This window comes from Macaca nemestrina, chromosome 9, assembly GCF_043159975.1.
Source record: "Macaca nemestrina isolate mMacNem1 chromosome 9, mMacNem.hap1, whole genome shotgun sequence".
In the NCBI taxonomy this organism is placed as follows: Eukaryota; Metazoa; Chordata; class Mammalia; order Primates; family Cercopithecidae; genus Macaca; species Macaca nemestrina.
Window position 1 is genome coordinate 96,425,921 of NC_092133.1, and position 71,030 is coordinate 96,496,950.

At 42.2% G+C, this 71,030-nt stretch overlaps 1 protein-coding gene and 2 non-coding genes across 9 annotated transcripts; 1 reads left to right on the top strand and 2 right to left on the bottom strand.

Moving 5' to 3' along the window:
- Nucleotides 1-1,673: 1,673 nt before the first annotated feature.
- Nucleotides 1,674-57,412, top strand: LOC139356364 (ribosome biogenesis protein BMS1 homolog). Of its 7 annotated transcripts, none has more exons than XR_011608130.1 (22): nucleotides 1,681-1,803; nucleotides 3,390-3,598; nucleotides 4,500-4,690; nucleotides 5,837-5,916; nucleotides 8,971-9,159; nucleotides 10,292-10,434; nucleotides 11,165-11,286; nucleotides 11,629-11,816; nucleotides 12,523-12,662; nucleotides 14,628-15,388; nucleotides 15,579-15,680; nucleotides 16,629-16,786; nucleotides 19,579-19,660; nucleotides 39,440-39,513; nucleotides 40,153-40,329; nucleotides 43,032-43,220; nucleotides 43,304-43,484; nucleotides 43,731-43,789; nucleotides 44,893-45,015; nucleotides 46,413-46,589; nucleotides 53,101-53,262; nucleotides 53,707-57,412. XR_011608130.1 is itself a non-coding variant. In XM_071070177.1 (20 exons), exons 2-20 carry the CDS (start codon nucleotides 3,423-3,425, stop codon nucleotides 46,015-46,017), a joined length of 3,231 nt encoding a protein of 1,076 aa, XP_070926278.1. In that variant the 5' UTR covers nucleotides 1,681-1,803; nucleotides 3,390-3,422; the 3' UTR covers nucleotides 46,018-46,584. The 7 variants fall into 7 exon arrangements, 4 of the variants coding, with proteins under 4 accessions (XP_070926281.1, XP_070926280.1, XP_070926278.1 ...); XR_011608131.1 differs by having other exon boundaries at nucleotides 46,413-46,584; XR_011608129.1 differs by lacking the exons at nucleotides 53,101-53,262; nucleotides 53,707-57,412 and adding an exon at nucleotides 45,922-46,069 and having other exon boundaries at nucleotides 46,413-46,584.
- LOC139356458 (small nucleolar RNA U13) lies at nucleotides 27,354-27,457 on the bottom strand. Its single transcript, XR_011608431.1, has one exon. It is a non-coding gene; the product is annotated as a small nucleolar RNA U13 (small nucleolar RNA).
- Nucleotides 55,644-55,747, bottom strand: LOC139356455 (U6 spliceosomal RNA). Its single transcript, XR_011608427.1, has one exon. It is a non-coding gene; the product is annotated as a U6 spliceosomal RNA (small nuclear RNA).
- Nucleotides 57,413-71,030: the final 13,618 nt, after the last annotated feature.

Here is a 71,030-nt window from a genome sequence, read left to right on the forward strand (position 1 = left end):
GTTGCATTGTTGTGGCATGGAATAGATGGAGAGCTGAGTTTATCCAGTGCCCCCATCTTACCAAGCAGATAGAAGGTGACAGGGAGGTGCATGAGTTAAGGAGGTGTGCAAGGGATTAATGAGAATGGTTGGCCATGGAGTTTAAGCTGGCTCACTAGAGAGGGCCATAAAGGAAGGAAGAAACAGTGAACAGGTAGTAAGATCTGGATTGGAGGTGCTGGTAAGGTTGCAGGAGTTTTGTTTCAGGGCGGTATAGGGAGTGACCTGGATAGACAGGAGGTGGTGATCAGAGTGGGATACTGTGGGGGTTGCAGTCCTTGGACCTGACAAGGTCTAAGGTCTGATCATGGAGGGAGGGGGAAGCTAAGGTAGGGCAGAGGACTGGAGTGGGCTTCATGAGACCAAAATGACGTTGGAAGGATTATCTACCTGGATACTGAAATCTTCAAGAAGTAAGCGGTGTAGTGTGAAGAAGTTACAATATTCTAAGCTCTTCACGGATAAGGGAAGCATGTGCCACGTAGGTAGCCTCTCTAGTCCAGCACCCAGTATATAGCATATGCGGAGTGAATACCTGGGGGCTGCTGAAGGCCAGAACAAGGTGCCTGTGAGAGGACCTGATGCCTGGGGTTCTCGTGACAGGAGTGGGCCTAGTTTCTGGTGTAGAATTGAGCCTTGCATGCACCAGCGGGATCATATTGAAAAGAAACCTTCTAAGACTACAGGAAGATGCATCCTCTGACAATGTACGCTCTGTAGGCATCCCAAGTAGCTGGGCTGGGGATTAGATGGACTCCAAGGCATTTCCTCAGGTGGCAATGGGCGGTTCCCTGGGAAGGCAAAGCTGTGCAGGAAAAAAATGGCAAGATGCTCTATTCCCTCAGGGAAAGCCCTTTCCTGGGAGCAGGGAAGGCGAGGCAGTTTGGGCTTGGTCAGTTTGTCCCTGCCCTCAGGGTTTGTTGGTCCTGGCAAAAGAGGGCCTTATTTTATTTATTTTTCTTAGACACAGTGTCTTGCTCTGTCACCCAGGCTGGAGTGCAGTGGCTCATCTCAGCTCACTGTAAACTCCACCTCCTGGGACCAAGCGATCCTCCCACCTCAGCCTCCAGAGTAACTGGGACCACAAGCACCACAGGCGCCCGGCACAACGCGGCTAATTTTTTTTTTTTTTCTTTTTTTAGAAAGAGAGAGGTAGTCTCCCTATGTTGCCCAGCCTTGTCTTGAACTCCCGGGCTCAAGCGATCCTCCCGCCTCGGCCTCCCAAAGTGTAGGGATTACAGGCGTGAGACCCCGCGCCCTGCCAAAAGAGGGCTTTAGGGCACCCCAGAACGCGAGATCCCCCTCATCTCGCATCTTTAAAGAGGAGGAGGTGGACCCCAAATCGAGCGATAGTCCATTCGTCCCTGGCACGGTGACTGCCGGGAGGCCAAGACCAAATGTGTCTCCTTCCGGCTTTTGCACCACACTAACCGGCGCCAGGCCGCAGAGCCGCCCTGGCCTTCGGCGAGGACTTAGGCGAGTGCGGTGCAGGCTGCTCCAGAGTCCCACCGCGGAAGTTGAGGCCGCGGATTCCGAGGGCGGGGTGGAGCGGGTTCGGTAAGTACCCGGGCCCGACGAAACGCACTGCGTGGACTGCGCCTGCGTCCGCACTCAGCTTTTCAGCAGTCTTTCTTCAGGCCCTGAAAGCCGTCCCCACGCCGGTCTCTTTTTTCTGCCTTCTTGTTTCCCTCCGGCGAGTCGGCGCGACGGTGAATTTCCGTTTCCGGCGGTGTCCATGCTGAACTGAGGAGTCGCAGTTGCCAGGTTCAGTACAGCGGGCTGGGGTAGGCGGCGGGGGGGTCCCTGATTCTGGGGCACTGGGAGGATCGCGAGTCGTGCGCGTGGGAAGGTCCTTCCCCGGTCCTCCGGGTCATCTTTGCTCCCGAGGAGCGGCATATTTCTCATCTGCCGGAGGTGTCCTGTGGTAGTTGGGAGAGTGACCGGATGAATCCCTGCAGAGAGCCCGGACAGGGAGGGAAGGTGGCTGGGAGACGTAGTTTCCTGGCGACGTGGTCTCGGCAGGCGACTTAGACCTGAGCCGGATCTGTTGACCCGAAATTGTGCTTTTCCCACCAAAGAAGGACAGGGAGAGAAACATTAGTACAAGTTCCGAACTAAAATATAGCAGAGAAGAAACATAATCATTGAAATCACACAGCTCTTCAGTTTCAAAGCGTTCCTAGCGCCTAGCTCTTCTAACTCCCGGCCAGTGTTCTTGACATTATGGTGATATATAAAGACTTTCTGTTTCCGCTGGTGTGTGGGTCTGTGGGAAGCCTCTGACTCACCTCCGTGCTCCAGTAGCACCCTGTGCAGCCTTCCAATGTCGCCCTTATTGCATGGCGCGGAAGATACTAGTTTGGATTTCCTCTGCAGGTCAGACCATAGCTGTATCCATTTACTGGCACAGTGCCTAGCACATCATAGACAGACAAAATATTTATTAAACTGAATGAATACAGTACCTTAATTGAATGAAATAGTATCCTGCTCCCCCCTTTTTTTAAAATCAAGCTGTCAGATTTTATGAAGCCCCATTTCCTAAAAAAAAACTCACTAATTTAGTGATTACCAATTTATTAGCCACAGATTCCCAGGTAACTCAGAAATCACTGGAAGGGTCTCTGTAAGTTCATGGGGTCTCCAGGTATCATCTAGAACCAGTCCTATCTCACGAGTTAATACTTGACAAGTTAATTATATATTGTCTGTTGTACTCTTTATAAAATGTGCTAAGATATATTGCTATTTCTCAAATGTATATAAGTAAGTTGTAATTTAGGAGTTTTACAGAGTCAACAGGTACTAAAAGTAATACTGCGATCATATTGGAAGTTCATAAAAACGTTTTACATTTTTTATTAAAATGTAAGTTTTAGTTTAAGTTGAGAAACCACTTCTTTACTCCAGTTGATACTTAGGTCTGAGCTGTCCCGTGTGGTAGCCACATGTGACTTTAGAGTTAGAATGAAATTAATTAAAAATTCATTTTTTCAGTTTTCCTAAGTATATTGTTAAGTAACCACATGTGGCTGATGGCTAAATGGCTGAAAAGTACAGATATAGAGTATTTCTATCCTTGCAGAAATAGATACTGCTGATGTTGACACTTAAGATGAATAAAAAGTAGCAGCAATAAAATGTAACTTTAGGAGAGGTAACTCATCTAATTTATAGCATAACAGAGAGAAATGAAATTGGCAATGGTTAAGCAATTTCTACCCTTGTTCAGTAAATAAATACATCATCTCTTCATAAAGAAATAAATGAAATTTACTGTTTTTCCCTGGGTATTGCCTGGATTGTAAAATGCTTCTCCCACCTCCTTACCCCAACCTTCTTCCTTGTAGGTTAGAGTTACTTGTTACTGGTAAATAGCTACAATGGAGACTAAAGACCAGAAGAAACACAGAAAGAAAAACAGTGGGCCCAAAGCTGAAAAGAAAAAGAAGCGGCATCTGCAGGATCTCCAGCTAGGAGACGAAGAAGATGCCCGGAAGAGAAATCCCAAAGCTTTTGCAGTTCAGTCTGCTGTGCGGATGGCTCGATCCTTTCACAGGTATGTTAGGGTACAGTCTGGTCGTTCTTCCATTGATTCTTTTTAAATAGTAGGAGCCTCTCACAGGTGACATTTGGATTCATGAGTCTAGTCCAGCTCCAAAGGACATGGAGATGCGTGGTGTGTCGCTTTCACTAAAACGTGAGAAGCTTTCCCATAGAAGCTGCCTTGCCTCCAGCATCTGCACACTGGTTGGTGTTTATTGCCCAAGATGCAAGAATTTATAGAATTTGTTTGTTCCTAAATTTTAAACTGTTTCTATGGTGATAAGTGTGCTTTTTTCCCCCTAGGTATGTTTTACATAGTTGTAATATAAAATAAAAAATTACAATATTTAATACTAACATAGCTTTATTTAGTGTGTCCTTGTGATATGCCTAGCGGTATACTTTAAACATTATTCAACTAAATGCTTCCAGCAGCCTTACCAGAGTAGGAATCATTCTTGCCCTCATTTTATGGGTAAGAAAACTGAGGTCAAGAGAACAAGTTACCTCCAATCACGTAACCAGTAAGTAGGAGAGCCAAATTTAACTCCAGAGCCTCTGCTCTGTTATGATGCACTGCCTCGGTATTTACCTTTTGGTTTTTTTAAAAACTATTAAAATCACTCTTAAAACAGTCAGGTTTAAGGAGTGTTTAATTTTCAGCTCTCTATGCTATTGAAGTCGTCTTGTTACATCTTTATTGAACAGCAGTTATTTGGATGGGGCCAGAAGTTAACAAGTTAATAACTGACAAGTTAATTATATATTGTCTGTTGTCCTCTCAATAAAATGTGCTAAAGTACTCATATATATAAATGTACTAAAAAAGTTTACTTATAAAGTTGATACCTTTTACTCTATTTTGAAAGTGAGTTTACTATTTATTTATTTATTTATTTATTTTTAATGAATAGGACTCAGGATTTGAAGACAAAAAAGCATCATATTCCAGTGGTTGATCGAACTCCACTGGAGCCCCCACCAATAGTGGTAGTGGTGATGGGGCCTCCAAAAGTTGGAAAGAGCACTTTGATACAATGCCTCATTCGGAACTTCACCCGGCAGAAGCTGACCGAGATCAGAGGCCCTGTGACAATTGTGTCAGGTAGGAGATGCTGCAGCAGACACAGAGTTGGCGTGGCTGTTGTCATCTGAGGGACATGCATGCATTTGTTGTTTTCTTGAGCGGAACATGTTAAATATTGTCATATCATGTTACCTGTCTTATACTTTTACTAAGTTGGCTATAGCTTCAGAAAAGGGTAAGTTCCCGGAGATAACATGTGATAATGTTCACATTGAAAATGTGCACGTTTGCCTTATGAAGCCACATTCTGGTGGAAGTGCGAGTTTTCTCTTTTTCCTATGAGAATTGTCTGCTTTGGGAGATGGTGACCTTTCCAAGTTTGAGGGAAAATGAAACAAACTTCCAGTGGTAGAATGGGAATGTGCAGTCTGAAATCTCTTGTTATTGCAATAGTATAGTTGGATTGAGGCTTTTCTTTATCTTTGGAGCATCCATATTTTCTTTTCCCTTTTTTGAGACAGAATCTTACTCTGTGGCACAGGCTGGAATGCAGTGGTGTGGTTACAGCTCACTGCAGCCTCAACCTCCCAAGTTTAAGCAATCCTCCTACCTTAGCCTCCTGAGTAGTGTATGCCACCACACCTGGCTAAGTTTTCTTTTTTTCCCCTTTTTTTTTTTTTTTTTTTTTTTTGTAGAGATGGGGTTTCCCCATGTGGCTCAGGCTGGTCTCAAAACTCCTGGGCTCAAGGGATCTGCCTGCCTTGGCCTCCCACTGCACCCAGCCCATATTTTCTTGACCATTTTCTTTTTACCTTAATTTAGAAATAATTATTGTTATGAATATTCTGTTGCATTATGTTTGAGGGTGTTTGTAGCTATAGTGGGAATACGGGAAGTTTTGATAGAGGTGAAGACTTTGGCCTGCAGCTGAACAGCAGGATCATGGTTATCATGGAGCCTGTGCAGTCCGAATTTTCCCTGTTTGAGCACTTTTATTCATCTGGGTAGACTTTTGATATTATTTAAATTTAGAACACAGCAAGAAAAACAGAATGGAATTTATTTTATTTTACCAGTTTTTGCCTATAAAAACAAACTTCTGGTACACTCCTGTAAACTTACATGATGTTTTACTGGATGCAGTTAAAAAATGAAAATTAGAGTTGATGGTTAGAATTTTTTCAGGATCTTTTTAAAGTAAAATTTTCATCTTTTCACGTATAGGTAAAAAGCGCAGACTCACCATTATTGAATGCGGGTGTGATATTAACATGATGATTGATCTGGCTAAAGTAGCAGATCTGGTAAGTCAGCAGGGGCAGCCTGGGGTGCTGATGGAGACTTAGAGCATGGTGATAGGTTATTTATCCCTTGATGAAAGGAAGAGAGTCCTATGATTATTAAAGGAATCATAGTCATCATCAGTGATACAGTAGATATGATTGAATTGATGATAATAATTATGGTAATAAATATTGTTATATTAATAATAAAAATGGAATGTGCACAATGAAATGTATTCCAAAATGTAAAAGCAAATCACGGGATGGAGAAAACCTTTAATGAACACAACTAATAAGAGCTCATTAATATGTATACATATATACATACAAATATATCATAGTAAGTACCATTTTTTCTTGGACTCTTCCTGGCACTGTGCTAACTGCTTTCTACAAATTTAGCTTACATAAATCCTTGATGCACCCTTGAGGTGAGTAGTTATTATCTGTAGTTTACATAAAATGAAATAGAGCCTCCCAGCAGTTAAATAACTTGTGTGAAGATGGGACCCTTGTTCCTGATGGTTCCAGAACCTTCATCCTTAATGATAATGCTAAAGTAAGTACATGAATTGCCCTGAAGAAGTGGTCAGAGTTTAGCAATAAAAAATCTAGACAGTACTCAGTATATGGAAAATGTACATACTCTTGCATTTATGGAAATGATAATGTTCACTGTTCTGGTATTCTATTAACTTACGTTTTAAATTAGAAAAAATAAAAACAAATTAGCAGAAAAGTAAGCCATATTGATGAGGAAGTGTGGGGTGAGAGATACCTTGGTTTTTTTTAGACAGCTGTTTGGTAACAAAGAGCTACAGATTTTATACTTTGGCCCAGGAATACTCCTAAAATATAAAGTAAAAAGTAATACACATTTTAAAGTTGTGCCATTGTAATGTCAGAAAACTAAATAACATTCAAATTTTGAACATGTAATGCTACTATTAGTAAAAATAAGTGTTATTAATGTAGTGTAAGCTTACTAAATCTTGTGTACTTGAAATGATCAAAATAGTTCATAGAAGTCATTTGTTTCTCTTTTATGTAAAATGTAGCAAGTTTCTAATATTAAAGACATACATATTAAGAGATGCCTTTAATTTTATTTTTAATTATTATGGATATATAATAGTTATACATATTTATGGGGTACATGTGGTATTTGATAGAAGCATACAATGTGTGATGATCAAATCAGGGTAATTAGGATATCCATCACCTCAAACATTTATCATTTATTTGTGTTAGGAACATTTCAATTTCATTCTTCTAGTTATTCTGAATTATAAAATAAATTGTAGTCCACCCTATTGTGCTGTTGGACACCAGAATTTATTCTGTCTAACTGTATTTTTGTACCTGTTAACCTTTCCCTCTTTGTCCCTCCCTCCCTGCTCCCCTTCCCAGCCTCTTAACCATCATTGAGAGAGATGCCTATTATGTAAATCTTTTAAAGATTTTTCAAAAGGAACACACACATTTGGTAAAGTACTCTAACTGTAATGCAGGATACGCACAATGTGCATTTTTCTTTTTCCTTGGTGTAACCGCTGGTCATTCAGATCCCTGCAGAGCAGTATCCTTCTAGATGCATATAAACACGCATACCACCCTTTAAAAACACAAATGGTAGCTTATTTTACACACTGTTCTATGCTTTGCTTTTTTCATATAATGTATCTTGGAGGTATATAATAAGTAAGTACTGTAACTCTGCCTCCTTTTTAATATAATATTCCATTTTATGGAGGCACCATGATTTATTTAGCGTAGCTTATGTTGATTGCTCTGCTGTGGGTTGTCAAAGCCTCCTGTGTACAGCAAGGCACACACAATACATGAATTTGGGTGTGTACGTGCGTGTGTGGATTAGGGGAGTAACACTGGCTTAGATGACAAAGACTGGCAGCTGAGGGACTGTTTGTTCCCCGTTCTTCCTGACCTTACAACCAGCTGCTTGCCCCCTGGCACTCTGTGACATTAAATGTAGTGTGAGGATATTCTGCCTGTCCTTTGAGCTGGTCCAGTGTTGCTGGAACGCTGTGCTTGCTGCCTCAGTCTGCAGTGGCAGCTGTGCTTTCTCACAAGCCCACCTTCATATATTCTGTGGTTTCGGATTTTGAGTGTTGCCTAGTTTAATCAAAGATGGGCATTTCTGTTTCCATTTTTCTTTGTTGTTAATTTTAGTTATCTATGCAAAGATAAGAACAGAAATGTTTTTAATACTTAAACTAGAAGTTTCCAGGAATCAATTCTGAAATTATTTTGCATCTTTGAAGCATCTTAAAAGTTAAAAATTGGTCTCATCTGCTTATATTTTCTTATAGACTACCATTCATCATAATCTTACTGTTTTTTTGACCTAATTCTAAAATGGCAGCTATTTAAAAAAAATTTCTTAACAATTGAGTTATCCAAATTAATATATAAGATAGAGGTTTCCACTGCGTACTTCTCAGCAAAAAACAGATTTTTTTTTCTATGAGGAGATTGAAAGAAGAGATTGGTTTTCTGTACATATTTAATATATTTCATTGATTATCACTTTCTTCCCATTCTTTGGATGTCAGAGACCTGTTATTTGGCTTAAAAATACCTTACAGAAAACTTGATTTCTTTAAATTAGAATTTCTTAGGTAAGGGCCAGGTGAGACCCAACCTTTTCTGAGTTACTTCTCATACATTAAAATTCTTATAATGGAAGTTTGCATCCTAGTGGACATCGTCTTATGGTTGGCTTTTAGAGCAAGTCAGAGGGTGGTGGTTTCTCTGTCTGGGTGATGCCTATGTAGTTATTTGATTTAGTCTGGAGTGCGGCTTTTCTGTTGAGGGCCAGATAGTAAATATTTGTGGCTTTGTGGATCATATCTTTTACAGCTACTTAGCTCTGCAGTTGTAGTGCACAGGCAGCCATAGACAAAATGTAAATGAATTAATGTGGCTATGTTCCAATAAAACTTTAGTTACAAACACAGGTGATGGGCGGGATTTTGCCCGTGGCCAATTGCCAACCCCTAGTGTAAGTGGTCTGTTTTGGTCGTTTCTTTGAAAAATGATGTGTTCTGTTTGTAGGTACTGATGCTTATAGATGCCAGCTTTGGGTTTGAAATGGAAACATTTGAGTTTCTAAACATCTGTCAAGTACATGGCTTTCCTAAAATTATGGGAGTTCTCACCCACCTCGACTCCTTCAAGCATAATAAGCAACTGAAGAAGACAAAGAAGCGATTAAAACACAGGTTCTGGACAGAAGTTTACCCGGTAAGAGGAGAAATGATTGTTGGATACTAGCAGTATAATCCTTTTAAAATAGACTGAAGAGGCCGGGCGCAGTGGCTAACACTTGTAATCCCAGCACTTTGCAAGGCAGAGGCGGTCGGATCACTTGAGCCTAGAGTTTTGAGCTCAGGGCAACATGACCAAGCCCCATCTGTACTAAAAATGCAAAAATTAACCGGGTGTGGTGGTGCGTGCCTGTAATCCCGGCTACTCAGGAGGCTGAGAAGTGAGAATTGCTTGAACCTAGGAGGCAGAGGGTGCAGTGAGCTGAGATCACGCCACTGCACTTCAGCCTGGGTGACAGAGTGAGACTCTTGTCTCAAAAAAATAAGTAAGTAAAAATACTGAAGAGACATTACTAAACGTCTCTCTAGGATTCGCCTCCTGAATTCCGTTTGTGTATGTTCACAGTCCCTGGCCTCCTGAATTCCTTTGTGTGTGTGTGTGTTCACACTCTATGGCCTCCTGAATTCCTTTGTGTGTGTGTGTGTTCACACTCTATGGCCTGCTGAATTCCTTTGTGTGTGTGTTCAGCCTCTGGCCTGCTGAATTCTTTTGTGTGTGTGTGTTCACAGTCTATGGCCTGCTGAATTCCTTTGTGTATGTGTTCAGTCTCTGGCCTGCTGAATTCCTTTGTGTGTGTGTTCAGTCTTCTGGAAGGTTTCCCTCAAGAGAGTGCTTGTTCTGGGCTTCTTGGTGTATCTCATTTGTCTCTGTACCTGCTGCGCCAGGCAGTGTCTGGCTGTTTTGGGGTCGGGACTTTATATAATAGAGTACATCAGAAATTTCTCCTAGTTACAGGACCAGGCACTGCCCCTTCCTTTCTATACTGTTCTGGTCCATCGGCCACAGAACCATTTCTGTGCTCAGACGCCTCACCTCCCTCTCCTCACCATACTTAGATGGATGCCCTGGCTCAACTGCAGAGCAGTCTGCCTCTGTGGGGTTCTAATAAGTCCTGAAAGAAGCCAGCAAGGCCCTGGAAGCCTCAGGACAGTGGCTTTGCTGGAAGACTCCCTTCTTAGGATTGCTTCTTGTTTAGAACTTTTATTTTGTTGCAGTATTGATGAGAATTTAATTGAAATTTAATTTTTAATTTTGCTCTAATGTTTAGGGTGCCAAGCTGTTCTACCTTTCTGGAATGGTGCATGGAGAATATCAAAACCAAGAAATCCACAATCTGGGCCGTTTTATTACAGTTATGAAGTTTAGGCCTCTCACATGGCAAACTTCTCACCCTTATGTCCTGGCAGACAGGTAAAAAGTGATTGTAAATTTTTTCTTCTTGGGCCATTTATTTCAAAGCTAAAAAGGCTAGAAAAAGAACAGTGATAGGATTTATTTTGTGCCTGTTTGAATAGTGGGGATAGAAGTGTAGTTGATGGAAAATGTCTACTTATATCATTGCTCAAAGATTCTGTGCCTTTGGGAGTAAATTAATTATGAGATGTTTAGGAAAATGGGAGGACTTGGAAGCATTTAAGGCTACAGAATGTGGCCCCATCCTATGTTCAGCCTCAGTTTTGAGTGATGCTGCCTTCATGTCCGGGTGCTTGAGTCCTTCGTGTGTGCCTTCAGTTTCCTTCCTTTGTGCTCTTCTTTGTGCTGTGGTTTTTCTCAGCCTGGGATACCCTTTTTCCACCTGCCAGAATCCAAGCCACAGTAAAAATCCCAAAGCACAGGCTCACTCTCTTCCAGCAAGGGATTTTCTGAATATGTTCTTCACTCTTCCCTGACCCCAGGTGGACATCATCTCCCTGTCTGGTGTCTTATGGAATGAAAATGTCACTTTCAGCCTAGAGACACAGTTGTGTGCCTGCCCCTTTTCCTCTGGTGGATGGGGAATGGTGCTTCTTTATTTCTGCATTTTCTAGTTTTCTAAATGATGTGCTTAGTGGACAATAGTGTGATGAGTCATTGACACCTGAAAGGAGGTATAGGAACTTTGGCATTCATTTTTGCTGCATGATTGAGTTTATTTTTCTAGGATGGAAGATTTGACAAACCCAGAGGATATCCGAACAAACATCAAATGTGACCGGAAGGTGTCGCTTTATGGTTATTTAAGAGGAGCACACTTGAAAAATAAAAGCCAAATTCACATGCCAGGTATTCTCTTGTTGTAGAACATACTAGAATTACACATAGGATTCTTGGGATGACTTCATTTCTCAGGAAAACTGAAAAATGACCAAACAAGGGAAGATGGCCTCGCTGGAGGTTTTTAAAGTAACCCAGATGTGTGTAGGCCTGCAAAGGTGTTATCAAATCCCCTGTTCTCTGACCTCTTGTCTTGTAGCTAGAGGGCCACTGTTCCAGTGTGGCACAATGCCCTTCTTTAGTGTCATGGGTTAAGCCCTTGGACTGTGGCTCGTTTTTAACCCCCCAGTCAACAGTAGATACTTCTGACTTCTTGTCAGCTGAAGCTTGCTTTTGGATCCTGTCTTCCAGGGGTAGGAGATTTTGCTGTGAGTGACATCAGTTTCCTCCCAGACCCTTGTGCTCTTCCTGAACAACAAAAGAAGCGCTGTTTAAATGAGAAGGAGAAGCTGGTTTATGCGCCTCTTTCTGGAGTTGGGGGTGTGCTGTATGACAAAGACGCTGTCTATGTTGACCTTGGTGGCAGCCACGGTTTTCAGGTATCGGTGAGATGGGCGTCATTTCTCTGAACTCTCATTATTCTTTCCGAGTCTATTTTTTAATCACAAAAAATAATGTAGTCAGCTTTTATTTATTGAAGATTTTTCTCTTGTACTTATAATAAAGGCCCAAATGCATATTGTAAATATATAGGATAAAAAAAATACTTTTTTTTCATTGTACCAAGCAGAAGAGTCCTGTCCTCCATTCCTTCTTGATCCATGGCCCCAGCGCGGGCCCTGCTGCCATGTGGTGCCTGCATGGCCCATCCCCGTTTCTACAAAATCAGTGTGCTTGCCAGCTCTCATTGGTCTTTTTCTCATTCACAATGGTCTCCTCATTCTGTATTTTAAAGTGGATTTCAAATATTTATTTCTTAGTTCTGAAGTGGAATTTTATTGGGTTAAAATTAGGGTTATTTTAAAATGTTAGAAAAGCTAGCATTGTTGTAGCACTGGAACTGAGGTTTTTCTAGCTAGGTGTTTAGGTTATCAGGTTACATACTCCCTGAACTTTGGAAAAGTTTAATGGAGATGGGGATCCATTTCAAGCTTTGTTGTAAGGATTTTCTTCTCTGCTTTTTGAGGCATTAAGAAAGGTTCTTAGGAAATGTGTCTAAGATAATTTTGAGAAACTGAATGAAACCAGTGTCTCTCCAGGATCTTTGTGCTTTTCTCACATGCTCTTTCTTGGTTGTCTTGACAGGACGAGGTGGGGCCCACCCATGAGCTGGTCCAGAGTCTCATCTCTACCCACTCCACCATTGATGCCAAGATGGCTTCAAGTCGAGTGACACTGTTTTCTGATTCCAAGCCACTTGGGTCAGAAGATATAGATAATCAAGGGTAAGTCTGCTTTTTTTCTATTTTTAATAAAAAGATGTATTACAGAAGATCATATCACCCATAATTCAGCCATCATAACACATTTTGGTGGGATTCATTCTATGTTGTTTTGTTTTTCTTTGTGTGTGCATGTCTCTGAGGGCTCTTCACTTACCTGACATTACAAGGGAGTCTTTTCCTGAAATAAAATACAGGATGCATTTTTCAACAGACCCCAAATATTCCTCAAATACCACGCCATCTTCCATAGGTTGCCTTTTGTTTTTTAAGAGACGTGAGGCCACTTGGCTTTCTTTTGGTGGCCAAAACACTAGAGCAGAGTCAAGGAGTTTGTGGCTGTCCAGAAGCCACATGCCTTGTCTCTGAAAGTTTTATTTAGATTATGCTGTATTATCTCCCGTGGGTAGGTTTCCATGGATGTATGGCTTATGTGAATTATTTTTCAGTCTGGGTTGGGAATTTGTATACCTTTATACATAGTCGATGTTTGCAAAACATTGGTTTTGTTGGATTGATTTATGACTCCCAGTAAAATTTAGCTGAAAATTTTGAGATTATCTAGTTTGTAATTTGTTACAATGTGCATAAACTACCTAGCAGAATGCCTGACAGATACGAAGTGTTCGCCGAAAGATCACTCCTTTATAATGAAGTTACTAGCGATTTTCATTTTTGTATATCCTTCTAGTCATCTTTATCTACAAGAATACTCTATTCTACTATAGTTACAGTTAAAATATGTAATTTTATTTCTATATTCTGAGCATTTCCTTTTTCTATACAGTCTTTATGTAGTCACCATTTTGTTATTATTGGTGTATTCTTTTTTGTGTGTGTGACAAGATCTTGCTTTGTCTCCCAGGCTAGAGTGCAGTGGTATGATCTGGGCTCACTTCAGCCTTGAACTCCCAGGCTCAAGTGGTCCTCCCGCTTCAGCCCCCCAAGTAGCTGGGACTACAGGAGTGCGCCACCACTCCCAGCTAATTTTTTTTTTCTTCTAGAGATTAGGTCTCACTGTGTTTCCCAGGCTGGTCTTGAACTCCTGGGCTCAAGCAATCCTCCTGCCTTAGCCTCCCAAAGTCCTGGGATTACAGATGTGAGGCACTATGCCTGGCCTATTATTGCTATATTCTAACTTATCCATCTCTTTTGGTGTGATTTTCAGTTTTTTCAAATTTATGTTTTCATAATTTTATATATCTTGCTACATTAAATAGCTTCATACAGTTTTATACTGTGATTTTAGCCTCCTGATGATTCTTCTCTATCAGATATGACACTGGTGACTTAAAATGGATGTTCTTCCTCTGTCATTCCTCCTACATTTGTTAGCTGGCATTTTTAACAAAGAGCTTTCACTTCTCCCCTTTATTTCCGTATCACTGCTGACTAATGCACTTGCGTTTTGTTCCATGGGTTATTTTCCATCACTATCATTATTCTTCCTGATGCCTATGCTGTCCCAGATTTGGCCGCAGGAGCCTTCAGCCTGTCTCCTGTGTCCTTTCAACTGTCTCTGTTAGTCTTTGAGCATTTCTTACTTTCTGACAGAACAAGAGGATCCAGGCTCATTTTGCCCTCTTTCTGCCTTGGGCCTGGACTCAGCCATTTCTCTTAAGGATCATGTATTTTTAGCTTAGAAATTAATCAACTTTCAAAAAAATCTATAAAACACTAACTTCCCTTTTGAGCAATTTTTTTCTAAAATTAGATTTTTGTTTTTTAAGGGTTATTCCTTTATTCTCTCTCTAAGTTTTTTTGAAGTGTGGTGTTAGGGAACCATGTCCGAGTTTGCTTATTAATTCTTCCAATGTTTATCAGATCATTTTTTCCCTATGCTATGTCATCTTAAACAATTCCTTGACATTTTCTGTTTCTTTGTATTTTTCATTGACTGTATTGCCATTTGTAGATTAGCTGATTAATGTACAAATTGAATTATTTTGTATTTCCTTGGTAATACAGGCTGTTGATGCCAAAGGAGGAAAAACAAATGGACTTAAAAACTGGGCGAATGCGTCGGAAAGCCATTTTTGGAGATGAAGATGAATCTGGAGATAGTGATGATGAAGAAAATGATGAAATATCCGAAGATGACGAGTTGGAAAACGGCTCTAGTGATGAGGAAGCAGAAGAGGAGGAAAATGCTGAGATGACTGATCAGTATATGGCTGGTAAGGGCGTCAAACGATGGAAACTTGAAGAGTTGGAAGAAGACAGTGAAATGGATTTGCCAGCATTTGCTGACAGTGATGATGACCTTGAGAGGAGCTCAGCGGAAGAAGGGGAAGCAGAGGAAGCTGATGAAAGCAGTGAAGAAGAGGACTGCACTGCAGGAGAGGGGGGCATTTCAGGATCAAAGGCTGTTGGAGAAGGTAGTAAAGCAGGGCTGTCGCCAGCTAATCGCCAGAGTGACCGTGTGAATCTGGAGAAGTCTTTGCTGATGAAGAAAGCAGCTCTCCCCACTTCCGATTCTGGGCATTGCACAGCTGAAGAGGCGTTTGCATCTGAAGATGAATCTGAAGAAAGCTCCTCACTCGGTGCAGAGGAAGAGGACTCAGAAAATGAAGAGGCTGTTAGAAAAAAGCTTTCAAAGCCTTCTCAAGTGAGCAGTGGTCAGAAACTGGGGCCAAGGAACTTAATTGATGAGACCAGTGATATAGAAGATTTACTCAAAGAGGAAGAAGATTACAAGGAAGAAAATAATGATTCCAAAGAAACCTCAGGTAAACTTAAATTTAGTTGGTTGCTGCTATCAACTTGGCTCTCGAAATGGTACCCAATGGAATGTCTCCATTTGGGGGTCTGTTGATTCTGTGATTTTGTTAACTGTTGAAATGCTGCATTGTGGATGGATCTTGAGGGAGGGGAGGCATGTAAACAAGCCTAACTGGAGGTTGGCTTTGGTCGTTTCAGGTGCCCTCAAGTGGAAGGAAGACCTTTCCAGAAAGGCAGCTGAGGCCTTTCTGAGGCAGCAGCAAGCAGCTCCAAACCTCCGAAAGCTTATTTATGGGACAGGTAAAGAATTCTGGTTCAGAGCTGGAAATGTTTTAGTTTCTCTGATTATTTAGATGAGGGAATTGGTTGGAGGATTGGGCTGGTATTGTTGACATCCATAATTGCTGCCCATCACATTTCATGTTTGACGGATGTCTCTAATCATCAGCTTATGAGGACTACACATTGGTCTTATAAAGTAGACTTAATGGGTTTGCTGTAAAACTTGATGCAAATGCTGTCCATTGCATTATGTTATGTTCCCTATTTAAAAGTCCTTCATGAGAATTTTTTTGTAGATTAGTGCCAAAAAAATATTTCTGCCCATAAAAATATTTACTTTTTTGCTTTCTGAGAATTAGAACACTGTATAACACATTTTGTTCTCCCTTTTGCCCTTGTCCTCTGATTTTATGCTTTACTAAACTTACCTATATATTCTTTCTGGTAGAATTAATGCAAAAATAAATATATAGTGATGAACTTTACATTGTACTCCCTGGTTACTGCATGGGGAGATCAAGGCCGCATGGTGAGACTTTTGGGCTCAGCCCAGTGAATTGGGAAGATTGTTGTATACTGTTTTCATTCAGGTTTTGTCTAGGTACTCTTAGTGATGAGGGGCTCAACATTCTTTAGCGCTCTTCTTTAGTAATCTAAAGCTCAGCCTTTAAATGTCCCTTCCCTCCCTCCACCACCAATATTCTCACTCCTTCTCGGCCTCTTAGCTGCTGCCGTGCAGGAGCGCAGGAGCCCCACACATGTACAGCAATAGCTTCCTGGCTCTCTTAATCTGTGACTGCCCTGCCCTCTCAATGCCTAACTCATATGTGGCTATTGCCATACCCATCACAGACAGAGGCCCTCAGTTCCTGAGTTGGAAGACTCATGGCCTAACTGGTTAAAAACGATGGGTCTTCTAGGGCTGTAGTTTTTGTTCTCACTTTTCTACCATGGTGTCCTCTTCAGTGGCAGAAGATAATGAAGAAGAAGATGGTGATACCCGAGAAGAGCTTGGAGGGTTGTTTCGTGTCAACCAGCCTGACAGAGAGTGTAAGCATAAGGCTGACTCTTTGGACTGTTCTAGATTTCTTGTGGAGGCCCCCCATGACTGGGATTTAGAGGAGGTAAGGCTGGGTAGTACATTTGATTTATTAGAGAATTAGAGAATTGTTCTAGAATAAGATTATCTGATGTCAATATTGCTTACCTGTTGTTGGCTTCTCATTTTTACAGGATTACAGGTCATTCTTCCAGATATTGCAGTGGGCACTTTATGCATCCTAAACAGTAACATGTTCTGGGTTTAGTTAGACCATGTACGTGGCCCACGGAGGACAGGTTCAGCTTCCAGTGTGGACAGTAGTGTGCATCTTTATTTTGAAGCATCACACATAGGTTTTTATACATCAGATGTATTTTTTGTCTTATCACTAGGATATACGTAGCACCCTTGAGTTAACATTTATAGTTCCTGCTGTTTGTAAGCATAGAGAAATCTGTGATACCTGTAAATGTTCTTCCTGCAGCTCACCACTTTGTAATCACACTGGAATTCATTCAGTACTCAAACTCACCACAGCTCACCCTCCTCTGAGACCTCTTCTCTTTCTCTCTCTCTCTTTTTGAGATATGGTCTTGTTCGGCAGCCCAGGCTGGAGTGTAGTGGCACAAGCCTACACTCAATGCACAAGTGACTCAATGCAGCCGCAGCCTCCTGGGCTCAAGAGATCTTCCCATCTCAGCCTCCAGAGTAGCTGGGACTATAGGCATGAGCCACCAGGCCTGATTAATTTTTGCATTTTTTGTAGAGATAATGTTTCACCATGTTGAGCTACTTTCGAACTCTGGGTTCGCGTGATCTTCCTGCCTTGGAACCTCCCAGAGTGCTGGGATTACAGGAGTGAACCATCACGCCAGCCCCTTTCTCTGTATTCCCTTCTGGAATATTCTGATCTTCCAAAGGCTGCCTTCTTTTTTGTCAATTCAGTTTGGCTTAGATGTCACTTCTCACAGAGGCCCAATTGCTATCATACTGCCTATTGTAATTCGCCAGATAACACTTAGTGCACTTTATGAGATTTTATTTAACCATTCTTTATGGTGAAATTTAATACAGATGTAGAAAACCACGTAAAAACAATTGTTTAGCTTAATGGGTTGCCAGAAGGTGAATACCCCTGTACTCAACACTCAGGCTGGGAAATCAAGCTTTGCTACTCAATTGTGACACCAGCCACAGTCCCCTTCCTCCCTGTAGAAGGAGGTGTGGTCCAGCCTCTTAAGGTGATGCTTTCCTTTTCTTCCTGGTTTCTTCCTCCATGCTTGTATAAGCATCACAGTTTACTTTTACCTGATTTTCCTTACTGATTTTCAGTCTTATCTTTTAACATTTTTAGTGAACAGTCTTTCCTTCCCATTTCTTTTTTTGGTTACATTTTATTTAATAAACCAAGTCTTTGGTCTGTAGAGTTTCTTGTATTCTGGACTTTGTGGATTGCTTTGCATCCCTCTGCAGTTTCACAGGCCCTCCTGTATTTCCTGTGAGTGGGTACTGAGCAATACTAATAGAACTTCTGTGATGAGCGGAATGTATATCTGAGCTGTGGGTTGTGGCTACTTGTGGCTACTAAGCTCTTTAAACGTGGCTAATGAGACTGGAGAACTAAATTTTAAATTTTATTTAATCTTTGTTAAGATTAATTTAAATAGCCACGTATTTGTAGTTACCCTGTAGACAAAACATCTAGCGGTTGGACAGGATTTAAATTTGATTTTTATTTTTCAGCAAAGCTGCTTCCTAAGTGGTGGTGTTTTCTCATTAGGAGGCGCATAAAGACTGGTTGTGTCCTTTTAATGATGTTAGATGTTATCAGTTGTTGGTGCTCAATGCCTAGAACCATCAATTTCTTAAGAACGTAGAGTGGTGATGTTCTATTCAATCATTTCTCTTTATGTATTAGCTGTAATACTTTAAAGAGAAACTTTTCCTCTTCTACTATTTGGTTATTCACTTCCATGTATGTAGGGTAAATGCTTGATTTTTTTTTTTTTTTTTTTTGAGACGGAGTTTCGCTCTGTCACCCAGGCTGGAGTGCAGTGACACGATCTTGGCTCACTGCAAGCTCTGCCTCCCAGGTTCATGCCATTCTTCTGCCTCAGCCTCCCAAGTAGCTGGCACTACAGGCTCCCGCCACCATGCCTGGCTAATTTTTTTTTTTATATTTAGTAGAGATGGCATTTCACCATGTTGGTCAGGCTGGTCTCAAACTCCTGACTTTGTGATCCACCTGCCTTGGTCTCCCAAAGTGCTGGGATTACAGGAGTGAGCCACTGCGCCCGGCCCATGCTTGATTTTTTAATCAGTTTTTGGAGTGATTCTCCAAAGGATACTTGTTTGTGAGTATCACTGTGATGTCATGGATATAAATGTAGTTGATGTGCCTTGTGCTCCTGCACCTGTTATCCGTTATTGAAGCTCCTCTTTATCCCACCTGTGGCCTGTGAGCGTCTGTGCACACCAGCTCCTGAGTCCTTGTGTTACAATCGTAGTCGTTCTGGATCAATTCTTGCTCTGTGATATGAGAGAGCACTTGGAATCACCCATAAGAAGTCCTGATTTCTTTTAGTACAAAATGGTATTTCAACATGACAGCCTAGGCATAGGAATGCTTACTGCCATGAGTTGGTCATTACTTCTAGGCCTTCTCAGTGATTATACTGAGGTTATACTGAGGTTTATCTCTGTGGTTATACTGTCTCCATCAAAGGTAAAGTTATTTCCTGGGCTCCTTTGGAATGAGAATATTCATGAAGGTGGGAAATATTTAAAGGCAAGTTGTTGCCTACTGCCATTTCTTAGAGTTGTTTTGCTGAGTGATTGGAACATCTCACCTAAGTGCTGACTTTTCTGTGTAAGGTTATGAACAGTATCAGAGATTGCTTCGTGACTGGAAAGTGGGAAGATGATAAAGATGCAGCCAAGGTCTTAGCAGAAGATGGTAAGTCAAGAGCTGGGTTCTTCAGGAAGACTGGCTTCTCTAAACTTTATTTTCTTCTGTATCTTAGACAATAGTCAAATTGAAAATCATAGTCACTTGTGAAATGCTTTGGGGAATTCAGACAGGAGTAATGAGCCAGGTAATATTCCGGATTTTCCTTTTATGATTATCTTATTTTCTCAGTTGGCTAACTGATTTACTACGTATGGACCTTAAAAGTGAGAAACTTTCCATAAATTTTAATCATGTGTTTGTTAAAAATAGATTTTGTGTGATGTGAAAAATACATACAAATGGCATTTATGTTTTTCTTTTCATAATAAAGGTAGTATGCCTTGTAGAAAATTTAGAATGAAAAGTACATAACATACCAGAATTCTACTAACCCATAAAAAACCTTTGTTAACCTCTTCAATAGTTTCCTTCTAGTCATTTAAAAATCATATGTATAAACCTTTTTAGTTGTACTTTATATAATTTTTGGCAGGAGGATTGCTTAAGTGATGTACTTTATATAAATTTTGTCATTAAATTTTTTCAAAGATTTCATATTTATTATTTAAATATCATACCATTATTGAAGTCGTAATTTTTTCAATATCTAAGTAGTTTTGTACTTTGCTCATTTTATAGAGAACTCCACACTGAACAACTTTGAAATAATTCTTGGCTCATGCTTTTTATTTTCATAAGATAGATTCATAAGTGTTAGAATTGAGTCATTTTTATGGATTACAACTGCCACATGGTTTCTTGGAAGGTCATTCTTTTTGTTTTGTCTTGAGACAGGATCTCGCTCTGTTACCCAGGCTGGAGTGCTTTGGTGTGGTCATGGCCCACTGCAGCCTCAGCGTCGCAGACCCAAGCCTCCTGAGTAGCTAGGACTACAGGCTTGCATCACTACACCCAGCTAATTTTAAATTTTTTTGTATAGACAGTCTTTTTATGTTGCCCAGGCTGGTCTCAAACTCCTGGGCTTAAGAGATCCTCCTGCCTCAGCCTCCTAAGTAGCTTGAACCACAAATGTATACCACCATGCCTGGCTAATTTTTAAATAGTTCGTACAGATGGGAGTCTTGCCATGTTGCCTAGGCTGGCCTTGAATTCCTGGGCTTAAGCAATCCTCGCACCTTACCTCGCACCTTAGCCTTCCAAAGTGCTGGGATTATAGGCATGAGCCACTGTGACTAGTCTGTAGTATGTGAATGTATTCTTTTTATATATATATATATATATATATATTTTGTCTGGGCTTTCAGGTTCATATCATTGATCTCTGTTGGTTCATTTATTATTACTATAATTTAGTACTCTATGTAACTTTATCATGTTATTAAGACCCCAGTTATTAAAACTGTGTCTCAACAGTTTCTTTCTCTTTTTATTCTGCTGGGGGCTTTTTTAAGCATTCTGCTGACTATTCTCACTTGCTTATTGTTTTTTCCACAGGAACTTAAGAATCGTCTTTTGTTTTCAAAAGAAAGTGTGGTGGGTTTCTTTTTTAATCACTTTAGTGAGGTATAATTGATGGTAAACTACAGTGTTTAAAGTGTACAATTTGATAAACTTTAATATGTGAGTATACCGTCGCCACAATCAAAATAATGAACACATTTATCACCCTCACAGTTTACGCCACTGTGTAACCCTCCATCCTGTCCTCTTCCATCGCCAGGTACATTCAGCTGCCTTGTGTCACTATTCCGTAGGTTGTGCCCTTTAGAATTTAATCGAAATGGGATCCTACAATATGTGCTCTTTTCTGTCTGACTTCTTTTACTCAGCATGATTATTTCAAGATTCATCCATGCTGTTACATCTTTATTTCTTTTTGTTGGCTAATGGGTAGTCCATTGTATGATGTATAGCAATTTATTTATCTGTTAACCTGTTAAACAATTATTTCCAGGTTTTGGCTATTATGAGTAAGGCTGCTGTGAACATTTTTGTAGAAGTCTTTATATGAACCACTTTTATTTCTTTTGGGTAAATAAGTAGTTCAGAATGGACTAAATGGGTCATATGATAGGTACACATTTAATTTTTTAAGAAATTGCCCAACTGTTTTCTAAAGTGTTTACACCATTTTCCATTGCCACCATAACTTTATGTGACTTCCGGTTGCTTCACTCTTACATCTTTGCCAGTCCCTGGTAGTATCAGTCTTTTTAAATTGTAGGCTTTCTTTTAGGCATAGAGTGGTATCTTGAAGTTTTAGTGACTAATGGTTTCAGGCATTTTTCCATGTGTTTATTTGCCATCTGTGTCTTCTTTGATGAAATATCTGTCCAAATCTTTTGCACATTATTTTAATTGGGTTGAATTCTAAGAAATTTTATGTATTTTTGATACAAATTCTGTATGACATGTGATATGCAATTATTTTTGCCTAGTGTGTGCCTTGTCTTTTCTGTTTTTAATAGTGTTTTTCACAGAACAAAGTATTTAATTTTGGTGTAGGTCAATTTATCAAAACAATTTTTTTTCGGGGGGAATGGAGTCTTGCTCTGTCTCCCAGAGTGTGATGCGATCTCGGCTAACTGCAACCTCTGCCCGCTGGGTTCAAGCCGTCCTCCTGCCTCACTCTCCCAAGTAGCTGGGATTACAGGCGCCCGCCACCATGCCTGCCAAATTTTTGTATTTTTAGTAGAGATGGGGTTTCGCCATTTTGGTCAGGTTGGTCTTGAACTCCTGACCTCAGGTGATCCACCCGCCTCAGCCTCCCAAAGTGCTGGGATTACAGGCATGAGCCACTATGCCCTGCCCAAAATTTTCTCTTATGGACTGTGCTTTTGATAGTGTATGTAAGAAATCGTTGCCTCACCCAACGTCACAAATTGTCTCATATATTCTATAAGTCTTATAGTTTCAGGTTTTACATTTAGGTCTACAATTCTTTTTGAGTTAATTTTTTATAGGGTGTTAGGTATGGATTTAGGTTCCTTTTGACATATTGATATCCACTTTTCCCAGCACCTTCTGCTGATAAACTATTTTTTTCCCTATTGAATTGCCCTGTATTGGTTGGCCATATTATGGGTGCATATTTCTGGGCTCTCTGTTCTGTTCCATTGATATATTTGTTTATTTTTATACCAATACCAACACTGTCTCTGTTACTTACAGCTTTATAATTAGTCTTGGAATTGGGTAGTTTTTAACTTTAGGTAGTTTTTCAAACTTTAGTCTCCTTTTCAAAATTGTTTTGGTTAATCTAGGTTCTTTGCATTTTCATATAAATTTTAAGATGAACATGTCAATTGCTATAAAAAAGCCCACAGCAATTTTGATTGGGATTTCATGGAACTTGTAAACAATTTGGGAAAATTGACATCTTAACCACATTGAGTTTTCTGATCTATGAACATAGTAACTCTCCATTTATCTTGTTCTTTACTTTCTCTCAGCAAGGTTTTCAGGATTCAGGTCTTATATCACTCTCAGCAATTTATTTTCATATCTACTTGTATTTATGTATGGCTAATATATAAGAAATGCAGTTGATTTTTTTATATTGGTCTTGTATCCTGCAATCTTGCTAAATTACTTGTTAGTTCTTTTTTTTTTTTTTTTTGAGACAGAGTCTCATTCTGTCACCCAGGCTGGAGTGCAGTGGCATGATCTCAGCTCACCGCAGCCTCTGCCTTCCAGGTTCAAGCAATTCTCATGCTCCAGCCTCGCGAGTAGCCGAGATTACAGGCAGCCACTACCACGCCCGGCTAGTTTTTTTATTTTTAGTAGAGACGGGGTTTTACCACGTTGGCCAGGCTGGTCTCAAACTCCTGACCTCAAGTGTGTGTTTGGAGGGGAGGGGTAAACTTTGACTAAACAATATTCATGGTTTTCTAAGTAAATACTTCTTACTACCCTAAGGATTCTTTTCTTTTATGCTGCTTTTTCTCCTGTTCTGCCTGGGCTTCCAAGTTCTGCTTTGACCTTTCACCCTGGTCCAATCTCATATGGTTCCCCCAGTTTCTGTGCGGGATGGTTCTGGGAGCCAAGCAGGATTCTCGTTATCTACAGAAAGGCTGAGATAGATCCCAGTGGTTTTACTTTCTTTCTTTCCTATCTGGATGACTTAATTTTTCTTGCCTTACTGCCCTGGCCTAAACTTCCAGGACAGTGTGGGTTAGAAGTCAAAGTAAACATCCTTGCTTTGTCCTGATTTTGCTTATTTTCCACGTGAACTGAAGAATCGCCTTTTCTGGCTGGGCGCAGTGGCTCATGCCTATAATCCTAGTACTTTGGGAGGCTGAGGCGGGCAGATCATGAGGTCAGGAGTTTGAGATCAGCCTGGCCTGGTGAAACCCCATCTCTACTAAAAATACAAAAATTAGCTGAGCATGGTGGCACATGCCTATAATCCTAGCTACTCAGGAGGCTGAGGCAGGAGAATTGCTTGAACCCAGGAGGTGGAGGTTGCAGTGAGCTGAGATCGCACCACTGCAGTCCAGCCTGGGCAACAGTGCGAGACTCCGTCTCAGAAAAAAAAAAAAAAGAATCACCTTTTCTATTTCCAAAAGAAAAGTTTGTGGTACGTTTTTTCCTAATTAAACTTTTAAGTTTGAGGTAATTGTAGATTGACATGCACTTGTAAGAACGAATACAGAGAGATCTCCTGTATCTTATACTATAGCACTATCTATATATATGTACTGTGTATACTGTGTGTACTGTAATACAAGGTCACAGCCTGGATGCCAGCGTTGATACAATCTGCTGATCCTCTGTAGATTTTTCCAGTTTTGCCTGTGTGTGTGTGTGTTTTACGTTTGTGCGTATATACTTCTGTGCTCTTTTATCACATGTGTAGGTTTGTGTGTCTACCAACAGTTAAGATACAGAGCAGTTCCATCACAAGGATCGCTTGTATTGCTGTTTTATAAACACACCCACGCCCCTGCTGTTTCCCAGCCCCCAGTTCCTTCCCTTGTGAACCATAATGTGTTTTCTGTTTCTACAATTTTGTCATCTTCAAGAATGTTAAATAAACAAAATAATACAGTCTATAACCTTTTGTAAGGGGCTTTTTTTCACTCAGCATAATTTCCTGGAGATCCATTCAAGTTGGTACATATACCATAGTTCATTCCTTTTTATTGCTGAGTAGTGCTGCATTGTGTGGATGTACCGGTTTGTTTAACCATTCATCTAAGATCAAGCTGGATTGTTTTCAGTTTGTTTTGTTTTGTTTTCAGACAGGGTCTTGCTCTGATGCCCAGTCTGGGTGCAATGGTGTGGTATTGGCTCACTGTAGCCTCGACCTCCTAGGCTCAAGTAATCTTCCCACATCAGCACCCGCAAGGAGCTGGGACTACAGGCATGCACCACCGTGCCTGGCTAATATTTTTTTATTTATTTGCTTGTTTTATAGAGACAAGATCTTGCTGTGTTGCTCAGGCTGGTCTTGAACTCCTGGCCTATTTTCAATTTTTGCCTATTAGAATTGAGCTACTATGAACATTTGTATACAGGTTTTTGTGTAAATATGCACTTCCCATTTTTCTGGGAAATAAATGCCCAATAATGCAATTGCTGGGTCATACGGTAATTGCACAGTTTCATAGGAGACTGCCAGAGTAGTTGGGCCATTTGATGTTTCTACCCGCAATTATGTGAGTGATCCAATTTCTTTACATCCTTGCCAATGTGTGGTGTTCTCATTGTTGTTTATTCTAGCTATTCTAATAGGTATGTGATATTTCATTGTGGTTTTAAGTTATACTTCCCCAGTGGCTAATAATGGTGAGCATTTTTTCATGTGTTTATTTGCATTTTTATCTCTTCTATACAGATAAAAAATGTCTGGGGATGTCTTTTTTTTTGCATTTTTAAAAATTGGGTTGCATTGGGTACTGTGAGTTCTTTATATATTTAACTCCATTGTCAGATGTGTGATTTGCAGATACTTTCTCCTAGTCTGTAGTTTTCATTTACTTAACAGGGCCTTTCACAGAGCAAAAGTTTTTATTTTTGATGAAATCCAATTTGCCAGTTTTTTTGTTTTTTGTTTTAGGGAATATGAAACTTGTATCAAGTCTAGGAATTATTTCCTATTCTTTGATCCTGAAGTTTTTCTCCTATGTTGTTTTCTAAAAGTTTTACAGTATTTTTTGTTTTCTCTTTACACCCATGATCTATTTTGATTTTTTCATTTTATGAGATATGAGACTTAGGTCAAGGTTTGTATTTTCGCCTGCGGTTGAATAATTTTTCTAGCACCATTTATTTTATTGAATTGCTTTTGACTTTTGTAAAAAGTTAGTTGAGCATCTTTGTGTGAATCTGTTTCTGGGTTCTCTTGTATTCCACTGACTTCATGTATCAATCCTTTGGCCAGTACGACCCTTGCTGTCTAGGTTCCTGTAGCTTTATAGTGAGTGTTAATGTTGAGTAGAGTGACTTCTCTTACTTTATTCTTCTTTTTCAAGATTGGTTAAGCTATACCAAGGCTTGTGACTTTCCATATAAATTTTAGAATAAACTTGTTTATGTCTACAACAACTTAGCTGGGATTTTGATAGGGATTGCATTAAACCCATAGATCAGTTTGAGGGGAGAATCTTTTTCTATTTTGAGTATTAAAATATATGAATACAGTATATTTATTCATTTTAGTTTTTTATTTCTTTCATCAGTATTATGATTTTCAGCATACTGGTTGAGAATATGTTTTGATAAGTTTAGACCTAAGTATTCCATTTTGATTGATTTTCATTTGTTTATCTTTTATCCTGCTAAACTCACTTATTAGTTGTAGAAGGATTTTGTTTTGTTTTGTCTTTGTAGATTGCCTGGTATTGTCTACACAGACAGTTGTGTAGAAAACATAGAGACAGTGTTATTTCTTTCTTTTCAACCTGTATGGCTTTATGGCTTTTCCTTCTTTTTTTTTTTTTTAATTAAATTTTTTGGGGGTAGTGATGGGGTCTCACTATGTTGCTCAGACTGCTCTCAAACTCCTGAACTCCAGTGATCTGCCTGCCTCAGCCTCCCAGAGTGCTGGGATTATAGGCGTGAGCGACCACACCCGGCCTTCTTTCTGTTTTAAATTTTTCTGCCTTAATTCAGTGACTGGACTTTTAGTACAATGTGGAGTAAGAGTGCTGGGAGTGGACTTCCTATGTTGTTCCCAGTCTTTTCACTGTTATTTATTTATTGTCATGATTGGATGTTGAATTTTGTCTAATGCCTTTTGGTGTCAGTTGATATGATCATCTGGATATGGGTTTCATTCTTTACTCTTTTGATATAGATTACACTGATCCTTTTATTTTTTGAGACACAGTCTTCCTCTGTCACCCAGGCTGGAGTACAGTGGTGCGATCATGGCTCACTGCAGCCTTGACCTCCTGTGCTCCAGTGATCCTCCTTCCTCCACCACCCAAGTAGCTGGGACTACACTTGTGTGCTATCATGCCTGGCTAATTTTTTTTTTTTTTTTTTTGTAGAGCCGGATCTTACTGTATTGCCTAGGCTGGTCTTGGCTTCAAGGCAACTCTTGGCTTCAAGGGGTCCTGCCACTTCAGCCTCCCAAGCATTAGGTTTACAGGCAGGAGCCATCGCATCTGGCTTGATTAATTTTTTGAATGTCAAAGCAGTCTTGTATTCCTGGAATAACTCTCACTCGATCATGAATGAAAATGAAGATACAACATATGGAAATATGTGTGTTCTTTGTTTTTTCTTTTCATGTCAGATGGTTAATGTGCTAATGTTGTAACAAGGGTCAAGGGTGGCATATCCCACATATATGCATGAATACCCAGTCATCACACTTATGAACTATGAAAAGATCGCCATGTGAAAATTTTTAAACAAATCTTTTTATGTGTTGTTGGATTCCATTTGATAGTATTTTGTTGAGGACTTTTTCATTCATGAGCGATATTGGTCTGTGGGTTTTTTGTTTTGTTTTGTTTTTTCTTTTTGTGGGGGTACTGTCTTCATCTGATTTTGGCGTTGGGATAATACTAGCCTCATAAAAAGAGTTGCAAAGTGTTCCCTATTCTGTTTTCTGGAGGAGTTTGCATAGAATTGGGATGAATTCTTTAAATATTTGGTGTAATTCTGCAGTGAAACCATCTGTGCCTGGAGATTTCTTGTTCCAGAAGCTCTTAATTACAAATTTTATGTCTTTAATGGTTATAAGATGATTCAGATTATCTATTTCATCTTGCCTGAATTTTGGTAGTTTATGATTTTCAAGGTATTTCAAGTCCTGTTAGGGAAGTGGAAGTTGCACTGAGTGCCTTGAAGAGACCAGCTTGAGTAGTCTGAGGGTGATGTTTCGAGTATTTGCTTAACACTCTTTAACGGCTGCGGGAGCCTTTTTGATAACCCCTGTTTTATTCGTGATGTTGTTGGTTTGTGTCTTCTCTGTTTTTATCTTTGTCGTAAAATTTATTAGTTTTGTTGATTCTATTCAAATAACCAGCTTTTTGTTTCATTGCTTTTCTCTGTTTTTCTGTTTTCAATTTTATTGATTTCTGCCCTTTATTTTTTATTTATTTAGTTTTTTTTTTTTTTGAGACTGAGTTTCACTCTTGTTGCCCAGGCTGGAGTGCAATGGCACGATCTTGGCTCCCTGCAACCTCCGCCTCTGGGTTCAAGTGATTCTCCTGCCTCAGCTTCCCGAGTAGCTGGGATTACAAACATGCACCACCACGCACAGCTAATTTTTTGTTATTTTTTGTAGAGACGGGTTTCTCCATGTTGGTCAGGCTGGTCTCAAACTCCCTACCTCAGGTGATCCACCCGCCTTGGCCTCCCAAAGTGCTGGGATTACAGGCATGAGCCACCGCGCCCGGCCAATTTCTGCCCTTATTATTTCTATTCTTCTGTTTGGGGTTTGTTAATCTTGAAGTTTCTTAGGTTATTGGTTTATCTTTTCTCATTTCTAATGTGAGCATTTAGTGCTTAAGTTTCCTTCTCTGTACTGCTGTGCTATACCCCACAAATGTTCATGTGTTGTATTTTCATTCATATTTCCTTTGGGACTTCTTTTTGGCCCATGCATTATTTATAAATATGTTGTTTTAATTATCAAGTGTTTAGAGAGTTTCCTGTCTTTCTGTTATAGATTTCTAGCTTGATTACATTATGTTCTGAGAACATATTCTTATGATTTGAATTCTTTTAGATTTGCTGTGATTTCTTTTATTGCCCCAAATGTATTTCATCTTGGTAGATTTCTGTTGGCTTTAAAAATGTGTGTATTTTGCTGTTGGGGAGTGGGGTGTTGTACAGATGTCAGATTTTGCTGGTTGACTATTCAGATCTTTTGTAAATCCTTACTCCTTTGCTGCCTAGTTTCACTCTGTCACTTATGCTAGAGTGCAGTGGCACGAACATGACTCACTGCAGCCTTGACCTCCTAGGCTCAAGCAGTTCCCCTGGCTTAACCTCCTGAGTAGCTGGTACTATAGGTGTGTGCCGCCATACCTGGCTAAATTTAAAATTTTTTGGAGAGACAGGGCCTTGCTATGTTTCCCACGCTCAAACTCCTGGCCACAAGCAGTCCTTTGTCTTGGCCTCCCAGAGTGCTGGGATTACAGGCATGAGCCACTGCGCCCAACCTCTGCCTAGTTTTAACAGTTGCTGAGAGGAGGATGTTGAAGTAGATGTCTTCTTGGTGGGTTAATCCTTTTGTCATTAAGCAGTTGTTATGGTCACTTCCTTTTCACGCCATTGGTGAAGGAGGGGTCCCTGCCCTAAAGTGTAGGAGATGGCTGAACACAACACCTGGTGTGGATGGATGAGATTGACAGCAGTGTTTTAGTCACATATACCCACAGCTCAGAGGAGGACACTGAATGCCACACAGGGTCAGATGGGCACCGTACTCTGTAGCGGAGTGAGGGCTGGGGTCTGAGGAGGCAGGCAGGCTTGGTAGTAACAAGAGCGCACAATGACTAATGGTTCCTGAGGGGGAATGCAGTTGGCTTGTTTGAATAAATTCATGGGCTGGCAGACAGGTGAAGTGAAACTTCTTAGGCTGAGGTGCAGCTGCTCTGGCTGATAAAAGAACTAGCCAGGTGGGGAGCCTTTCCTGCTGGGTGGCAGGGTAGGAGCTGTCTGTCAGAAACAGGAAAACCCATGGCTAGGCCTTTGGGGCCCTGTAAGGCTCAAAGATGTCAAGGCAGCATAGGAAATTTTATTATCTTAAAATTCAGCAAAGACCCTCTCTCCAGCTCTGGTAAATTATTTTGCTTGAAGTCTACTTCATGAGATATTAATATATTCATTCCTGCTTCCTTAAAAAATTAATGATTATATAAGATATCTTTCTCCACTCTTTTACTTTCAGCCTACTTAGGTCCTTATGTGAGTTTGAAGTTTCTTATGAACAGTATCTAGTTGGGCCATGTGTTTATTATAGGCTCTTCATCAATCTGTCTTTTGGTTTATTTAGACCATTTACATTTAAGGTGCTTATTGTTACATAATTGCTTATATCTGATGTTTTTATTATTTGCTTTTTTGTTTCCTTTTTCTTTAGCTCCATCTTGATCTATTTCTGTATAATGTTGTTGCGTGTACCTCTTTGTATAGTCTTAAAGTGTTTGCTCTGGATGTTACAATATGCGTTGTAATATAGTAGTCCACTGGTACCAGTATTTACCACTTCAAAGTGTGGAAACCTGCCTTGCATTTATGTCTCTTTACCTTTTCCACTCTTATAAATCACTGGCTTGAGTATTAGGTGGTGGTATAGTTTTTGTTTGAGTCGTCAAATGTGATTTTAAGAACTATGGATTGTCTAGTGTGAGGTTTCCACATTTCTGGTCTTTCCTTTGTCCCTCCTCCCATAGTCCCATATTCATCCCTTCTGCATAAGAACTTTCTGTAGTCATTTTTTTATTTTGATTTTTTTTGTTTTAATTTTTTGTGTAGTGGAAATGACAGAATATATTTCTGTAGCCACTTTTTAGCATTTCTAAATTTACCAGTGACAAATTCCTATATTCTCTTCCTCTGAGAATGTCTTTATTTCTCTCTTCATTTCTGAAGGGTAGTTTCATGGGATATATAATTTGTAGCCAACAGGTTTTTTTGTTTTTTTTTTTTGTTTGTTTTTAAGCACTTAAAAATGTTGTGCCACTTCCTTCTGGCCTCCATGATTTTAGAGGAGAAATACACTGGCATTTGAGTTGGCGTGTCCCTGCTGGCATTCTCCCTTTTTTGATCTTTGTTTTTAGTTTTGAAAGTTTAATCAGTGTTGCTTTCTTTTGGTATACTTCCAGGTTTGCTCAGCTTCTTGAATCTGTAAGTTTATATCTTTCACCAAATGTGGGAAGCATCAGGAATTAGTTATTTGCATGCTTTCGCAGCTCTGGTCTCCTATGGGACTCAGATAACATAAATGCGGGGTCTTTTGTTATTGTCCCACAGGTCCGTGCAGCTCTGTTCATTTGTTTTCAGGTTATTTTCTCTCTGTTTTTCAGACTGGGTGAATTCTGTTGATCAGGTTTCAGCTTCTCTGATTCTGTCCTCTGTCATCTCCACTTTTACTCAATAGAGCCCATCCAGATAGATTTTTTTTTTTAATTCTGTTACTGTATTTTATATTTCTGTAATTTCCATTTGATTCTTCTTCAGTTTCTTTGCTGACATTTTCAGTTCTTTGTTTGTTGCCATAGGATTTGTAGTTGCTTGTTGAAGCATTTTTATACTGACTGCTATAAGCGATGATGGTTCCAACATCTGCCTATGTAATTTTTTTATTTTTGCAGGCAGTCCTGTTTCGGTTTAGTCTATAGGTCCTGGTCTACTTTGTGGGCTGTAATTCCATTGACAATTTAATTTCAGAGCCTTCATGGTGTTATTTTGGTCTGTTTGGCGTATCTGGTATCACTGGGGTTCTCCCACCAGTCCCTGCTGATGCCCACCTGAGGGAACAGGGGAGCTGCCCCAGGCTGGGCCACCTGCTGCAGCTAGGTGGGTGGGGAATGGTGGTTGTCTTGGTGTGTGGAGCTGGTTTTCTTGTTGTGGGGAAGATCTCCTTTGATCTGGGAGGACTGAGTCTGCCTGGGTTGCCTTCTATTGCTACCTTGGGAGTTGGGAGACTCTGGGCCTGGGTCCCTTTCCTGTTGGATGAGGTCCAAGGAGACACCTGGCCACTATACATTCCCTAGTCCTAGAGTCTGTCAGCAGCCTTTTTCTTTCCACCTTTCAGAATTCTCCACTGATCGTCTCCTGTCTAGGTAACCTAGAGTTTAGGTTACGCTTTTTAGGAGGGAATAATGTGTTATCTTCTCTAGATCAGAAATCCTTAGTGGTGGTTTTGGGTTGTAACTGTGCTAAAAGGAGAATTGGCGTATTTGTGAAGTCGAGTCTTTCTTTTGAAATGAGAACATATCATTATTCCGTAGATAATATTTACAACACCTACTTCCTTGGGTTGAAGAATGTGGTTAAGCTTAGGAAAGTACTTAATGCAGTGCCTGGTGTGCAGAGCACATACGAGTGTTGGTGGTGATACTATTCCTTTCATCCTTTGGTAGCATATTAAAGCTTTTCTTCTTCTTTTTTTTTTTTTTTTTTAAATAAAGTTCCGGTGCATTTCTTGTTAGGTTTATTCCTATTTTATCCTTTTTTGCTTTTATTACAAATAGGCGCTTTCTATCTATTATAACTTCTACCTGGTTCTTTGGCCCTTAAGTGAAAATGTTTTAATAGCCTTCTAAACATTGCTCTCCCAAATGAGTTTTAACTTGCCTGTTTCTTTTGTTTTCCTTTTTTTGAGACAGGGTCTCACTCTGTCACCCAGGCCAGAGTTCAGTGACGCAATTATGGCTCACTGCAACCTCTGCCTCCCAGGCCCCCAAAGTGCTGGGTTTACAGTCATGAGCCACTGCACGCAGCCTTACTTGTCTATTTCTTTTAAGAATGGGAACTGTAATTGAGCCCAGAGCTCCAAAAACAAATGAAGGAATGAATGAGTGAATAAGCTCTTGCCATGGGTTTGGTGTGGTTTGGGGCTCTACTCTTTTTTTTTTTTGTGGGGGGGGGGTAGGCAGGGATTCTTTTTTTTTTTTTTTTTGTTATACTTTAAGTTCTAGGGTACATGTGGATAACGTGCAGGTTTGTTACATATGTATACTTGTGCCATGTTGGCGTGCTGCACCCATCAACTCGTCAGCACCCATCAACTTGTCATTTACATCAGGTATAACTCCCAATGCAATCCCTTCCCCCTCCCCACTCCCCGTGATAGGCCCTGGTGTGTGATGTTCCCCTTCCCGAGTCCAAGTGATCTCATTGTTCAGTTCTCACCTATGAGTGAGAACATGCGGTGTTTGGTTTTCTGTTCTTGCGATAGTTTGCTGAGAATGATGGTTTCCAGCTGCATCCATGTCCCTACAAAGGACACAAACTCATCCTTTTTGATGGCTGCATAGTATTCCATGGTGTATATGTGCCACATTTTCTTAATCCAGTCTGTCACTGATGGACATTTGGGTTGATTCCAAGTCTTTGCTATTGTGAATAGTGCCGCAGTAAACATACGTGTACATGTGTCTTTATAGCAGCATGATTTATAATCCTTTGGGTATATACCCAGTAATGGGATGGCTGGGTCATATGGTACTTCTAGTTCTAGATTCTTGAGGAATCGCCAAACTGTTTTCCATAATGGTTGAACTAGTTTACAATCCCACCAACAGTGTAAAAGTGTTCCTATTTCTCCACATCCTCTCCAGCACCTGTTGTTTCCTGACTTTTTAATGATTGCCATTCTAACTGGTGTGAGATGGTATCTCATTGTGGTTTTGATTTGCATTTCTCTGATGGCCAGTGATGATGAGCATTTTTTCATGTGTCTATTGGCTGTATGAATGTCTTCTTTTGAGAACTGTCTGTTCATATCCTTTGCCCACTTTTCGATGGGGTTGTTTGTTTTTTTCTTGTAAATTTGTTTGAGTTCTTTGTAGGTTCTGGATATTAGCCCTTTGTCAGATGAGTAGATTGCAAAAAGTTTCTCCCATTATGTAGGTTGCCTGTTCACTCTGATGGTAGTTTCTTTTGCTGTGCAGAAGCTCTTTAGTTTAATTAGATCCCATTTGTCAATTTTGGCTTTTGTTGCTGTTGCTTTTGGTGTTTTAGACATGAATTCCTTGCCCATGCCTATGTCCTGAATGGTATTACCTAGGTTTTCTTCTAGGGTTTTTATGGTATTGGGTCTAACATTTAAGTCTCTAATCCATCTTGAATTAATATTTGTATAAGGAGTAAGGAAAGGATCCAGTTTCAGCTTTGTACTTATGGCTAGCCAATTTTCCCAACACCATTTATTAAATAGGGAATCCTTTCCCCATTTCTTGTTTTTCTGAGGTCTTTCAAATATCAGATGGCTGTAGATGTGTGGTATTATTTCTGAGGACTCTGTTCTGTTCCATTGGTCTATATCTCTATTTTGGTACCAGTACTATGCTGTTTTGGTTACTGTAGCCTTGTAGTATAGTTTGAAGTCAGGTAGCATGATACCTCCAGCTTCGTTCTTTTGACTTAGGATTGTCTTGGCAATGCGGGGTCTTTTTTGGTTCCATATGAACTTTAAAGCAGTTTTTTCCAATTCTGTGAAGAAACTCATTGGGAGCTTGATGGGGATGGCATTGAATCTATAAATTACCTTGGGCAGTATGGCCATTTTCACGATATTGATTCTTCCTATCCATGAGCATGGTATGTTCTTCCATTTGTTTGTGTCCTCTTTTATTTCACTGATCAGTGGCTTGTAGTTCTCCTTGAAGAGGTCCTTTACATCCCTAGTAAGTTGGATTCCTAGGTATTTCATTCTCTTTGAAGCAATTGTGAATGGAAGTTCATTCATGATTTGGCTCTCTGTTTGTCTGTTACTGGTGTATAAGAATACTTGTGATTTTTGCACATTAATTTTGTATCCTGAGACTTTGCTGAAGTTTCTTATCAGCTTAAGGAGATTTTGGGCTGAGACAATGGGGTTTTCTAAATAGACAATCATGTCATCTGCAAACAGGGACAATTTGACTTCTTCTTTTCCTAACTGAATACCCTTGATTTCTTTCTCTTGCCTGATTGCCCTAGCCAGAACTTCCAACACTATGTTGAATACGAGTGGTGAGAGAGGGCATCCCTGTCTTGTGCCAGTTTTCAAAGGGAATTTTTCCAGTTTTTGCCTATTCAGTATGATATTGGCTGTGGGTTTGTCATAAATAGGTCTTATGATTTTGAGATACGTTCCATCAATACCCAATTTATTGAGCGTTTTTAGCATGAAGGGCTGTTGAATTTTGTCAAAGGCCTTTTCTGCATCTATTGAGATAATCATGTGGTTTTTGTCTTTGGTTCTGTTTATATGCTGGATTACGTTTATTGACTTGCCTATGTTGAACCAGCCTTGCATCCCAGGGATGAAGCCCACTTGATCATGGTGGATAAGCTTTTTGATGTGCTGCTGAATCCGGTTTGCCAGTATTTAATTGAGGATTTTTGCATCGATGTTCATCAGGGATATTGGTCTAAAATTCTCTTTTTTTGTTGTGTCTCTGCCAGGCTTTGGTATCAGGATGATGTTGGCCTCATAAAATGAGTTAGGGAGGATTCCCTCTTTTTCTATTGATTGGAATAGTTTCAGAAGGAATGGTACCAGCTCCTCCTTGTACCTCTGGTAGAATTCAGCTGTGAATCCATCTGGTCCTGGTCTTTTTTCCGTTGGTAGGCTATTAATTATTGCCTCAGTTTCAGAGCCTGCTGTTGGTCTATTCAGGAATTCAGCTTCTTCCTGGTTTTGTCTTGGGAGAGTGTAAGTGTCCAGGAAATTATCCATTTCTTCTAGATTTTCTAGTTTATTTGCGTAGAAGTGTTTATAATATTCTCTGATGGTAGTTTGTATTTCTGTGGGGTCGGTGGTGATAACCCCTTTATCATTTTTTATTGTGTCTATTTGATTGTTCTCTCTTTTCTTCTTTATTAGTCTTGCTAGCGGTCTATCAATTTTGTTGATCTTTTCCAAAAACCAACTTCTGGATTCATTGATTTTTTGGAGGGTTTTTTGTGTCTCTATCTCCTTCAGTTCTGCTCTGATCTTAGTTATTTCTTGCCTTCTGCTAGCTTTTGAATGTGTTTGCTCTTGCTTCTCTAGTTCTTTTAATTGTGATGTTAGAGTGTCAATTTTAGATCTTTCCAACTGTCTCTTGTGTGCATTTAGTGCTATAAATTTCCCTCTACACACTGCTTTAAATGTGTCCCAGAGATTCTGGTATGTTGTATCTTTGTTCTCATTGGTTTCAAGGAACATCTTTATTTCTGCCTTCATTTCGTTATGTACCCAGTAGTCATTCAGGAGTAGGTTATTCAGTTTCCATGTAGTTGAGCGGTTATGATTGAGTTTCTTAGTCCTGAGTTCTAGTTTGATTACAGTGTGGTCTGAGAGACAGTTTGTTATAATTTCTGTTCTTGTACATTTGCTGAGGAGTGCTTTACTTCCAATTATGTGGTCAATTTTGGAATAAGTGTGATGTGGTGCTGAGTAGAATGTATATTCTGTTGATTTGGGGTGGAGAGTTCTGTAGATGTCTATTAGGTCTGCTTGCTGCAGAGATGAGTTCAATTCCTGGATATCCTTGTTAACTTTCTGTCTTGTTGATCTGTCTAATGTTGACAGTGGGGTGTTGAAGTCTCCCATTATTATTGTATGGGAGTCTAAGTCTCTTTGTAAGTCTTTAAGGACTTGCTTTATGAATCTGGGTGCTCCTGTATTGGGTGCATATATATTTAGGATAGTTAGCTCTTCCTGTTGAAATGATCCCTTTACCATTATGTAATGGCCTTCTTTGTCTCTTTTGATCTTTGATGGTTTAAAGTCTGTTTTATCAGAGACTAGTATTGCAACCCCTGCTTTTTTTTGTTCTCCATTTGCTTAGTAGACCTTCCTCCATCCCTTTATTTTGAGTCTATGTATGTCTCTGCATGTGAGATGGGTCTCCTGAATACAGCAAACTGATGGGTCTTGACTCTTTATCCAGTTTGCCAGTCTGTGTCTTTTAATTGGAGCATTTAGTCCATTTACATTTAAGATTAATATTGTTATGTGTGAACTTGATCCTGCCATTATGATATTAACTGGTTATTTTGCTCGTTAGTTGATGCAGTTTCTTCCTAGCCTCGATGGTCTTTACATTTTGGCATGTTTTTGCAATGGCTGGTACCGGTTGTTCCTTTCCATGTTTAGTGCTTCCTTCAGGGTCTCTTGTAAGGCAGGCCTGGTGGTGACAAAATCTCTAAGCATTTGCTTATCTGTAAAGGATTTTATTTCTCCTTCACTTATGAAACTTAGTTTGGCTGGATATGAAATTCTGGGTTGAAAATTCTTTTCTTTAAGAATGTTGAATATTGGCCCCCACTCTCTTCTGGCTTGTAGTGTTTCTGCCGAGAGATCTGCTGTTAGTCTGATGGGCTTCCCTTTGTGGGTAACCCGACCTTTCTCTCTGGCTGCCCTTAAGATTTTTTCCTTCATTTCAACTTCGGTGAATCTGGCAATTATGTGTCTTGGAGTTGCTCTTCTCGAGGAGTATCTTTGTGGCATTCCCTGTATTTCCTGAATTTGAATGTTGGCCTGCCCTAGTAGGTTGGGGAAGTTCTCCTGGATGATATCCTGAAGAGTGTTTTCCAACTTGGTTCCATTTTCCCCCTCACTTTCAGGCACCCCAGTCAGACATAGATTTGGTCTTTTTACATAATCCCATACTTCTTGCAGGCTTTGTTCATTTCTTTTTCTTCTTTTTTCTTTAGGTTTCTCTTCTCGCTTCATTTCATTCATTTGATCCTCAATCGCTGATACTCTTTCTTCCAGTTGATCGAGTCAGTTACTAAAGCTTGTGCCTTTGTCACGTATTTCTCATGTCATGGTTTTCATCTCTGTCCATTCGTTTATGGCCTTCTCCGCATTCATTATTCTAGTTATCAATTCTTACACATTTTTTTCAAGATTTTTAGTTTCTTTGCACTGGGTACGTAATTCCTCCTTTAGCTCTGAGAAGTTTGATGGACTGGAGCCTTCTTCTCTCATCTCGTCAAAGTCATTCTCCGTCCAGCTTTGATCCGTTGCTGGCGATGAGCTGCGTTCCTTTGCAGGGGGCGATGCGCTCTTATTTTTTGAATTTCCAGCTTTTCTGCCCTGCTTTTTCCCCATGTTTGTGGTTTTATCTGCCTCTGGTCTTTGATGATGGTGACGTACTGATGGGGTTTTGGTGTGGGTGTCCTTCCTGTTTGTTAGTTTTCCTTCTAACAGTCAGGACCCTCAGCTGTAGGTCTGTTGGAGATTGCTTGAGGTCCACTCCAGACCTTGTTTGCCTGGTTATCAGCAGCAGAGGCTGCAGAAGATAGAATATTGCTGAACAGCGAGTGTACCTGTCTGATTCTTGCTATGGAAGCTTCCTCTCAGGGGTGTACTCCACCGTGTGAGATGTGGGGTGTCGGTCTGCCCCTAGTGGGGGATGTCTCCCAGTTAGGCTACTCAGGGGTCAGGGACCCACTTGAGCAGGTAGTCTGTCCGTTCTCAGATCTCAACCTCCGTGTTGGGAGATCCACTGCTCACTTCAAAGCTGTCAGACAGAGTCGTTTGTGTCTGCAGAGGTTTCAGCTGCTTTTTGTTGTTGTTGTTGTTGTTGTTTAGCTGTGCCCTGTCCCCAGAGGTGGAGTCTACAGAGACAGGCAGGACTCCTTGAGCTGCTGTGAGCTCCACCCGGTTGGAGCTTCCCAGCCGCTTTGTTTATCTACTTAAGCCTCAGCAATGGTGGGCGCCCCTCCCCCAGCCTCGCTGCTGCCTTGCGGGGGGACTGGTGTGCTAGCAATGAGGGAGGCTCTGTGGGCGTGGGACCCTCCCGGCCAGGTATGGGATTTAGTCTCCTAGTGTGCTCGTTTGCTAAGATCCTTGGTAGAGCGCAGTATTGGGGTGGGAGTTACCCGATTTTCCAGGTGTTGTATGTCTCAATTCCCCTGGCTAGGAAAAGGGATCTGGGGCTCTACTCTTAATCTAAATGCTATGTTTTGTATAATCTAAGATTTCCCCTAGGTGTGTTACACGATTGTGTTGTGTTGAACTTACATTGAGACTCCTTTTCACATGTGCTGGTATCAGCGTGGGGCTTTTCTATTCACTCTTTGAACTATTCGTTTGGGGGACACAGATAGACCTCTGTGTCTTTTGAGTGTCCATTGGTTGGGTGCAGTGGCTCATGCCTGTAATCCCAGCACTTTGGAAGGCTGAGGAGGGCAGATCATGAGGTCAGGAGTTTGAGACCAGCCTGGCCAATATGGTGAAATCCTATCTCTACTAAAAATACAAAAATTAGCCAGGCCTGGTGGCGGGTGCCTATAATCCCAGCTACTCGGGAGACTGAGGCAGTAGAATTGCTTGAACCCAGGAGGCGGAGGTTAAAGTGAGCCAAGATCATGTCACTACACTCCAGCTTGGGTGACAGAGCGAGACTCCATCTCCAGGAAAAAAAAAAAAAAAAAACAACAGTATCCATTATCTATACTGGAAAAATTGAAATTGGGATTTTGACTAAGTGTGGAAATGTGGATTGGGTCCATTTAGTTTACCTAAACAGATGATGAAATACTAATTGTTTTATGAAACATTCCCTAGTGCAGTTTTGCCTGTGTGTGTAGTGACGGGAACAGTGAGAATGAGGCTTGGAGCGTGGAGTGCGCTGTGGGCCTGTGGTGGGTGGGGCCAGCAGCACCTGCATGCCTGGCTCACAGAGTAGCCTTTGGGTGTTCTTTTCCCAGAGGAGCTCTACGGTGACTTTGAAGACTTGGAAACAGGGGATGTGCACAAGGGAAAATCAGGTCCCGATACTCAGGTATGACTTTGCTGTGGCTGGCTGTTCTTGGTCATTGTGTTCTGAGAGAGGCCCACATTGAGAAATGCAAATCTTACTTGTGATGTGTGAAGATTGCAGACTGGATGGATAGATTCCTTCCTAAAGGGTGGGGATGTGGGGACCAAAGAGAAGCTTTCTTGTTTACTTGTTAAGTTTTGGATAACAATTACTACCGCTTCTTGCCATAGTCATTTGCCAAGTCCACTGTGATTTTTCACTCACAGAAGTCTTAGTTTCTTGGACTTACATTCGACCATTGCCATCATTCTCCTCTTCTTAAATTTAAGTGTCATTTAAAAGAACGAAGCCCCTGTTCTCCCTAATATTTCTTTGGAACAGGGTCTGGGAGCATCTCCGTGAGGGACACATCTGTTATTTTTATTCTAGTTTGTGTTCCCAGCCAGCTTAAGGAATGGCAGCTAATTGTAATGCAGATGTAACCATTTCCTGTAGCAGTACCATGTTATTCAGAGACAAAGGTTTTGTTGTGTTTTGTTTTATTGATAGTGATAAGAGATTTTGCTAAGATTTTTGTTTAAATCGAACTTTAAAAAATCTAATGTTTAAAGAAAAGACCTTCATAAACATACACAAAATTTTTTCTTCTGGAAATTTAAGAATGAAGAGGTAGAGAAAGAAGTTAAGGAAGAAATTGACTCCAACGAAGAAGAAAGTGCCAAGAAAAAGCATTTGGATAAGAAGAGAAAATTGAAGGAGATGTTTGATGCAGAATATGATGAAGGAGAAAGCACATATTTTGATGATCTTAAAGGAGAAATGCAGAAACAAGCACAGGTGAGAAGCCTCAGTTCCTCTCAGCCCCTTGTCAAGACTATCATAGCACAGGAATCCCTGATTTTGTTTGGGTCCCTGCTTCCTATCCTGCTTCTGTGCCTTTCATTTGGACTCCTGGGTAGAGATGCATATGAGTGTGTTTATTCATGCAGTGAGCTCATTGTGTCTGCAGTCAGAAGGTCACCAGAAAAAGATCCATACCTATTTTGTAACAAGAATTAGGAAACAGAAATGACTGAGGCATGGTCTCTACTTTTGAGACTTTTACAACTTTTACAATGATCTGAGACAGTGTATTCATTTCAGTGCAAGCATTGGCTGCCTATTCTGATTGCTGCTTCCTGATTTGAATGGCAGGTGATCAGTGGCCCATGTGGCTTATGGACACACCAGAGCTCATAGGAGGAGTGCTCTGAAAACTCATCCTGGTCAGAGTTCAGAAGGACATGTGGAATGTAAGGTCTGATGCAGAGATAAAGGGATATGGTGTGGCCCTCCTGCCTGGGGGTGCTGAGCAGGTTGCTGGAGGCGGTGATCTCACTCTGAAGGAGACAGACACAGAAACGTGTACAGTTGATGGTGAGCATCTGAGTTGCGCCTTGTTAGTGAGGCCAGGAGTGCCTGTGTAAGCTGGAACAGATCTAGGTCTTCATTTAGTCAAAGAACTATCTCCTGATTAGGCATTAGCTTCGTGGTTGCAAGTCTGTGTTGACCTTTGATTGGCATGACTAGGCTAACTCTGAAGTTTTTGCTTCACACCATTTACAATTTAAAATTACCTAGAGCCTTGTGGGCCATTGGAAAAGACTGAATGTTTCACTCTGAACTGGGAGTCCTTGGAGGGTTTTGAGCAGAGGAGAGACATTAAGGTAATCGGATCACTCTGCCAAAAGATCAGGCAGGTGGCGCAAACCAGAGAGCTGGCAGTGGAAATGAGACAAAGAGTCAAACCCGGATAGACTTTATTTAGAAGCTGGGTCAGTAGGATTTCCTGGTGGACTGAATGTGGGGTGTGTAAGAGGAAATGAGGATGGTGACTGGAAGTTCCTGGAAGGATGGGTTGTTGTAAGTTAGACAGGAAACCCTCTGCAGATGCAGCTTTGGGAAGATGATGTTTGTTTCGGTTGGGTGTCATGCAGACAAGTGGAGTGTCAGGTCTGGAGAGAGGTCTGGCCAGGGACTTAGATGTACAGCCCTCAGCATGTAGATGCCACTTAACGTTGTCAGGTGGCCAGGGAGTGAGTGCAGAGTGAGTGGGAGGAGCAAGACTGGCATGGGTCAGATGGGGCGACTGTGGCCGTGAGGCCTGAGCAGTGCCCAGGCAGGAGAAGCAGTGTGAGCATGCAGGCACACAGGAAGCCAGTTGTACACGGAGGCGAAGCGTTGTTCAGACCCTGCTGCCATGTTAACTATGGTGAAGGCAGAGTTGACCACTAGAAGAGTCCTTCAGTGTGGGGGCCTTCATCAGTCTTGGCAAGCACCAATTTTCATGGATGTAGGAGAATGGGAGCAGAGGAACTGGAAGCTGTGACTGCAGAAAACTTTTGTGGGGTTTTGCTGCAGAGAGAAGCAGAGAAATGGAGCAGTTGTTGGTGGAAAAAGTGGAATCAAAAGGTTTTGAGATAAGAGAGGGAACAGAGGGAACAGCTGTTGGAGTAAAGTCCAGGAAGAGTGGATGGTGTCTAGTGAGCAAGTGATGTGTGGCCCTGAGTAGAAGCCTGGACAAATCATCTGTTCCTGAGCTGCCCGTAGAACTTTCTGTGATCATGGAGATGCACGTCTTTGCTTCTCAGTATTGTAACCCTGGCCGCAGGTTGATATGGACCACTTCCAGTGTGGCTAGTGTGATTGAGGAACTGCGTTTTAAATATTACCTAATTGTAATTAATTTTAATTTAAATAGCCACACATAGCTCCCCTATCAGAACTCTGATAAGGCTGGATATGGGAGGAAACCCTGGTAGAGGGTTGACCAGGGAGGTTCTTTTGGTTTTGGAGTGAATCAGGAAACAGCCATCAGCTGAGTGGAGGTGAGGGTGGTGTTGGGTGTTTGAAGACGGGAAAAGTGTGAAAGAATTGTTTGGAGAGGAAGGAAAGAAGTTGTGGACTGGAGACATTTCCAGTGTTCAGGCACGCAGGGCTCCACAGAGTTATCTACATTTGCTGTCCCTTGGAGCAGCAGAGAAGAAAACAGTTGGGACATATTCTGAGCAGACTGTAGAGGTAAAATGTGTAGGTTTTTTTTGTTTGTTTGTTTCTTGCTTTTTGTTTTTTGAGACGGAATCTCGCTCTATTGCCCAGGCTGGAGTGCAGTGGCACGATCGCAACTCACTGCAACCTCCGTCTCCCGGGTTCAAGCAGTTCTCTCACCTCTGCCTCCTGAGTAGCTGGGACTACAGGCACACACCACCACACCCAGCTAATTTTGGTATTTTTAGTAGAGACGGGGTTTCACCATATTGAAGACTGGTTTCAAACTCCTGATCTCATGTGATCCACCTGCCTCGGCCTCCCAAAGTGCTGGGACTACAGGCGTGAGCCTCTGTGCCTGGCCAAATGTGTAGTATTTTTAATAGGATAAAGCCTACATAATTCTGTCCATAGTTCCTTTATTTAGAAATTGCGCCTTTGTTCATGTTACTCTTATGTTTATTACAGATAACGGCATATGGGTTTGTTTTTTTTTTTCCTGTCATGTGTAGCTGAATCGCGCAGAATTTGAAGATCAAGATGATGAAGCCAGAGTTCAGTATGAGGGTTTTCGACCTGGGATGTACGTCCGCGTTGAGATTGAAAATGTTCCCTGTGAATTTGTGCAGAACTTTGACCCCCATTACCCCATTATCCTGGGTGGCTTGGGCAACAGTGAGGGAAATGTTGGATACGTGCAGGTGGGTCCCTTTGCTGGGTATTTGGTGCCTGAGGCTCTGTGGATTTTCCCTCCATCAATCATCTTACCCTCTCGTCCCCTCAGATGCGTCTGAAGAAACATCGCTGGTATAAGAAAATCCTCAAGTCCCGAGATCCAATCATATTTTCTGTAGGGTGGAGGAGGTTTCAGACCATCCCACTCTATTATATCGAAGACCACAATGGAAGACAAAGGCTTCTAAAGTATACGCCACAGCACATGCATTGCGGAGCAGCCTTTTGGGGTAAAATATGATTACAATAACTTGCCTATTGCTGAGATTAAACCTTACAGGCTGCATTATTATAGCTTTTTGCTTTTCCTTTCATAAAATTTCACTCCTAAGATTTTTCTCTTTTCTGGGAGCGGGGAGGTGGTTTGGAGTGTATATGTAAATCTATATCCAAATCCAAATGTCCATATCCAGTATGTTAAACTAGAATCTAAAATTTGTGGTTTGCTATATTTCTTTTTTTGCTTTTCCTTTAAGGCCCTATCACTCCACAGGGAACTGGTTTCTTGGCAATACAGTCTGTCAGTGGCATAATGGTAACTATCTTGGATGATTTCTTTTACAGATTGGTTTGAGAAATATATCCTGAATGTGGGTTATATACATGAGACTTTTAAGTTGAAAATTACTCATTTTTATTAATATAAAGTAAATTTCCCTTTGCTTTTACTCTTCCTACATCCTTTTCAGTAGGGTGTGGGATTAAAGGAGGGGAGGTGGAAGAATTATAATGGTACATTTCCTATTTTTGTGCATCTTTTGGATTTATTTATCTAAGCAAGTACTTAAGAAGTGCTCACCATGTGCCAAGCACTATATGAGGTTGTGAGGAGCCATCAGAGACCAGCCAGACACGAGACTCCCTGCAGCCGTGCTGGGGTAGCAGTCTGTTCACACCATTTTCATTTGACCAGTCAGGCAGGGCGGGGTTTATCGGTCCCATTTAACAGAGAAGAAAGCAGAATAATGAGCAGATGGAATCTGCCCTGGAGGTCCAAATTTTAATTTCCTAAACATTGCAACTGTATTTTCCATTTCATTCCAAATAAATCATTATAGTGAAATTACATTCCTCTGAAATCACTCTCAGGAAAGTACTCAAGTAGCCCTTGTTTTTTGTTTGTTTGTTTTGTTTTGTTTTGTTTTTTGAGACAGAGTCTCAGTCTGTCATCCAGACTGGAGTGCAGTGGCACGATCTTTGCTCACTGCAACCTCTGCCTCCTGGGTTTAAGCGGTTCTCCTGCCTCTGCCTCCCAAGTAGCTGGGATTACAGGTGTGTATGGTGGCATGCCAAGCTAATTTTTGTGTTTTTAGTAGAGACGGGATTTTGCCATATTGGCCAGACTGGTCTTGAACTTCTGACCTCAGGTGATCTGCCCACCTCAGCATCCCAAAGTGCTGGGATTACAGGTATGAGCCACGGTGCTCAGCCTCATGTCACCCTTGTTATTTTGGCTTACCAACTTTAGTTTTGGATTGCTTTTGTCAGACCACTGGGTTGCAAGTTCAGATAGTCTCTCTTGTTTTTCTTAGCTAATTGTAAGTAAAATTCACTTTGGTAATGTATTGTGTCACATAGAATTGAAGTTTTTCTCTTCCTGATATTATTCCTATTTTCAAATTTTGGGGTTCCTGTTAGCCTGATTTTCGGATAGCTGCCACAGGAGTTGTCCTTGATCTGGATAAATCCATAAAAATTGTGAAGAAATTAAAGCTAACTGGTTTTCCATATAAAATTTTCAAGAATACTTCATTTATTAAGGTCTGTATATCTATATATTCTCATATTTATAAATGTCCATATTGTTTGAGAAAAGGAATGAAATACCTCTAAAATATGGGCCTCATGTTTTTAGAAAAGTATTTGAAATCTTTTATAAACTTCATATTTTGTTTGTTCCTTTATATTCTGTTACTTAACTGGGCCGAAGAAAGCAGTAGTAAAACAGCTATTTTTGAGGCTGTTACTCATGACTTCCATGTGAGACTGCCACAGAAGTCATATTGAAAATATGTCATTTTATCCACTGGGTTTTGTTTCCTACTTTTTAAATTTGTGTTAACAAAGGAAAAAAAATCACAAGTTTGTCTAACCATTCAGCAGAAAAATCGACAGAGCATTTGCAGACAACTTGGCAAGGGTACAGAGAAACAGATGTACTGTTTTTCAGTATTTGGGGAGGGTGGTTTGAGCAGCATTTATTGACAATTTCATTAGTGGGGATGTTTCCATTAGAAACACAGAGTTAGGAAGATCATAAAATTGTTCTTGCAATATAAGGTAATAATACCACCGGCGTTTATCTTACTGTTTTCATGTTCTAAGTGTATGCACCTGAGTAAAAGGATCTGAGCAGCAGTCCAGTCTGAGAGACGCCAGCAAAGGCTACCTAAGCCAGTTCAGTCCAGTAAATCCCTCTTCGATCTTCTCTTCCACACAGACAGCGGTGATGAGCATGCCCATGAACCCACATGATTATTTTGGGGGAAATGAAAGGGTTGTATTTTTGAGGTAGTAATTCTACTTTCAGGGGCAAATACATTTTGATTATTGTATCACCCTTCAGTGAGTTGTTTTTTTTCTTTAACCAAGGATATATGTTTGAGGGAAGAAGTAAAGCATAAAGTATATGATTTTGTGTGTGTTTTTATCTTGCTATACCTGTAGGGAATGTTTAATTCTGCCTTGGAAGTAGCCAAATTTGAAGGTGCTATGATTCGAACTGTCAGTGGGATAAGGGGGCAGATCAAGAAAGCGCTCTGAGCTCCAGAAGGAGCTTTCCGGGCCAGCTTTCAGGATAAGCTGCTGATGAGTGGTGAGTGTCCTGAGTAGTGTTCAGGGCAGGGTGTTACCATTCATGCTTGACTTCTAGCCAGTGTGACGAGAGGCTGGAGTCAGGTCTCTAGAGAGTTGATCAGCTCCAGCCTTAGATCTCCCAGTCTTATGCGGTGTGCCCATTCGCCTTGTGTCTGCAGTCTCCTGGCCACACCCAGTAACAGTTCTGTGATCTATGAGAATAGTTTCTTAGCGAGCTTTCCCTTCAAATACTTTGCAACCAGGTAGAGAAGTTTGGAGTGAAGGTTTTGTTCTTTGTTTCTTCACAATATGGATATGAATCTCCTTTTGAAAACGTTAAAGTAAATTACCTCTCTTTTCAGATATTGTCTTCATGCAAACTTGGTATCCTGTTTCCATCCCAGCCTTCTATAACCCAGTAGCATCTTTGTTGAAACCCAGCGGGTGAGAAAGACACCTGGTCAGGAATGTGGACCACCAGCCAACTCGGGCTTACCCATGGCGTCAGACTAAAGGCGAACAAGGACTCTCTGTGTAAGGTACCGGTCGCGTGTGTGTTAGTGGAGATGCAGTCTGTGCCCTGCAGACAGGAAGTCACACAGACACTTTTCTATAATTTCTTTTTTTTTTTTTTTTTTTTTTTTGAGACGGAGTCTTGCTGTGTCACCCAGGCTGGAGTGCAACGCCTCCCGGGTTCACGCCATTCTCCTGCCTCAGCCTCCCGAGTAGCTGGGACTACAGGCACCCGCCACCTCGCCCGGCTAGTTTTTTTTTTGTATTTTTTATTAGAGACGGGGTTTCACCGTGTTAGCCAGGATGGTCTCGATCTCCTGACCTCGTGATCCGCCCATCTCGGCCTCCCAAAGTGCTGGGATTACAGGCTTGAGCCACCGCGCCCGGCCTATAATTTCTTACATGCTTTGAATGTTCAAGTATAAAGTCTAATGTTAAATTTGATTGAACAGTTGTATATTCACGGAATATTTTGTAACGGAACACCAAAAAATGGTAATAGTGGTTCTTTCTGGATTGAAGACAAACTTTTCTTTTTTAAAATAAAATTTATTTTATATATTTGAGGTTGACCACATGATCTTAAAGGATACATATAGTAAACTGGTTACTACAGTGAAGCAAATTAATGTATCTACCATCTCACATAGTTTCCTTTTTTTGTGTTTGACAGGAACAGCTAAAATCTTATTTAACAAAAATCCCAAAGACAACACATTTTTATTAACTATAGCCCTCATGTTGTACATTAGATCCTTAAGTTTTTCATCCTGCATGTCTGCTAGTTTGTATTATTTTAATGTATGTCTCCCCATTTACTATTGGTCATTTCCTATTTGGCCCATTTTTCAACTGGGTTGTTTTTCTGCTCGTAAGTTGTAAGAGTTCTTTACTGATTTTTAGATATTAACACTTTATCAGATATGTGATTTGCAAATATTTCTTTCAGTCTGTAGGTTCCCTTTTCATTTTATTCGTTGTTTCTTTCGCTGTGCAGAAGCTTTTTAGCTTGATGCAGTCCTCCTTGTTTATGTTTGCGTTAGCCTGGCTTCTGGTGCAATATCCAAAAAATTATTGCTAAGGCCAATATCAAGAGGCTTTCCCCCTATGTTTTCTTCTAGGAGTTTTATGGTTTCAGGTCTTCTTTAGGTCTTGCATCTGTTTTGAGTTAAGTTTTGTGTGTGGTGTATGATCAGGGTCCAATTTTATTCTTTTGCATGTGAAAATCCAGTTTTCCCAGCACTATTATTGAAGAGAATATCTTTTTTTCCATTGTGTTGTCTTATTTGCCCTTGTCAAAAATTAGTTGGCAGTATATGACCTTTATTTCAAAAGTCTCTGTTCTGTTCCATTGGTCTATTTTTTGTTTGTTTTTATGCCAGTACCATACTGTTTTGATTACTATAGTTTTGTAATACAATTTTAAATCAGGAGATGTGATGTCTCCAACTTTTTCTCTAACAGTAACCTGTTGGCTGTTTGGGATTTGTTATGGTTCCATATGAGTTTCAGGATTGTTTTTTCTGTTTTTTTGAGATGAAGTCTCACTCTGTCACCCAAGCTGGAGTGCAGTGGCACGATCTTGGCTCACTGCAACCTCCACCTCCTGGATTCAAGCAATTCTCCTGCCCCAGTCCCCCGGGTAGCTGAGACTACAGGCACGTGCCACCATGTCTGGCTAATTTTTGTGGTTTTAGTAGAGACAGGGTTTCACTATGTTGGCCAGGCTGGTCTCCAACTCCTGACCTCATGATTCACCTGCCTCGGCCTCCCAAAGTGCTGGGATTACAGGTGTGAACCACCACATCCGGCCAGAATTGTGTTTTTCTGTTCTGTGAAGAATGCCATCAGAACTTTGATGAGAATTGTTTTAAATCTGTATATTTGCTTTGGGCAGTGTGAACATTTTAACAATATTAATTCTTCTGACCATGAACATAGGATATCTTTCCATTTGTTCATGTCTAAATTTCTTTCATCAATGTTTTATGGTTTTCAAGTGTACACATCTTTCACCTTCTTGGTTAAATTTATTCCTAAGTTTTTGTTTTTCTTTGATGCTGTTGTAAATGAGATTATTTTCTTGATTTCTTTGTCAACTAGGTTATTTGTATATGGAAATGCGACTGATTTTTATATGTTGAGTTTATACCTTGCAGCTTAACTGAATCAATTTAGTAGTTCTCACAGTTTTTTTGTGGAATCCTTGGGGTTTTTTAGATAAAGGATCTTGTCATCTGCAAATAGAGATAATTTTACTTCTTTAATTTAGTTGCCTTTTTTTTTTTTTCTCATCTGATTGCTCTTGCTAGTACTATGTTGAATACAAGTGACAAGACTGGGCATCTCTATCTTGTACTCAATCTTAGTGGAAAAGCTTTCAGTTGTTCCCCACTAACTATGATGTAGACTGTGGGTTTTTTATAAATGGTCTTTATTATGTTGAGAAACTTTCCTTCTATACATAAACTATTAAGAGGGTTTATGAAGAAATGTTGCTAAACTTTGTTAAATGCTTTTTTTGCATCAATTGAGGTGACCATGTGGTTTTACATTTTATTTTGTTAATGTGATATATCACATTGATTTGCATATGTTAAACCAGGCTTGCACACCAGGGAATAATCCCACTTAATCATTATGTATAATCTTTTTGATGTGTTGTTGAATTCTATTTGCTAAAATTTTTTTAGGATTTTTGCATCAGTGTTTAATTTATTGGAGAAGTTGACTTGTAGTTTTTCTTGTGTGTGTATGTGTGTGTTTTGGTTTGGCTTAGGTATTAAGGTGGCACTGGCCTGGTGAAATGTGTTTGGAATTATTTCCTCTCGCTCTATTTTTGGGAGAAGTTTAAGAAGTAAACCCCCAGGGGATGGGAGTGACTCTGGACATGGGAGTTACGTGGTAGTGACTCTGGAGCCTGGAGTGGTGGAACACAGCAGCATCCCAGTCTCCATGAGGCCAAGTACAGCACCAGCAAGGACCCCAGAATGGTGGAGCACTGCTGTGGCTTGGGCCCTTGGGGGCAGGGACCAGCGCAACAACTACTTCTCTCCCTGGAGAGGCAGGTGCCTGGGCAACTCAGATTCTCCAGGGATAGTCCAGTTTCAAGAAAGCAGGGTTCCACAGTTGTTTGTCCTGAAAGGCAAGATATCCCAGTTCAGCCAATGCTATTTTCCTGGGATGTGGGGGTGCCATGTTGTCTCATCCCTGTCAGGTGTGGCTGCTCAGCTCAGCCAAGACTGATTCCCTGTGAAGCGGGGCAGTGCTGCAGCTCTCATGCAATGAGAGGTTGTCTGCTCTGGGTAGCCAAGGCACTGATTCCCTGGAAAGCAGGGCACCAAGTCAGCTCAGGGCCCAAGGGGCAGGGCGCAATTGCAGCTGGGAGGGGAGGGGCACAGCAGCCTGGCCCCACAGGGTAGGGTGTATGCTGTGATGTGGACTTCGTTTGTTCCCACCAGCACTCATGTTGAAATTTGATTCCAAATGTGGTGGTGTGGGAGGTGGGGCCTAGTGGGAGGTATTTGGGTCACTGGGGCAGATCCTTTATGAATAGGTTAGGCCTTTTCATGGGACTGGATTAGTTACCAGGAGTGGATTATCAGAGTGAGTTCAGCTTCCTAGACTCTCGTGTTTCCTCTCTTGCCATGTGAGCCCTTTGCATACACCTGTTTCCCCTTCCACTTTCCCCATGAGATGAAGCAGCACAAGACCCTCACCAGATGTGCTGCCCTATCTCAGACTTTTCAGACACAAGCAGGGTGAGCCAAATAAACCTTTTTTATAAAATAAGTTACTGAGTCTCAGGTATTCTGTTACAGCCATACTAAATGGCCTAAGACAGTGTAACAGCAGCTCAGGGGTGGTGGGCCACTAGGCGGGGGTGATACAGAGCCACAAACCCTGAGGATGGTAGAAAGGTGCGGTGGCTGCTCACCCTGGGTGGGACATGCTCCCGAAGTGGTTCCGGGTCCAGGAGGTCACGTTGCAGCAGCAGCTGGTCCATAGGGGTGGGGCGCAACGTCAGTTCCTTCTCTGAGGGGAGTGCTGGGGCTGCTGGGCCCCTTTTGCTTCCTTATCTCCGCAGGGAGACATCCCCTCTGCTTCAGGCTGATCCCTCTGGGGATGGGTGGTGGGGGACAGATATTTCCTTCTCTCCTTTATGTGACCGTCCTGGTTTTCTGTGCTCTACTGGATTTCTGCTACTCCTTGATGCACTCTGGGGCTCTCCTTTAGAACCTTCATCAAAATATAGTTGTTTGCTGCTTTGGCTGTCTTTGTCAGAGGACAAACGCAGGGGACTATTGATTGGCCCCTTGCTGGTGTCCCTCCCTCTTAAACTTTTCACTGGGTACTCTTTTGAACCACTTTTTCCCCCACCATATACATGTATTTTTAAAGCATCAATGTGCTAATTTCTATTGAAGCAATGTGGATTTTTCTGAAAGTTTTAATGTTTTAATAAGCTTTTTATTAAAATGTTAATGTACATACAGAAGAGTGCCCAAATTGCAGGTGTGCAGCTAGATAAACTAGCACACCAGGCTGCCACACCCTGGACCAAGCAGTAGCCTCACCCTGAAGCCTATCCCAGGCACTGCTGCCCCACCCCGCCCCCCAAAATAGCCACTTTCCCAGTTCCTGACATAGATTTGTTCTGCCTGGTTTTGAATTTTATAAAATACAACACATTCTATTTAGCCTGGCTTCTTTGCTTCAGTATTATAGGACACAACCATGTTCTTGTCTATGGCAGACATTGATTTATTGTCATTGCTGAGTTCCATTATATGACTGTGTCACCATTTATCCACTGATGAGTAAAATGATTTCCTATTTTTGGCCGTTATCCCATGGCCCTGAGCGCTAGGTCTGGATATGGGACTTGCGGGTATGCAGGGGCACACACACTTCTGCTGGAGGATCCCTGGGTGAAGTGGAGACTCCAGGGCACCTGTGCTCTGCCTCAGTGTGGAGGCTTCTGTGTCGTGTTCTGGGAGCACAGTGGCTTGGCCTCCACCAGCAGCAGCAGCTTAAAGAGTTCCTGCTGTTCCACATGCTTGAAGACAATTCAAGTTTTGTTTTGTTTTGTTTTTCTTTTTTTTTTTTTAGGTGTTCAGTGCCTGTCTGGACTTCTATTTTCATTTAGATTTTTGGTTTCTTAGAAATTTCGTTATTCTCTTCATAGCTTAACAACGTATTTGAAAAGATTTGTTTTCATGTGGAGTATTCAGTTTTGTAAGAAGAGGGTTGTTCAAGGCATCAGTCTGCCACTCTGCTAGAAACAGAAGTCTCCCAGGCATTTGTTTTTATATAAAGTAGTTAATGAAATTTTGAACCGTCTTACATGAATTTTTATTAAAATACACTTCAGGATGTGGTGCCCATTATCCATTCTACTCTTCTGTGAGAAGCAGATTTCTCTGAATTCTTGAATTCGAAAACAATTGGGGTTCCTAAACAGAGAATATGGAATATTATTGGGGATGATGTCTTTAATACTACATTTCAAGACATAGGAGAAACTTTTTCTTTAATAAAAGCCTAGGGCAAAACTTTCAATTTATTAATAGTATTTATGAGGCCATTAAGAATTTGTGCCATCTTGATTGAACATAGAATTTAAGATTACCTTGAAAATTCAGTACAGAGTATTTTGCCTTCATCTGTTTTTGAGTCTCCCTTCTTTCAGCCAGCTTTCCATCAGAAATAGAATAAAGTTAAACTTCTTAATTAGAATCAGGAATCAGGACTCTTTGGCTGCTGACTGAAGGAAGAACTGTCCTTAAATCCAGAGTGGGCCAGGCGTGGTGGCTCATGCCTGTAATCCGAGCACTTTGGGAGGCCAAGGCAGGTGGATCACCTGAGGTCAGGAGTTCTAGACCAGCATGACCAACATGGTGAAACCCCATCTCTACTGAAAATACAAAAAATAGCTGGGCATGGTGGTGTGTGCCTGTAGTCCCAGATACTTGCGAGACTGAGACAGGAGAATTGCTTGAACTCGGGAGGTGGAGGCTGTGTGAGCTGAGATTGTGCCACTGCACTCTAGCCTGGGCAACAGGGCGAGACTCTATCTCAAACAAGCAAGCAAACAAACAAACAAACAAATGAAAAACCCAATATCTAGAGTGGTTGATAGTCAAGATGAAAAACTAAATTATTTTTGTTAGGCTGGGAAATAACCACCTCAGTGGCCTAAAGACAAGGCCTAAAATTTCCATGAAAAGAAACTGGGATCTATTCATCTGCTCTGTTGAGACCCCATAGTTCCATACCATAGAAATGGGCACAGAGGGTTTTGGGGGGAGAGTTGTAAGTATAAGCTCTCTGTTCCTCTGTTTACCAAGAATTATGGGGGTCCACTGAGGCAGTTCATATTTGGCGGATGATTGAGACCTGATTTCTCAGGGCCAGTGTACTCTGGTGTTGCTGATCTTGTGGAAAAGTCAACCCAATGAGAAGATTTTATACAGAAGTTTTAAATACACATTGGTCATAATTTGAATATGTCACGGTCTTTATTTTTCTTTTTAGCCAGTCCTAAGGCAATCCTGAGGCAAAAATTCACTGCAGATTCCAAAAGCCTCGCAGAAGGCCCTGCCATTTAAGAACAAGCCCAAGACCCAAGCAAAGGCAGGCAAGGTGCCGAAGAACAGGTGGAGACCGGCCGTCATACGCGAGCCTCATGAAAGACAGGTACTGTTGCCCATGCTGTACTGCATGCTGCGTTTAAATAGGAAAAGAACGCTCTCAGCAGCACACTTCCTGTTTCTACTGCAGTCTCAGTTATTCAGGGCACTGGAACTAAAGTCAGAGGAAGAGCCAGAGTCCATTTCCCTTCCTTTGCCTGGTCCTGCTCTGCCCTGTGCTTTTGATGGGGATAACAGGCACATGGCTGGGGAACTCCTCTGTCTTGGTTAGCTGCACACAGTGTCCACAGAATGATGAACACACGTGGTAAAGGTAAAATGCGATCACACCTGTGTCTCAATGCCAACAACGACTTCCTAGCGCAGGATGCATTTTCATGCAGTTAATATTCATTTGGATCATGGGTTGCCTCTAGTCTTAGTGTTTAGGATGCGAGTGTGTCAGGTGGCTGAGAGCATTCTGATACTCACTGGCTTTTGTCCTGGTCAGATCCTCGCACTGCTGGATGCTCTGAGTACGGTGCACAGTCAGAAGATGAAGAAGGCCAAGGAGCAGCAGCACCTGCACAATAAGGAGCACTTCAGAGCCAAGCAGAAGGAGGAGGAGGAGAAGCTGAAGCGGCAGAAGGACCTCAGGAAGAAGCTCTTCCGAATTCAGGGGGAGAAGGAAAGAAGCAACCAGAAGTCCAGTTTGAAGGGGGCTGAGGGCCAGTTGCAGTAAGCCTTTGGACTGGAGGGACTGTCCCTGGATCTGCGGAGGTGGACAGTTTCAAACATCACAGTTTGAATGCCTGTGAATGACAAGTCAGTGGGCAAGAGCCCAAGAGATGTCTCTACCCAAACTGTGCCTGCAAGAGGAGGAATGGAGAAGCCTGGACTGCTGGGACTGGGTTCGTTCTCACCACCTGGGGCTGTCGAGATTTAAGGTGATGTAAGCTGTAGTTATGTGGATTCTCTTACTTTCCTCTGCCTGCCTCAGTTTAATTATTTTGTGCTACAAAACTATCATTACAATTTTTTTTTTGTTAGTTTTGGCTTAGTAGTTTTCATTAGGGATGAATGCCTGACAATCCTTTGTGGATAATTATTTATGCTACCACCTTCATGAGGTGTCTTCCAGAAGAGAAAGAAATATTCACTTGAACCCTCAGCTCTCATGGAAAATTTCAGAGAAGGGTGTGTAGTGTTTTTGTTGTCTGTTATTTCCTTTGATCACTGGCCCTTGTGGACATTTTCTATCTTATTTCATATGTTTGCACATTAGTATAGTGACAAGGTAACAGTAAGTACATTTTTAAAGCTTTAGACCAGGAGATTGTCAGGTGCAGAGACCAAGTAAATCGTATATATCAATGAGATAGGCTTCCCATGTTATGCTCATATGTTATGCCCATATTATGCTCATGCATTATACCTGCCTAACTGCATTGACTTTTTTTTTTTTTTTTCCCAGACAGAATCTCACTCTGTCACCAGGCTGGAGTGCAGTCGTGCAATCTGGGCTCAGTGCAATCTCCGCCTCCCAGGTTTAAGCAATTCTCCTGCCTCAGCCTCCCGAATAGCTGAAATTACAAGCACACGCCACCACATCCAGCTAATTTTTGTATTTTTTGTAGAGATGGGGTTTCACCATGTTGGCCAGGATGGTCTCAAACTCCTGACCTGGTGATCCACCCCCCTCAGCCTCCCAAAGTGCTGGGATTACAGGTGTGAGCCACGGCGCCCAGCTCATTGCCTTTTTAAAAAATTAAACATTATATTGATATAATCATACTATTATAAAGGCAATGAATGTATTTTATGATTATATGTTGATATAATTATATGCAATCTAATCCTATACAATGTAATCATAGCGTCACACATAGTTGTATACTTTGCCCAATTTCTTTCAGCGGTAACATTTCACACATATCACAATCAGGATATTGATATCAATACAACCCACTGATTTTATTCACATTTCCCCAGCTTTACTTTCCCCAACGTATACTCCTCCATGTGTGCATGTGTGTGTAGAAATATGGAATGCAGCTGGGCACAGTGACTCACGCCTGTAATCCCAGCACTTTGGGATGCTAAGGCAGGAGGATCACTTGAGCTCAGGAATTTGAGACCAGCTTGGGCAACATGGTGAAACCTCATCTCTACAAAAAATACAAAAATTTGCCAGATGTGGTGGTGCACACCTGCAGTTCCAGCTGCTTGGGAGGCTGAAGCAGGAGGATCACTTGAGCTCAAGAGGTCGAGGCTGCAGTAAGCCGTGATAGCACCACTGCACTCCAGCCTGGATGACAGAGCAAGACCCAGTTTCAAAAAAAAAATGTATATTTATATATACCTATATAAAAATATATATACACATATATATACGGAGAACATATATATACACACACATATATGTAGAACATATATATACACACATATATATATGTAGAACACTTCATGAATTTGTATGTCATCTGTGCACGGGGCCCATGCTGACCTCTGTGTTGTGCCAGTTATAGTATGTGTGCTGCTGACATGAGTACTGCATTGCCTTTACAACATCATAGGGGCCAAAGAGGGTCAGCAGGATTGTGAGCAGTTGGCCTAGTCTGAGAGGCTGTCTAAAAGCCAAAAGCTGTCAATAGACAGGTGCTCAGCTTTGTGTCTCCATAAGAAGGGAAGGGGATGTGAGGATCCCATCAGGGCTGGGTCCATCTGGGATGTGATAGTTAGAACATGCCCAGACCTTTCTGAGCAACTCTGGGTGTAAATTTTCTTCTATTTCTCAAGAGCTATTATGAATTTCATCATCCAGCATGCTGATAGATCTGGGGACTGACACATAGTAAGTCCATAACAATTATAAAACAATTTAAAACTAATATGTTATATAGCATAATCTGTACATTTTAAAATGCAAAACTATAATTCAATTAAACTATACAAGACACTCTGTCATACCATGTTTTATAATTAAGTAGCTTATAAAGTGATCAACAAGTGGCTTATACAACAAGCAAATTTGTTCAAAGAGAAGCCTTGCAAATAAGTATTTATAATCGTATAGTTTTATATTTCAGCCAGAAGAGTGAACTCCTTTAAGCAATGGGAGAAATAAAAGAATGTTTAATTACAGTTGCAGATAATTGTCTTTTCCAAAGGCAATATATGTAGGTAGAAGTCGTACCTGTTAATATGAAAAATCTTGGTTTACCATATTTGGAGAACAAGGGAAATAAAAAGTTTGTATATCAAGATTATTTAAAACTAAAGTTAAGGAATCTCTAATGTCTGAAAGAAATAATAAATAGCATTTTCTATGTAGAATTTTTATTGGTGAAGGTCCCACCTGGCCAGGTTAGTAAAATACAGTCACACATCAATTAAGCATGGGGATACATTCTGAGATATGTATCATTAGGCAATTTTGTCATTGTGCAAACATCATAGAGTGACACACAAGCCTAGATGGTACAGCCTACTGTGCACCTGGGCTCTATGGTATGGCCTATTGCTTCTAGGCTACAAACCTGGACAGCATGTGACTGTACTGACTACTGTAGCCAGTTGTAACACAGTGGTAAACATTTATGTATCAAAACATAGAAGAGGCGTAGCAAAAATAGGATATGGTGGAACCACTGCCATATATGTGGTCCGTCATCGACTGAAAGTCATGCGGCATGTGGCTGTATGTATACACATAGTTTTTGCTGTGGGTTTGCATCCATCTCATAGGAAGACATATGTCACAATGAGGACCACACTGGAGAGTGTGTAAATTACTTTTCAATACTAATAGCTTATTCATTTGATATTGTCAGCAAGTATGTTGCAAAAATAAATTCCACCAGAATGTGAGTTCCCTGAGAGCAGGAACTGGGTTGTTCACCTTGCTGGCACTTGGAGTAAGAGCCACTGAGCTTAGCACTGCATAAAATTGCTTGGAAGAAAGAAGGGAGGGCATTCCAGGTAACTGAAGCATTGTTATGCAAAGTAAGCATTTGCCCTCTAAAATATTTTAACAATTTTTATAGAAACCTTTCTCAATTGCATTGAACTTTATTAATTGTAAAAATTACTCTGTTATACCTTTCTATGCTTTCACTATGCACAGGCAGCCATAGGTGCTGGGTATGTTTTGAAAACATATTGAACCTACAGTGTACATATCATTCCATGCCATTAAATATTCTTATTTAATCATAGATGTGTTCAGGTGTGTTTGGTTTCCTATTTGTGGATGTACTAGATTGTTTCTTTTTTTTAACAAAACCTGTGAACTTGCTTTAAGTATTATCATTTGGTGACATGCCTGCCATTTCACACCTGGCTGACCCCATGTCTATTTAAGAAGATTTAATTAAAAAATTTAAAAAAAAAATTTTAAGGCCGGGTGTGGTGGCTCACGCCTGTAATCCCAGCACTTTGGGAGGCCAAGGCGGGTGGATCACAAGGTCAGGAGATCGAGACCATCCTGGCTAACATGGTGAAACCCCGTCTCTACTAAAAAATACAAAAAATTAGCCGGGCGTCGTGGCGGGTGCCTGTAGTCCCAGCTACTCAGGAGGCTGAGGCAGGAGAATGGCGTGAACCGGGGAGGTGGAGCTTGCAGTAATCCGAGATCACGCCACTGTACTCCAGCCTGGGCGATAGAGAGAGACTCCGTCTCAAAAAAAAAAAAATTTTTTTTTAAGAAAAAAATCTGTATGTAGGTAGACCCATGTAGTTTGGACACTTGTTGTTCAAAGGTCACAACTGTACCTGTGGTGACTGATATGAAACAGATGACCAAAAATGTTAGTTTTATTTCCCCATCTGGTCCCATTTAAAAGAGCTGTTTAGGTCTGAGAATTTTCACATGTACAAAGTTCCACTCAAGGATGCCGAGGAACTGCACCCCTCTTGCTGGAGTCCAGCCCTCCCCACCCAATCCTGCTGAGTGCTGATGCACCTTCCATCCCTGTCACACTGTTGTCTCGGGAAGGTCACGTGAGTGGAGACACGCAGCATGGGATCTCTGTAACTGGCTGCTTTTGCTAAGCATCATGTTTTTGAGATCCACCCCAGTGCTCTGTGTGTCAGTGGCATGTTCCTTTCTATTGTGGAATGGTGTTTGCCTGCACAGGGAGACACGGGTGGTTACCCCTTCATCCATGGGAGGACATGTGGTTGTGTCCAGATTTGGGCGATTATGGACAGAGTTGCTATAAATATTTGTGCAGAGGTTTTCATGTGAACACAATTTTTCCTTATTGCAGGGAAAATCGTTGTGGGACTGCTGGGCTATGTGGTTTAACAGAACTGTCAAAGTGCTTTCCAGTGTCACCGCACTGTGGTTTTGATTTGCATTTTCCTAATGACTAGTGTTGATGGTCTCTCATAGGCTTGCTGTCTTCCACATAGAGCGTCCTCTTCAGTGAGGATCCAAGTCTTTTACCCACTTTTGTTTGGATGGTTTTCTAACTGTTGATTTTGAGAGTTCTTTATATATGCCGGACTACTTTCTTTGTTGGATATGTGGTTTGCAAATATTCTCTCCCAGCCTTTAGCTGTCTTTTCAGTGTTTTTTAATAGTGTCTTTTTCCAGGCTATGTTTTTTATTTTGATTACGTCTAATTGATGGATTTTTGCTTTTACATGCATTTGGCATCATGTCTAAGAACAATTTCCCTAACCTCAAGTGATGAAGATTTCTTCCTATGTTTTCTTCCAAAACTTTAAACACACACTCTCTCCCTCTCTCTCTCTCTCGTACCAAATAAAGAGGAAACACTCATGACAATTGCAGTCCTGGTTTCTGTAGCTGGTCACATGGTCCTATAACTACATTCGTCCACTCCCCAGTATGTATTCCCTTTGCCTTCAGGAAGCCTCTGCTGGTTGTGGTTTTTAACCTGGTGGGGAACCCTCATTCCCAAAGGTTCTGGACCATTATTAATCCTGCCTAGATTGGGTTGTTGTGCTTTTCCATTGATCTTAATCACAGCACATTCCCCAAGAGCCCTCCTATACCCCACACATGCTCTTCCCCAGTCAGTTGAGAAGCAGCAGGGCAGTTTCTCCTTGGTGGTCTGGACCAGCCACCCCCACCAGCGCAGGAACTCCTTCTTTACCTGTTGATCCAGAGGCATGAAGAGCTTGGCGCTGCCGGGTGGCAGCCTAAACTTCCAGTGCAATGGATCATCTCTGCGTCTCCTGGCGGCAGCGTTCCTCCCTCTGGAACTAAGACCTCTAGGCCAGCAGAGCATAAGGTGGTGGGGATGAGGAGCAAAACTTTTGCTAGTAATTTTGTTATTTCACAAATGTTATATACATGGAATCATATAGTATGTACCTTTTAAAGATTGACTTACTTTTTAAAATTGATAATTTATTTGAGTTTCTTTCAAGTTGTTTCATGTGTCAGTAGATTGTTCTTTGTAATGCTGGGTAGTATTCTATAATATGGATGTACCGCAATGTATCCAACCATTCACCATTAAAGGACATCTGGGTAGTTTTCTGTTTGGGGTTATTACAAATAAAGCTGCTATGAACATTTGTATATAAAATTCTGTCTAAAAACAAGTTTTTGTTTGTGTCCTGGAAATGCCCATGGTTGCGTTTTCTTGGTCCTATGATAAGTACATTTTCAGTTTGATAAGGAACTGCCAAATTTTTTCCAGAGTGGCTGTACCATTTTACATTTTCACCAGCAAGTGTGGGTGCTCTGGTGTCTCTGCATCCTTGCCAGGATTTGCTGTTATTCACTATTTTTTAAAAAAATATTTTTTAAAGTTTTTTAGCTGGAGTCTCCATCTCCCAGGCTGGAGTTCATTGGTGTGATCTCGACTCACTGCAACCTCCACCTCCTGGGTTCAAGCAGTTCTCCTGCCTCAGCCTCCCGAGTAGCTGGTTACAGGCATGTACCACCACGCCTGGCTAATTTGGAATTTTTAGTAGAGATGGTCTACTATTCTTTTTATGCATTGCTAAATTTGATTTGCTAACACTGTCTTGAGGATTTTTCCATCTAGGCTTATGAGCAAAATCAGCCTGCAGTGTTTTCTTCTGTACCTTCCTCCTCTCTCCCTCCCTCCCTTCTTTCCTTTGTGCTGTCTTTGCTTTGTTTTGATATCAGGATAATGATATCATGTTCCTTTCTATTCTATTTTCTGGAAGAGATTGTGTAAAACTCTCGTTGATTCTTCTTTAAATATTTGGTAAATTCTCCAGTGAAACCATTTGGGTCTGGATATGTTGTGTTCAGGAGATTTTTAGTTACAAATCCAATTTATATAACAGTTATAGGACTATTCAGGTTATATATTTCATCTTTTCTGAGTTATGGTAATTTGTGATTTTCACGGCATTGATCCATTTTTTCCTAGGCTGTCAAATTTGTCAGCATATAATTTTTATAGCATTTTTCATGGATGCAGGCTCTTTTGTGATATTTGTTTCATTCCTGATATTGGTGATTTGTGTGTTATCTCCTTTTATCTTTGTTCATCATGCTAGAGGATTATCAGTTTTATTAATTTTTTGAAGAACCTGTGTTTTGCTTCTTTAATGTTCTGCATTGCTTTCCTGTTTTTAATTTCATTAATTTCTGCTCTTAACTTTCCAACCTATTTGCCTTATTTTACTATTCTTCTTTTAGTTTCTTTTCTTTGACTATTGGTTTGAGAACTTTCCCTATTATTAATATAAGGATTTAGTGCTATAAATTTCTCTCTCAGGTCTGCTATAGCTGAATCCCATTTTTTTTTTTTTTTTTTTTTTAAGACAGGGTCTCATTCTGTCACTGAGGCTGGAGTGCAGTGGCACAATCTCCACTCACTGCATCCTCAACCTCCTGGGCTCAAGCAGTCCTCCCACCACAGCCTCCCAAGTACCTGGGACTACAGGTGCATGCCACCACACCTGGTTAGTTTTTTGTAGAGATAGGGGTTTCACCATGTTGCCCATGCTAGTCTTGAACTCCTGGGCTCAAGCGATCCACCCGCCTCAGCCTCCCAAAGTCCTGGGATGACAGGCGTAAGCCACTGCATGCAGCTGCATCCACAAATTTTGATATGCTGTATTTTCATTTTGCTATTTGCTTTTTAAAAATTCCCTTTAAGACTTCTTCTTGTCCACATTTTATATAAATGTTTACTGCTTCATTTCCAAGTGTTTGCAGATTTTCCTGTTGTCTTTCTGCAATTTATTTCTAGTTTGATTCCACTGTGGTCAGAGGGCATACTTCGTATGATTTCAGTTTCTAAAAATTTGTTAAGGTTTGTTTTAAGATCTAGGAACCTCACCCAAGCTTTGGTGTCCAGAGTGTTTCCTGGAGCTGCACTGTGCAGCCATAATTGACTGATCTGTTGCAGACTGGTTGGAACTCTGTGGTCACCACTCCCTTTCCCGGAATCTGGGGCTGACAGCACATTCCTGGGAGGGCCCACCATGGGCCAGCTGGTGGCAGAAACTTCAGTATGGTCTGAGGGGCCCACCATGAATAACAGAGACCCTCCTGTCACATGGCTTCAGGACTACTTACCAGGAGCCAGGACAAAGGCTAGACCTCTCTTTGGGCTAGGCCGAATTCTTTACCACACAGAAATTACATTTAGGACTCAAATGTGCCATTTGTATTTGCTTTCTGCGTGTTTCTTATGTCTCCTTTAACCTGTTTCGTTTCACTTGTCATGGATTAGTTGAACCGTTTTTAGCATTTCATTTTGAATTATTTATACTTTTGGGTGCATTGCTTTGTATCGTTTTCTAAGTGGCTGCTCTAGGATTGATTATAATACACACATGTAACTTATCACAGCCTGCTGCCATCAGTGTTTCACCACTTCATGAGAAATATCAAAAAGCTTTCTTTTATTTACCTCCCCTTTGCCTCCCCCCTTAAACATGTAATTATCATAAATATTTCCTCTTCAGATGTAGAGCGCCACAGCAGATGATGTTATTATTTTTTGCTTCAACCATAAAATAAAATTTAAGAAACTCATCGTAGTCAATTATATTTATCATATGATTACCCCTTCTGTTGTTGCTATTTCTGATTTCCTTATTTCCTTTTTGTTAGGAGAGCTTCCTTTAGCCATTTATTAAGGGTAGGTTTTCTGGTAACAAATTATCCTAGTTGTCCTTCCTCTTAGAATATCTTTATTTTCCCCTCATCCCTGAAGGATATGTTCACTGAATAGGGTTCTGGGCAGACAGTTTTTCTCAGCACGTGGCGATCATGTGCCACCCCCTCTGCCTCGTGGTTTTAGAGAAGCCCACCATCCTCAGAACCAGTGTCCCTTAATGCATCGTTTTTCTCTGGTGGTTCAAAAGATTTTTTTCTTTGTTTTTCCTTTCCTGAAGTCCGTTATGATGTGTTAATCCTATTTGGGGTTTGCTCAGATTCTTGAATCTGCAGGTTTATTTCTTTCACCGAATTTGGGAAGTCTTTAACCATTGTGCCTTTGAATACTTTTTCACTACACATTCCTTCCTCTCCTCCTGGGACTCTGGTGACAGGAACGCTGGGCCTTTTGTCACTGCCCGCCCGTCCGCAAGGAGATGTTTATTTCTGAGTCTCCTATCTCTCCATCGTTCCTATGGGTCAGCTCTATTAATCGTCCTTGAATCAACAGACTGTTCTCTGTCATCCCCACTCTGCTATTGAACCCAACTGCACATTTTTTTCATTTAGTTATTGCATTTTTCAGTCGTATGATTTTCATTTTGTTCTTGTTTCAAGAAAATTCACCATTGTTTTCTGAAGCATTTTTTTGATGGCTGCTTTAAAGTTCCAACATCTGATTTATCTTGGTTAATCTTATTTTGCTATTTAAGTTGTTTTTTGTTTGTTCTGTTATGTTTTTGAGACAGAGTCTTACTCTGTTGCTCAGACTGGAGTACAGTAGCATGATCTCGGCTCACTGCAGCCTCAAACTGCCGGGCTCAAGCGATCCTCCTGCTTCAGCCTCCTAAGTAGCTGGCACCACAGGTGTGTGCCACCACAGCTGGCTAATTTTTAAATTTTTTGTAGAGACAGGGTCATGCTGTGTTGCCCAGGCTGATCTCAAACTCCTGGGCTCAAGCCATCCTCCTGATTGACCTTCCGAAGTGCTGGGATTACAGGTGTGAGCCCCCTCACCTGGCTTCAAGTTGCTTTTTATGTTTCCTGATATGATAAATAATTTCAAATATATTCTGGAGATTTTGGTTATTATGTAAGGAAACTTTTGATCCTATGTGAACATTCCAGTTCAGTTCATGGTACCCTTAATTTGGTTTACCATATAGGCCCCAGCCTGCTTTGGGGAAATGTAGAGTCAATGACAGTGAGGAGATTCCCACTGATCCATGTCACAGGTGAAACAGAACCTACTGGAATGAAGCTGGCCTTCCGTGGAATGAAGCTGGTCTCCTGTCTCCTTGATTTGAAGCAGCTTCTCCACATCGGTTATTATGCCATTTTTCTACCTCTAATGTTTTAAAATTTGTGCCTTTTCTTTCTCTTTTGCTTGACTTCCCAGAGGTTTTTTTATTTTAACGGTCTTTTCAAAGAAGTAGTTTTGGGTTTTATTTATCAAGCCTACTTTTATTATGGCTGCTTTAAAATTAAATACATTGATTTCTTGTTTCCCTTTAAAAAGCTTCTTGTATGTTTACTTAGTTTATATAATTTTATATATCCTTTGTTCAAGCCTATTAATAAACACTTGCAGCTATAACGTTTCCCCTGGGAACTGCTTTGGACATATCCAAAGATTCTGATAGGTCACACACTTATTGTAGTTTGCTTCTGAAGTTTTTCATTTTAGTTTTTTTTCTCTTTTACTCAAATTATCATCAGCTTTCTCCTTTTATCCTGTTTATCACAAATTAATCTGAGGATATAAATTTCTCCCTAAGTGTCAATTTTGTTGAGTTCATAATTTTAATATGTAATACCCTATTGCTATTGAGTTACAGGCATTTTATAATTTTCATTGTGAAAACTAACTTTGTTTCCAAAACACACATTTTCTTTTTTTCTTTCTTTTTTTTTTTTTTGAGACAGAGTCTCATTCTGTCGCTCAGGCTGGAGTGCAGTGGCACAATCTCAGCTCACTGTAACCTCTGCCTCCTAAGTTTAGGTGATTTTGTTGCTTCAGCCTCCCCAGTAGCTGGATTTACAGGTACGTGCCACTATGCCTGGCTAATTTTTTGTATTTTTAGTAGAGACAGGTTTCATTATGTTGCCCAGGCTGGCCTTGATCTCCTGACCTTGGGTCATCCACCCGCTTCAGCCTCTCAAAGTGCTGGGATTACAGGCATGAGCCACCACGCCCGGCCCCAAAATGCACTTTTAACATGGTCTTTGTTATTGCATGTTTCTAATTTTGTTGCTCCCTGGTGAGAGAATGTGATTTGTGTAACAGCAGTTCCGGGAAAGGGACTGAGGCTTCCTGCTCCTTTAGCACAGCTAATTTTTCCAAATGCTGTCCATGAGCTTGGAAACAGCATTGTACTCTGTTGGGATGGGCTCAAATCTCTCTGTAAAAATGAGTGTTCTTCTGTTGGTGGTTTTTTTGTTTGTTTGTTTTTTGTCTTACTTGTTTTGTTTGCTCAGATCTTTCGATGATCCGGTTAATCTTTTAATTTATGCAGGATGTTTCTCTGCTTGCGCAGGCTGGTGGATGGGGGACTGGAGAGAGGACAGGTGTCTGCTTGCCCAGGACTGGCAAACTGTCACTTGCCCTGGTTGTGCCTTGCCAGGAGCTCCCATGCCTGTCTCTGAGAGTGTCATGAGCGCAGTGGTGGTAGTTGTGTGGTGGATGCATTTCCTCTGGGTTGGAGGGTGGGTGGCAGGTCCTACCTCTGTTTGTTGTTGCAGCTGAGACACCGCCCACTTCTGTTTCCTGATGGACCTTGTGGGTCATTTGGCTTCTTCCTGGCCTGGGCTCCTGAGCTGGCCCTCCACAGTTCAAGCAGGAATGGAGCTGGCTGCTGCAAGAGTTCCTTCACTGGAGGGTATTTCTCCTCTCTCCTCCCACACATAGGAACACGCGGGTGAGTTTTGGAACACGCGGGTGAGTTTTCCTCTGCCCACTGTGGTCCGTAGCCCGGTTTTCCCCTCCTCACCCTCTGCTTTCAGACAGACCTGCTTTTCCCTGGTGTCTGTGAGAGGTGATTCTTCGTGGTGCCAAGAATGTGGATTTTTTTTAGAGCAGGGACTCTCACAGATATTTGCACACCCATGTTCAAAGCAGCATGATTCACAAGAGTCAAAAGGTAGAAGCATTCTGGGGGTCTATGGGTGAGTGGATGGGCAAGCAAAATGTGGTTATGCATACAGTAGACTGTTACTGAACCTTTACCAGGAAGGAAATTCTTTTTCTCTCTCTTTTTTTTTTCTTACTTTTTGTGGCGAATGGGGTCTCACTATATTGCCCAGGCAGGTCTCGAACTCCTGGGTTCAAGCTATCCTCCCGCCTCTGCCTCCCTAAGAGCTGGGATTATAGGCGTGAGCCACAGTGCCCCGCCAGAAAGGAAATTCTGAGAGGCCCACCAACATGCATGAGCCTTGAGGACATTGTGCTAGATGGAATAAGCCAGCCACAAAAGGGCAAATACGTTGTGATTCCACTTACATGAGGGGCCCAGAATGGACAAATTCACAGAGACAGAAAGTGCAATGGTTACCAAAAGGAGGGAGTTGGTGTTCAACGGGTTCAGTGTACAATAGGTATGGTTTCCTATCGGGAAGATGAAAAAGTTCTTGAGATGGACAGTGATAGGGGATATGCGACAATGTGAGTACACTTAAATGCCAGTTAACCTTACACTAAAAGATGGTACAACTGTGCATTTTATGTTAAGTATATTTTCACCACAATCAAAACATTTGAAAAGAGCATGGATTTTGGAACTGGTCTGCCTGTTTCAGATCCTGCCACGAAGTCCTGCGAGCTTGAGCCGGTTCCTGGGCCTCCTGGTGCCTCAGCCCTGCGTATAACACGGGGAGCGCCTGTGCCTTGGCACACGGCCCTTTGAGTTCTCGTGTAGCACTCAGAGCTCAGCGTGGGCGAGGGCGTCACCTTTCTAGGGGCATCCATGGGGCTTGGAGAACGGAGGCTCTGGGGCGCCAGAGCAGTCCACAGGGAGAGGTCAGGCGGAGCGCTTGATCACCCCCAGCCCTCTTGGGGGGTTTCACATGCTTCTCCCACTAGGCAGGGGCAACCCTCCCCACCCTCCCTTCTCTCCTGGTTCCCTGATCCTCAGTGACCTCGTCCTTAAAGACTCAACTGCAGAGTCCCCACCCGAGGACCCGCAGTGCCCTGCCCCGCGCCCCGAAGCTTCACCGCTCCTGTGTGCCGGGAAGCCTGGCTCCAAGGGACCCTCAAGCGCTGGGTGCGGCTACCGGGGACTCCTGAGGCAGCGGCTTCAGGCCCCGGGGCTGGCCAGGAGTGCGGTGGGCCCGCTGCCCTCACTCCCGCCCAGGCCGCACACAGGAGGCGCGGTCAGCAGACACGTTGGACAGGGTTGGAAACCGGCTGTCTCTTTCCGGCCTCGGTTTTCGCGTCTGAAATAAACGCGCGCATCCTGGTCCTGGCGCCGCCTCTCTGCCGCGGTAATGGTTTCCACCTCTCATGAGCCCAGAGCTTCTTCCAGGCTTGAGGCAGAGGGAGTGTGCGTGCATGTGAACGGGTCACACTCTTGTGTGAACGCGTCATACGCTTGTGAAAGACGGTGCGTGTGCACACGTGTGTGCGTGCGTGTGAACGCGTCTGGCTGCCCGAGGATGCACACATGCACGTGTGAGTGTGCGCATGTGTGTGCTCAGTGGACAGCTCTCAGCAGGCTGGGGACCTCCTTCCGCTCACCCCTGGGGGTTTCGGGGACCAGCCCCCAGTCTCCGGGTGCTGTGGGATGCCCTGGGCCGAGCGCGCACCGCTGTGCTCCAGCTCCGGCTCTGGGGGGACCCGGCCTTCCCGGCCCGCACCACGGGGAGTTCCACGCAGTGGCCACGGGGTGGCGCCGCAGACACGCGACTGAGAGGCGTGGCGGCTCCTGGCTCCCCGCAGCCTCGCCTCGGGCTGTGGCCAGGGCGGTCAGTCTCAGGCCCAGGTCGCTGCTGCCAGGAAGAGCAGGAACAATCGCTAGTCACGCCTGCTGGTGCCCCTGTAGTGCTTATGCTCCCAGGCATAAACTGACCGCAACATGCATTATCTCCTTTTATGTCCCTACTATTTGGAACCCTGTATTTTTTTTTTTTTTTCGTAAATCTGTCACTTAAAAATATCCAGGGTGGAGCTAAAAGTACAGACGCTGCTCAACTTACCCCTGGCTGCGGCCCCATGAGGCCACTGCGAGTGGAAAATGACAGTCCACCTGACTACCGAATAGCACAGTGGGGGCCCACGTTGGCCCACTGGGAACACTGCCCTGAGCCTGCAGTGGGGAGAAGTATCAATACCAAGCCTGTTTTGTAGTCAAGTGTCAGATACCTCATGTAATCATTGACTACTGTACTGAAAGAGAAAAACCGAGTGGCCGTTTGGGACTTAAACGAGGGTTTCTGCTGACTGTGGATGACTTTTGCATCACTGTAAAGTTGAAAACTGTTAAGTGGAACTGTGGTAAGTCAGGGGCTGTGTGCACTAGAGACCTGAGTTCTGCCGCTCTGTAGCTGTGTGACTTTGGACACGTATTTGAGCCTGAGTGTCTTCTACACAAAATAGGTTTCTTAGCATAACATACACATGTGTACGTGCCCGTGAGTGTGCACGTGTGAGTTTGCATGAACACATCTGTGTATGCACGAGTGTGTGCACATCTGTATGTGTCTGTGTAAGTCTGTATGTGCATTTTTGTGTATGTCTGTGTGTGCATATGTTTGTACGTGTGTGTGCTGTGCATGTGTGTGTTAAGTCCCTGAGGTGGAGTTGAGGAGTTGAGGGGAGATGCTGGGAAGGGAGCCAGCACCATGCCTTTGTTGGCCAGGAGAGAAGCTGCCATCCAGATGCAACCTGGGGCTCCTGCTTCAAGGCCACAAGGCTTTGGGAGTGAGGAAGCTGGGGACTGGAGCAGCGCAGTCCTGCACCTCAGGGGAGGTGCCCAGCCAGGCCAGGAGGATGGAGAGAGTGCTGGAGAATGGGGGGAATCTGAGGCATCAGGAAAGGAAGGCACAGGCCACGGAGAGGGCAGCTGGGCCCTGGGTGAGGCCAGCCCTCGGGAAGGGGGTGCCACAGGCAGGGGAGTGCCCAGATGGACAGCCCAGGGGTACAGACCCATGGGTGCATGCCAGTGGGGGTGCTCCTGAAACAGAGCAGTGTTATCCAGCAAGCAAGATTGGGACAACTAGTTATTCCATTTAAAAAACAGGTCAATATCAGTCCTCATACTATGCTTTAAAATAAGCTCCAGATGGACTCATGCTTTAAATGTAAAGAAAAAAAGGCAAAAAGAAAATAAAGAAAAGGCTTGTGAACAGGTGGTTATTTGGGAGCAATCATAGGATGCAGGAGAGAGGGGATGGAGCTGCGGCAGGTCTGGGGAAGGGAGAGAAGCCAGCCTGAGACCAGGGCCTGAGGACCCATTCAGGCCAGCAGTGCCTTCTGTGCACTTCCGCAAGCTCACATGTTCTTCCAAAGTTGCCATCATGGAAGTAGGCTTCCATGTGGTCTTGACTCCATTCGATTTGAATCCTTGGGTCGCTTTTCCTGTGATCATACTCAGCCCTGATACAGCCATTGCTGGGGCCTCCCCTGGCTGGACGTTCTGCTTTTGGTCCACATTCTTTCCTCCTACCCCGAGGCCGGCCATGGGCCTCCTGAAGGCTGACTGGGAGGACCTCCCTGCCACAGCCGTGCTCTTGATCTGCCCACGCTGTCACCTCCATCTCCACCTCCCTCTCCATCCTTACCACCAGTGCTCGCATCAATGGGAGCTTTCCACTCACCAAGCCCAGGCAGGTGTGTCACGTGAATTTCTCTTGGGCCTCACACTAGAGGTAGTGGTGCTGTTGTCACCCCACCTGCTGAGGATATGCTGGGGCTGGCAGCAGCTACTCAAGAGCAAGGGTGTCGCCATCTCCATCCTGTGCCCACCCAGCCCTGCCCCCTGGGCTCCCTTCAAATCTTTTTTTTTTTTTTTTGAAATGGAGTCTTGCTCTCTCTCCCAGGCTGGAGTGCAGTGGTGCAGTCTCAGCTCACTGCAACTTCCACTTCCCCGGTTCAAGCGATTCTCCTGCCTCAGCCTCCCAAGTAGCTGGGACTACAGGCGCCTGCCATCACGCCCAGCTAATTTATTTTGTATTTTTAGTAGACACGGGGTTTCACTATGTTGGCCAGGCTGGTCTTGAACTCCTGACCTCGTGATCTCCCTACCGCAGCCTCCCAAAATGCTAGGATTACAGGCATGAGCCACGGCACCCCACCCCTTTCAAACCTTAACAGAGAAGTCCCCGAAGTTTCCTTGGGTCCATTGGATGGATGGGCCTCTTGGACCCCTCAGCCTCTGGGCTTCCCTTGAGGTCCTGGAGCTATGTGGGCTCCAGCTCTGGGAAGGTGGACCCCCATGCATGTGTCCTGCCATCACTGTCTCTATGGAGTCTGGCTCACAGTGAGCCATAAGGGCTTGTTCAAGGTCATCTGTCTCACTGATTTCAGACTCAGGGTGGAGTCTGAAATCATCTGTCCCCCACAGTGCACTCAGAGCCCTGTCTGGACTAGGGCACACACACATGCATGCTCATATGAACACACATATGCATATGCACACACACACATGCAAGGCTGCAAGGCGCATGCACACACACATGTACATGCACACGCATGCACGTTCACATGCACAGGCACTCATGCACCTAGAGCCTTCTCATCTCTGCACTTTGAGTCCTCCCTCCCCTTGCCCATCCTTGCCCATCCTTCAAGGCCTCAGTCAAAACCATCTTTTACAAATCATCTCTGGTTGACTTTCCTTTTTGTTTTCCCTCTTAGAAGAAGCGATGCTGTCCTCAGTCATCCAGCATTCACTGGGTGCTTGGTGTGTGCCAGGCCCCAACGTGGGTCTTGGGCATGTTCCAGTCCTCATGTCCTTAGGGCTCCTCGGTGAGTCGAGGGTGAGGAGGACATGGAGGCAGAGGAGGACACCGAGGCACAGGAGGCCATGGGGCAGGTCTGGGTCCACTCAGGCTCCAGAGCTCAGCCCTCCCTGCCGAGTCAGGGTGAGCAGGACAGACGCCTGCTCCTGGAACTCGGAGGGCGAGATGAACATGCAGGCAGGGAGGCTCCAGGCTCAGGGTCTGTGGAGCAGAGAAAGGAAGCTTCCAGGACAGCAAACAATTCCTGTAGTGCCAGGGCAAGAGGGGAACCTGGGTGGAGGAAAGCGTGAACAGGGCAGAGGTTGGAGGTGGATGTGGCCCCCGAGCATGTCGGAGGCGACTGAACTGCTCAGTGACTTTGGGTGTCTTCGTTCATCCCTGCATTTGCACATTTGTTGAATAAACCAACTGAGACACTTGTTTTCTTTCCATGGTCCACGGAACTCTATATTAGGAATATAGAGTTAGCTTCCTGGGGAAGTTTTAAAGAAAGTATTCTTAGAGAAGAAACCAGGAGGCATCGTTGTGGGATGTTGGTCCAGGGTCTTGGGTGTGTCCTTTGGTCTTTTGCGGGTCAGGTTAGCAGGAATTGTGCCCTGAGATGTTGGGACTGCAAAGTGCAGGTTCCCTCCTGCCCGCACTGATGCCTTCGGGGGATGGCCTGTCTGCTCTTCTAAGAAGAACACTTAATTCAGCCTCGGTTGACCTCAGCTACCTGTGCTTTCTCCAGCCAGGCTCTGTGTTTTGTGCTTTCACTC

Bases quoted from the DNA above. Each gene is read 5' to 3' on its own strand.
- LOC139356364 (XM_071070177.1), top strand. From the start codon at position 3,423: ATGGAGACTAAAGACCAGAAGAAACACAGAAAGAAAAACAGTGGGCCC. The intron at 10,435-11,164 runs GTAAAAAGTGAT...TTATTTTTCTAG, and splicing joins CCTTATGTCCTGGCAGACAG to GATGGAAGATTTGACAAACC. The intron at 15,681-16,628 runs GTAAAGAATTCT...TGTCCTCTTCAG, and splicing joins AAAGCTTATTTATGGGACAG to TGGCAGAAGATAATGAAGAA.